The sequence below is a fragment of the Mercenaria mercenaria genome, chromosome 12 (genome assembly GCF_021730395.1).
Source record: "Mercenaria mercenaria strain notata chromosome 12, MADL_Memer_1, whole genome shotgun sequence".
NCBI classification, from domain to species: Eukaryota; Metazoa; Mollusca; class Bivalvia; order Venerida; family Veneridae; genus Mercenaria; species Mercenaria mercenaria.
The window spans coordinates 50,534,054-50,593,597 of NC_069372.1; the positions used below are offsets into that span (position 1 = coordinate 50,534,054).

General features: G+C 34.6%; 2 protein-coding genes and 1 long non-coding RNA gene across 3 annotated transcripts; 2 read left to right on the forward strand and 1 right to left on the reverse strand.

Moving 5' to 3' along the window:
• The first annotated feature begins 1,801 nt into the window (after window positions 1-1,801).
• On the forward strand, window positions 1,802-5,272 carry LOC123535177 (putative ankyrin repeat protein RF_0381). The gene is made up of 2 exons (XM_045317739.2): window positions 1,802-3,342; window positions 3,962-5,272. Exon 2 carries the CDS (start codon window positions 3,983-3,985, stop codon window positions 5,270-5,272), a length of 1,290 nt encoding a protein of 429 aa, XP_045173674.2. The 5' UTR covers window positions 1,802-3,342; window positions 3,962-3,982.
• Window positions 5,273-8,772: 3,500 nt separating this feature from the next.
• Window positions 8,773-27,774, forward strand: LOC123535178 (sin3 histone deacetylase corepressor complex component SDS3-like). Its single transcript, XM_045317740.2, has 9 exons — window positions 8,773-8,947; window positions 14,778-14,844; window positions 15,678-15,825; window positions 16,434-16,493; window positions 17,037-17,166; window positions 17,790-17,894; window positions 21,482-21,650; window positions 24,933-25,017; window positions 26,238-27,774. Exons 1-9 carry the CDS (start codon window positions 8,878-8,880, stop codon window positions 26,331-26,333), a joined length of 930 nt encoding a protein of 309 aa, XP_045173675.2. The 5' UTR covers window positions 8,773-8,877; the 3' UTR covers window positions 26,334-27,774.
• Window positions 27,775-31,304: 3,530 nt separating this feature from the next.
• On the reverse strand, window positions 31,305-33,327 carry LOC123535184 (uncharacterized). Its single transcript, XR_008366331.1, has 2 exons — window positions 33,175-33,327; window positions 31,305-31,723 (listed from the first exon to the last, which is right to left on the reverse strand). It is a non-coding gene; the product is annotated as an uncharacterized LOC123535184 (long non-coding RNA).
• Between the last annotated feature and the right edge of the window lie 26,217 nt (window positions 33,328-59,544).

A 59,544-nucleotide genomic window follows, 5' to 3' on the forward strand; every position in this document is an offset into this window, starting at 1 on the left:
TTTAATCGAGACTGCCTCACTTCCATAGATATTTACATTTATAAAAAGTTTCACAAATATCGCGGATAATTCTAGCAAGCAGCAGACATGAGGCCGACTTTCAACTGCTATCGATTACATTCGATTAAATCGACACTGATGTTCCAAAGCATATTGTATGAAAGACTCGTCTCTGTTCTGTCATACTGCATCAGCTATTTTACTATACTAGTACTTACTATGGTGGCATATTTCTGCCAACCACATATCCACTTATTTATGTAAACAATTTTCTCTAAAAATGTCACATATCCAGTTATTATCTGGCAAGTGGCAAAATTGCGTGTTATCCAGATAATTATATTAACAGGACAAAACTGCCTGTTAGTGCCCACTTCTGCCATCCACATATTCACATAAATAAGTGGTTATTGTGAAAGTTTTCTTGATATCCAGTTAAATTTCGTACCCAAATTGGCGATTAACGGTTAGACTTTTCGTCCCCTATAAGGAATTTTCACGGTATAGAATAGTGAAACGGGGAGAAAACGTATAGGCGGTCGCGTAGCTCAGTCGGGACAGCATTGAAAAGGTATTCCGAGGCGCCGGGTTCGAGTCCCGGTCTGGCTGCACATTTTTCTCATCCTGTGACATTTGGCGTCCAACGTGGGGCCTTGACGGCATTACACTGGTTGGTCTACGACGCCTGTAATTGCTTGATTTATAAAGTACCGGCTGAAATTCGAGGACGAATTTCAAAATGATGGGGAAATATGTCACGGTATAGAACTTGAATATTGAAACGGGGAGAAAATGTGTAGACGGTCGGGTTGCTCAGTCAGTAGATTATTGGAACGGTATTCCGAGATCCCGGGTTCGAGTCTCGGTCTGGCTTCACATTTTTCTCACCCTGTGACAGAATGGATGAGTGTATATCCACCTCACCCCCTACCACCACCCCTAATGGTTTGTGCTTATAGATAGGATTTGGAATGATAAATGTGCCCTATTGTTATGACCCAATTATGTATTTTCATTTATTCCATAATGATAGGGGACGATTATGGGATATTGCCAATCATAACTGACTAACTGACAAAAATCAAGATACCTAGTTAACGTAAGTGAATATGTAGATGGCAGTAATGGGCACCAACAGGCCGTTTTGTCCTTTTAAGATACTTAAGTGGATAACAAGCAGTTTTGTCACTTGCCAGATAATAACTGAATAAGTGACATTTTTACGAAAAAAAATCGTGATAAATAAGTGGATATCTAGTTGGCAGAAATATGCCACTTACAGCACGTAGTTATGATCTAATATTACATAAGGCTTGCTGGTCAATTGTACGTTAAAAGAATATAACATGCCTTTGGTCCTTCGAACCTCAGGCAAATGGTTAGATTATTGACCCACAAGCCATTTAATAAGTATAAACATTCTGAGACTAGACGCTAAATATTTAATTTTCGAGAGTCTGTTCTTGAAAAGAAATACAATACACTTTTTTACAATTTATGGATACTTTGTGTGCAGACTTAATCTGAGTGAAAAGTCTTTTCCATTTATTATGTATTCAAGGTACATACACGTGTATTTCATTTATGCACACTGCACTATGTTACCTTTTGGTTATTCAAAAGTTAAATTAGATTGTACCTGATCTCTATTCAAAGGAAGGTATTCGTGCTATATATATATATATTTAGACCACGATAATCCGTAAATAGCCAATCGCAAAGCAGACTTGTACCCGTCTATATTTCAGATACAACAGTAGCGTTGTATATATATCGGGGGAAACTTGGGCAAAAAAACGCGTGAATTTCGTGTCAATTTACCATCTAACAATACAGGCTAACTCCGGAGTTAAATGACCTTGCAATATTCTCACCAGTTATCACTGGGATAAAAAATAAGAATGACTTTGAGGTAAATTCAGTTGACAACGTCTAAATGTTAATATCGTAAAAATGACCCCATCTTATTAGATATCAATAAAATTGAATTACAATAAACTACATATTTGTAGTGTAGAACCAACTGGGTAAAAATGTAATTTATACATTCACTGAAACATTTCCAACAGTTGTAACTTTTTATGTTCACTTTTTATAAAAAAAGACATGTCAGCACGATCCTTACATTTGCAAACAACTGGATCCAGTTGTTCGAAACTTTAACAGGCGAGTTAACGGTCGATTAACTTTATCAGTAGATTTCGACAGTTTAGAAAACTTAGAAAATCAAATGTACTTGTTAAGGATTTTAAACACTAAATCATCTTTACAGTAAACTTAAAACATCATACTAGTATTTCCCACCCACCAAGACTAGTATCTTGAATAGAAATTTAACAGGCGGTTAGTTTATCAGCTTAATGCAGTAGTCGTGGGTTCGAGCATCGTTGGGGACACGACCATGACTTCTCATATAACCCCAGTACTAGTTTTCATAGGAAACGGACTCGAGAGTGGTTACAATAAGCTTAAACAGTTAAAGCTTTCATCACAATCGAGCTAAAACAAATTAGTATAAACTAAACTAACCTAAACTAAATTACAACCCGTTTAAGTTTCGAACAACTTGGCCCAGTTAGAAAGTAAAACAACTACATCATTCTTACAAGAAGGGCACGATATAGTAAAAGGTATTCGTAGTCCTACGAGCATCTACGCTCTAACTATATCCTGATAGACAAAGTAAACAAATAAAAACAATAACTAACTAACTAACTAACTAAATAAATAAATAAATAACCTGGCTATCTTCTTGAATCAACGAATCAACGTATCTGTCATCGTGTTTCGCCAACATGCAAACTTCTCACAAAAACTAATTGTTCAGCATGCAGTCCAGTTTTGAGTATTTTTGAGAAATCCATATTTAACTGTTTAGCATTAATTTTGTGATTGCAAATGACTCAAAGTGTTAATGAACGTTAAATCTTAGTAAATCCGGTATTTGAGTAAAACTGAATTTATACAAGTAACCTGCATTATTTCATATGCCCTACTGACAATTAAGCGCTAACGGTACAAAGATGATATTACTCTTATAAAAACACGTTCATCCTAATTTCTATAGAAAGCGTGGGAGAGTTTTCAATAATTGCAGTTTTTATGTCACGTGGTCTAAGTCGGATAGACAACTCGTGCCGTTGTCTACGGGATATATACAACTCGCTTTGCTCGTTGTATATATCCCGTAGACAACGACACTCGTTGTCTATCCTATACTTGTAAAATCAATAGATTTACTTTGTATTGCGTATATAATACAGCTATCCGATACTTCAGTAAATACGCACAAAAATATGTACACAAACTTCCTAGTTGAACAACTGGAAGACATGTTAAAAGGTAAGTACATGTACAAGTATTTATTTTTCGATATACAATAGGTACGAATGTGAAGTTTTGCAATATGTTATATTTCCTAATAAACCGAAAATTTTGAAAGAACTGTATCGGTATACAAGAAAATGCAAAGTTAATAGAAGAAACTGACTAAAGCAATATTATATACATGTATGCAAAGAAACTTTTTGTGGGTATTTTATTAATAGAAATTTTTTCACTATTAATTAAATATTGTTTGTTTGTTTGTTTGTTTTGGGTTCAACGCCGTTTTCCAACAGTATTTCAGATATGTATCGGCGAGAGTGTTCCTTGGTTCTGTACCAGTACAAGCCTGTTCTCCGCAAGTAACTGCCAACTTCCCCACATGAATCAGAGGTGGGGGACGAATGATTTCAGACGCAACGTCTTTTATCAAATCGTCTCGGAGAACATACGCCTCGCGAAGAGCTCGAACTCACGACCCCGAGATCCGTAGATTTGCACTCCCCCTATTGAGCTAATTAAAAAAAAAATTTTAAGCGGGCGTGCTAAAAAAAAATATTTTATTACATGTATTTCATTAGTTATTACGTATAAATAATCCAAAATAAGTCTTTCTATGATTTTTGTTGACTTACAGGGATACTTTGATTATCAGAAAATGTTAGCCTCACAGACGGGGATTTATGATGAAACAAGTCCGCATAATCTGCTGTTGCATGCCTCGTCGAAGGGTGATTTACAACATATCACAGAACTCATAGAAAAGGGAGTTAACGTGAATGATTACAATGAGATAGGTCAGACTGCCTTGCTTGCAGCCTCAATAGCAAATAAAACGGAAGCATGCGCACTTCTTCTTGAATATGGAGCTAATGTAGATCATACTGACATAGGTGGTTATACGGCTCTGCACTTAACAACAGATGCAGAGTTAACGAATTTGCTTTTACGCTATATAAAAAAGGAGGAATTAATAAATGCTAGGACAAAATATAACAGGACGCCTTTACATGAAGCCGCTTTTCGCGGTTCTTCGGGAAAGGTATTTGCACTTTTGTCTAACCATGCAGAAGTAAATGCAGAAGACGTAAATAAAGCGACAGCTCTGCATTATGCAGTTGCTCGTTCGGGCGATGTAGATGTGTCTTTTGTTGAAGCTTTAATCGAAGCTGGTGCAGACGTCAACAAACAAAATATATTTCTACAAACACCATTGGCGATCGCATGCAAGCAACACCAATTTATGCGCAACATCATCACTATACTGCTTAAAGCTGGTGCTGATCCAGTGATACAAGCTAATGATGGTAACACAGCTCTCCATGTCTTATTCTTCGGAACAAATTTATTTGAACCCAATCTCTCGGTGGACGTAGTAGAGGAGTTAGTTGGTGCAAACAAGAAGTGCTTAGAAACTATCAATTTATATTGCGAGCTTCCGCTTCATGGAGCACTATCAAAAAGACGAAATGAGAAAATTGCACTGCGACTTCTGACATACGACGCTGTGATGTCAGAGTCAACAGATAATTTAGGAAGGACAATATTGCACTTGGCATGTGAAAAAGATTATCTCAGCATTATTGAAAAATATGTCGAAAACCCGACAGTAATCAATGCAACTGACTGCTTAGGCAGATCTACTTTGCACTATAGTTGCATGCATTCTGAGGATGGGAATTCTGTTAAGCTTATTTTTCAAAGTAAGACCTTTCGAGTTTGTGGTTTAGTGGACTGCTTTGGGTATACAGCCTATCAATATGCTAAAGCAAGACCATCTGAAGTGGGTAAGAAACTATTGAATCACTTTGATGATCATGTTAGGAGAACACATTGCAACAGTTGCATGACAGATACTGCTGTTCTTCGTAAATATTCCGAAGTGTTTAAAGATGGATCAGAACAACTTTCTTCGCTCCTTACAAAAATGGTGGTAGACACTAATTAAATCCTTCCTTCCAGCCTGCGTCCACTTGCAAATGCTGAAGATTACGTGAATCAGTTGTGGAGTGCATGCAAAACGCCTGTCAAAAACCCTGAGAATTTTGAAATACAGAAGAAGAAAGTAGAAAACTTCATGAAGAATTTGATAGTGCTAATGAAAGAATATGATGACAGATTTTCCGGAAAACTTCGTATGAGAGGTAGTGCGTATGAAGGCACGATAGCGGACGACAGGGGTGATTTTGATTACATGTTGGACATTGGTAATTTGAGCTCCATCTGTAGTGTTAGAGAAAAGGAATCTGATCCGCCTGGTTTTATCCGGGTGGGGCGAGACAGGGGGAAAAATCCAGGTATTTTCAAAGATTTCTTTGACTCCGATGGATTGCTCAGAAGCGAGAAAATCTTGTCAAAGTTTTCTTTAGCAGTGATGTATGCCCTTCATCAGCCATCTCTCTGGCGGACATGCGCTTTTGACTTCTTTCCAAATCTTCAAGTTACATGGAAAGATAGGCCTGCATTGAGCATCACCTGTAGGATGTTCCATATGAACACTTTTGTCAGGATTTCAATTGATTTCCTGCCCGCAATTCACAGTGTAGGCTGGTGGCCTTCTGGATTTGACTGTCACGGCTTCCTCGATCAACATAGTTTGGAACTGGGTTGTCAGCTAATAATCAAACCCCCAAATGTTCCTTATTACCAGCATACTCAGTTCGGCAACCCGCATCAGTACCTGAAAATGTCTTTCTCAGAAGCAGAAACCAACATTTTCCAAAGATCACATGCCAAAATTCGACAGGCTTTTGTAGTCGCTAAATTGTTGCTTGATCGTGAAGTGGCAATTCCTTGGAGTTTTGTCTGGCCTGACACCAGTGTAGACCCTTTATTTAGCAATGCAAAGATGAAAATCCAGACAAGAAACTGTCTCTCATCGTTTGTCCTAAAACAAAGCTTGCTTAGTGAGGTTAGAGAGCACCAGTTTCATTCAGAAAATCAAGAAAATGATTCTGTCCTAATTTGGGTCCAAAGAATATACGCAAGACTATACAGGTCTTTGAAAGAAGGTTCCCTGGCATCAGTTTTTCTTCCAGACTTAAACTACTTACACACATTCCAGCCGGATGACAGTCTAGAGAATCTTAGAAATATAGTGGTGCAGGTTATTTACCACAGCTTACTCCAAGAGGATATACCATTGGTCATCGATCACAATGTATCTTGGCACCGCAGTACGACGGACTTTGAAAGGACAATGCATTCTAGATTTAGCTACCTTCATAAAGTACTGCAAAGTCCAGAAGAACGGTGTTGAACAAATACAGCAGATGCTAAACGTCTATGCACCTCGGTGTATTGTTTACCTTAACAAGATACGGTACAAAGACTTCAGTACTCTAACGAAATAGTGTAAGGATAAGAAGCATGTCAAAACTTATGATAACAGACAGATCACAAACCAGAAGAAAGTGAACAAAAAACTACGCATAAAGTACATCGACATTCCAAATATGAAACCGAATTCACAACGATTTAGAATTTCTGTGCTTAATATTTGATTGTGGACTAAACGTGTATAGGTAATAGACATAAGTTATAGCTACATAATATTTTCCTATTAGTTTATACTGATTTTGACTGTTATACACATTGACACATACTTAATTGTTATATACAATATTCAAAGACTCAAAATTGTAGTGAGCTAAGTTATTTCTTTCTTTTTTCTCCTCTTTTTCTTCTTCTGTTATTATTTCTTTATTTCTGTATAATTTTCTTCTCGTACTTCTGCATTTTACATGGTTAATAATCAGAAAAAAAAGATTTAATGTCCCTAGGTTTAATATCGTTTTTGGAATTACATTATCTCTTTATGCAACTACACAACATATATGAAGATAAATGATAAGACAGATTATTAAAGTTTTGCTGTAATAAATTTTCCTCATCTACATGAAGTTTTCCGTGGATATTTTGATTTGCCAGAGCGTGTTGTCTTGTGGCTGACTTCAGCGAAAGTAATAAATATATTGCTTATGGAGTATATCGGTCGTAAGCTGTGTTATATTTTTTTACTTATGGAAGCGTAGAACGTTATCAAGTTACAATAATAGATTCGGTTATACGTTTTCTAGCCCTTTGCGATCATGGAATCCATTCAATGTGTACCTGCATGCCGGTGTTAGGGTGTAGATGTCATTCCCTCTTATAAACACACCCCGGCGCTGCATATGGAACCTTTAACGATGCACTAGTGTGTAATTCCATGAAAGCGGCGTATGGTCCCCAGTTAAAATAATTGGCTTGGCCTAAGCGAGAAAACATTGGGCATAACTAAATAAACTGGAATTAAGAAGAGGGAACTGAGGTTAGGAGCTGAATATCGCAGAAACTGCCAAAAAACAAAATTAAAAAGCAGGCGCCCTATCCATAGGGTGAATATAGAAAACCCAAAGCTATGAAAGCAGAAGTATTGGAACCACCCATGCCGAAATGTTTAAGCTGGAAAACGTAACAGTGCCAGTAACACAACATGTAAGTGGTGCTGAACGATCTGAAAAGATCAAAATATAACAGCTCTGATTGAAAATACAGGGAGACATTTTACGGCCGCCACATGGCATCAAACAACGCAGCTGTGATTATAAAATAGAAAATGTAGGAGTATTGGAACCACTCAAGCCGAAACGATCAAGCTGAAAAACTAATCAGTACCCAACATAAAAGTCGTGCCGAACGCTCTGAACGAACTTGACTTGTCACTTTCAAATTCATTAGATTCTGAGTCTGTCACTGCAGTGGCTGAATGTGCGGATTGTAACGCCCGGCTCTCGTTGCCACCTAATTAGCAATTTCCGTTGAGTCGAATATATCCATCCGCATGATCGAACAGCCAGTGAAAGATTTTCGTAACCGTTTACAACTGTGCCTCTTATATCGGCTAACAGCAGTACTATTTGATGACAATTCTTTTTCTTGCGTCGAGCTTAACTCCTAATTTTCGTTTGATTGTCTATCTGTCTATCTTCGATTACTGTATAGGCTAACTCCGGATATTATTAACAGATGCGCAGTCAGTGCAAGAGAAATATTTTTTTACAAAAGTATTGACAGATGTCAGAGTGTCAAAATGAGAACGTGAGACTGAAAACAGTTAAAAGTGTTAGATATACAGACAAGATTAGTAAAAGCACACTTTGTTACAACTAATTGCTGTATGTTGGCTAGTCCAACCCGTTGCGCAATTATCACTTTCATTTCATTTCAGTTTGATATTAAACTGAAATGAAATGAAAACGATAATTCTGGGGAAGGTAACTAGAATCACGGATTGGGACTATATGTTGGCATACTGTCTGCTTAAAAGATTCAGAGAATTAGTATTTTTAGTACTAGTAATGTTCCTAACAAAATGTATGTGATAAACATATTAAAAGGAAGAGCCGGTTATTTAGTGTGTTATGCCTACAAACGCGGTCTAATATTATTTTTACGATGAACAGTTTTTACGCAAACAGGAAGTGCTCGACTATAAACAACAAAGTGTTTCTTTTTTCGAATAATTAAAACATTTGTAACGTTTGCAAATTATATATCTGACTAACAAATATGTATACTGACGGCGACATTGACGATCTTGATAGCAATGAATATACGGACAAGGAGTGTTCTGATGAAGGTGTGAATACGAACATTTACGATTTTCTTTCTAAATGCAATACAAGTGGGTGGGGTATGGCCTGCTCAAGATAGGTCTAGTTGACCCGTAAACATCATCAAAATGGGGTGTGTTTTGACTAGGGGACGTTTTGACTTGATACCCTACAAATCTGTAGTCAGGTCTTCATCTTCCAGTAAATGGTCAGGAGTCGGGTTCGACTGTAGTGTTGACCACACAGGCACCAGTATCGGACCTGGGACAAAGAATATGGCCTTGTTTTTCATCCTAAATTAGTTCAAAATGAAAAATATGTAATGAAATATGAGCCCCCTACAAAAAATACATATGTCTACTGAAGGCCAGAATCTTGAGAATCGAGCCTGCGAGCAATGGGTTCACTTCCCGGGCCATTGTGAAATAAATTCTTTAGACAATTAAACAAACTACAGTACTCCAGCTAGCTATTTACAGCAGGGCGCATCGCCCGTTCCGAAATTCGTTCCACCCTGTTGCCCCGCCAGGCACCCTGCCCGTTTTACAACCATTCATTTCTTTTTTTTTTAGCCAAACTTCCCTTTTTTGCCTAAGTGATTATAATACACTGCTTTAATCCCCTTTTTATCGGGTGATACATGCCGGGGGGCATTGACATAATTAGCAAATAATTAAACAATTACCTGCTGTAATCGTGCCCGAGGCAGACCATGATATTTTAGACTGCTCCACTAGCATTAAAATCACTGAACCTTAGAGTTAAAACAGTTTGCAAACCAGTCTGAAATCATTATCATTTCGTGCCACCTGTCAAAGTGTATTTTCGTTTTCGGTAATATAGTCGTAAATACCCCTTTATACACAACTGAAACTTAAGTCCAGACAACAGACATTTAAATCTAATTAATAAAAATCGATCACAATCAAATTTAAATAGGAAAATATTTTGATTTTATCGTTTTACAAGTTTTTGAAATCGAAAGTAGGTTGTCGTCTGCTTTGTGAAATTGCCGATTTTTCATGAAGGTTTCTTTGAAATTAGTTTACTAAGATGTAATGACAGGGTACACTTTAATGTCAGATACTGTAAAATGCTGTTAAACTGTCTTTGCATCATAATAATTTTTCAACAATATTGTTTAAACTGGACATTCGACGACTTTTAGAAAAAAGTGTAACCATATCCGGATATAAAATTTTGGATACCCGGAATATGTCTATTACAAGTGCTAAACTTGCTTTTAGACTGTTGCAAGTTAAAAACTTTGCCTGATTTCATTTATTTAAGTGGAAGTTTAAACTTTTTTCTGTATATATGTTGCACGTATAAATTTATAAATATCAAGTAGCCTACATGGAGAAGATGTATACTGAAATTGTAACAAGTAAAATAGGCCTAAACAAATTGATATTGTTATTCAGTATGCAATTACAAAGAAATGTTACAAGTTGAAAATCAATGCCAAGTAAAATACAAACAGCAGAATTTTTAGTTAATAAATAGGTGCATTAGAGATGACAGACATAGCCTATTAAAAGACCATACCTAAAGTGTGCCAAAAACATGCCTAAATTATGCCAAATTCCATGCCTAAAGTATGTTAAAATGCACTGTATGCATGGACCAGTTATATTTTTTTCCCGAAGGAGCACGGTCCCGGACCGACCACCACCCCAGAAGTGCCCTTTTCAGTGCCAGCACCCTGCCCTTTTTTAATCCTAGCTGGAGCACTTTTTAATCCTAGCTGGAGCACTGAACTACCTATCACTTTTTCCTGTATACATTTAGCTACAAAATGAGACCGACCCAAAGTTTCTAGCCCTTCCCGTTCATGAAATAGCTATCAGGAAACGAGTGATTTCCTGCTGAAAGTCCCTGGTAGATAAAAATGCGGCACAAAGAATCGGTACGTAAACATAGACTAAAGAATGGTTGTCCGCCGACTACAGCTCAAATTCAATAAAAAATACTAAATAGTATAAATAAATACATAAACTAGGGCCACTCACAACTGTCAGTTGCATCTCAAACACGCGATATTGGCGTTTCAAATTTTTTCCACGGTCTTTCAATTGAATGCTACGCCATTGAACAGAATTCATTTGGTATTTTTAAACGCAAATTCTGATTGGCCAAAAGCGACACACCTCCGTCAGAATCGCAACGTTTCGTAAAAAATTACTCAGATATAATCGTATCGGTTTCAGTGGCGGAGAATACAATTGAAAGACCGACGGAAAAATAAAAAAGTAAATATCAGGTATAGTAGATGCTGCTGACAGTGGTGAGTGGCCATGATTTATATATTCAGTAATACTTGTTATTAATAGCAAATGAATTTGACCTTTACTAGGCTGACAAACATCTTTTAGTCCATGATTTCGTACCATTTCGTTGTGCCACATTTCTATCTACCTGGAATTTGCAGAAGAAAGTCACTTGTTTTCTGATAAATATTTCATGAACGGGGAGGGCCAGAGACTTGGGGTCGGTCTCATTTTGTAGCTAAATGTACATGTAAAATGGTGATAGGTAGTTTGTTCAAATGTCTAGAGAATTTATTTCACAACGGCCCGGGAAGTGAACCCATTGCTCGCAGGCTCGATTCTCGAGATTCTGGCCTTCAGTAGACATATGTATTTTATGTAGGGGGCTCATATTTCATTACATATTTTTCATCTTGAACTCATTTAGGATGAAAAACAAGGCCATATTCTTTGTCCCAGGTCCGATACTGGTGCCTGTGGTTGACCAGTGAAGGTCTAGGATTTCCTTGTTTTTACAGATATTCTGTAAATAAACAGACAATCCATAGAGCTTAAAATGGAATGTTTCACTTATTGTATATAGCAATAACCACAGGAAAGATAACTCCTGCAAAGCCTTGATTCAGGATTTCCAAAAAATGTGTCCACAAAAAAAATGAAATGCTTGTATTCGCTTTTCAAACCAATCCTTAGATTAGAAATTATACACTGTTTTTCAAAGTGAAAGTACCATGTAATATGTATTTGAATAGGGCTAAATTTTCACTTATATTTTTCTATTGAATGGCTTCGTAATTTCTTTAAAAAAAAAACTACTTACTAGGGAAATCTTCCTTTATAATGGATGAATAAGTCATAAACTCATATTAAAATAAATCGAATACATGTAGCAGAAAAAAATGCAATTAACTGCGGTCACTTTTGCACAAAAAACCTGAAAAAGTTGTTATGTGTCAAAATCTAGGACATGACATGAACACCCCATAAAAATTATCAGTAATATTTATGATAAAAAACACCATTGATTTGTCATTTATACACATATTAGAGTCCAAAAACATAATTTTCATTCCAGTAATCAAAACTACCGTAACAAAAAGTGGTGGTTGTTGCTAATGTATAATTAGATAAAGCGAATACAGACTGACTCAGACCTTGGCTGATTCCCCCAGATTTATATGCAGATTTATTTGGCTTATCCATAATTTTAACATGTCCGAAACATAGTGGAATGATACTAATTTCATTTGGGTAATGATAATATTTTCTCAGACTTCATCATAGACTCACTGTGTAAAATCTCAAACTTTAAACTAAAATCAAAGTATTAACATGATTAAATCCATATAATATTTCAATGAAACTTCAAAGTTCTGTTGCTTGTAGCATCATCTGGGACGTGTGCATTCAAAAATCTTATTTGATTGCTGAGATAGTGTGACATTTACTTCAGAAGTCGCCATATGTTCATTGTAAAAGACTAAAAGTACTTCATTTTACCCTAAGTGGAAACTGGCAGGTGCTCGAAAATGCAACTCTCTGATTGGTTAGTTAGAACCACTGATGTCATGATAAAGTTATGAATTTGGCCCAAATTGTTTTCAGTTTTCTTGACAATAACATCATGTGTAAAAATAACATTTGTGAGTATTAAGTATGATTTTTGATGCAAAAAATGTGTTTATTTACCCAATTAAAGTGCACATTTAAATGAATAATTGTACAAAACAAACTACTTACCTGTTTATACCATGTATACTTGGTATCCTTACTTCTAGTTAAATCCTAATAACCAACATCATTTCCTGAACTTAAAAAAGATTTATGTCCAAATAATGCACAATTTCAATACACAATAAATAACAATATCCACTTTGAATTGGAATCATATGGTTGCAGTTGCATGAACATCCAAAGGTAATGATCAACGAAGGAAGGACCACTTTAATTGTTTGTCATAATGGGTGATGATCAAAGGAAATAAAAAGACTGTATCAAAATAAGCCAAAATATATGCTCTTTCTCAACTTTTAATTAAAACAGACAGTTTAGAACACTTTACTTTTTTCACATTTTCAAAAACTCAAAATCATCCATATTAGCTGAAAATTACAAATTAACTTCATTTGTGCATGCAATCTGTAGATTATATCATTTTAAGCTGGTTTTGAGTTAAATTGTGATTTCAACAGATTTCATATACACGGTCTGTAAATTGAAAGATTGAAAAATCTTTATGGATTGTCCATATATTTACAGAATGTCTGTAAACATGGTAAAAGCAACAAAATCCTAGACCTGGTAGTTAAAATGTCAATCAAAAGTTATCAGTAACTGATCTATTTTCATTTTAAATGTGTTTCTATTATCTGGAAAATGTTGAACCTTCACAGTTTTATTGGAGGTAATTCTCTAATAACATGTCTAAGTTTAATTTCAGCAATAAATATAATTGATATTGAAGCAGAAAACAAATTGTCCTTTGCGCTTTCAATATAATTATTGAATGCATTTTACTTGTTAATCTCAATCCAAAAGCTGTTACTTTAGTTATTTTCACTTTGCAACGTTCCATTCAAAGTTGCTGTCTGTCATGTTGTAAAGTAAGGAACGTAACACTTCTAGTGATTGGCTACTCCCGCTGAAATCTTCAGGTTCATGTCAAAAGGTTGCAAAGGATGGTAAATAGGTATGGCAGGCCTTGACACTATTGTTTGGTGGTGTCCCAGAGAGCTCCCCACCTGTAGAATCTGGTGTCCCTCACCAATACAATCATGGGATCCCTCCAATTTGAAAGGATAAAACTACTTCAATCAACCAAAACTGCTATATCTCAAATCATATTTATTTCTAAATCCTATTCTTGGTTCAATTTATTTTAAATTCAGCAACAGTCTACTTGCTATATTTTGTAACAAGTGATTTAGACTGTTGCTGAATTTAATTTAAAACAAGAATAGAAATAATTTTCGCTGCCAGAGATGAAAGCAACATTTCATATTTTACACAAATTTTACATGTCATGATTTCTTTTTGCATTCAACAAAAGGCAGTCAAATTCTTATTAATTTCCATTCATTTTGGTACTGTCTTACTCTTTTCTCTTAATTCATAGGTCTGACATGTCAGTGAAGTTCTGTCATGGTCCAATAAGTTTGTTTTGCTAGTTTGAATATTTTATTTTTAAAACAAAACTACATTTTTAACCTTTAGTCTGCTGGCGGCAAGTGATTATGCCTTTGCTACCAATGCAGATTTAGATCATGGTCTGCACTGTTCACTATTCAGTCAATAAATTTTCAGTGAACACCTCTTTGAGTAATAAGTGGTATTGCACAAATTGAATGATGTACCGGTCCATTTTATAAATTTAGCAGGCTAAAGGTTAGTTACATACATTTTTGTGTCAGTATTAAGTTACCCCTCTATAAATTAATTCCCCTGTATGTCATTGTATCATTATAATGTTGGTGTTGTTTTTCCTGCAGAAATGATGGTATGTTAGTCAGCCATAAAATCTGGGAAAATGCTGTTTATCCTATGACATTGTAAAGTTTGTTATTTAATTAGTGACATTGTGTTACAGACACAGAAGATGCCAGCGAGACAGATGTGGCCAAACAGGAGACCCAGTATACAGAAATCAAAGAACAGTAAGTTATCACATCTGCTTAATTTGAACTGTTCTTTTTTCTTAACTCCTTCTATGTTCATAAACAGTAACCTGTACAGTAATGAGTATTTACTGTAAGTATAAATATCACATTGTCAGTGAGTGAGATAGTGAAAATTGTCAACCTAGAAAGAATTCTACTGTCTAGCAGAAAGGAGTGTAATATCTGTTTTAACAAAGCACTTATTTCACTGATAAAATATAAACCATGTCAGAAACAAATTTCAGTGGAAACTTATATCAGGTTTCGAAAAAATATTTTATTACAATATATCCAGCAGTTTGAGAAATGTATATAACAATTATTTGGTTCATATTATATTTTTTTCGAAAAACTTGAATAAATAACCTTCCATTTATGAAAATCTACAACACTGGCAGTTAAAACGTTGTAGCACTGTATTTTATTCTAGAAAAAAAAAACAAGGGCAAAAATGCCTTTAAAGTAGACAGTTTTTTTTTTCTTTCAGAATATAATTTGTTGCCTTGATACAAAAAGAAGATATCTGCATTGACATAATGAAGCACTTCTCCACTGTTTGCACTGATCAGACAAATTGAGCTATTAGTACAAAATTACTGATAAGAGGTTTGACAATGAAAATGAGGTATAATAAAACAGCTTGTTAAATTCTCTCAGTAATTTACTACTATTTGGCTTCTAAATTCATGTGAAATTCGAGACAAGTTCATGGTATGGTAAGACCAACATCTGCTAGAAAAATTTTGTCATGATTCAACAGCTGTACTGAATGATACTGTATCTGATCTAGGACAATGTACTAAAATGAATGGTTCTTGTTTTTAATATAGGATGTACCAGGATAAATTGGCGTTCTTAAAGAAACAGTTGAAGCAGTTAGAAGATGGGACTTTACCGGAATTCCTCAAGCGAAACAAGAAGATTGATCAGCAGTATAGAGAGAGGCTGAAACTCATGGAAGTGTTCAAAGAATATGAGGTAAGACTGTTATAATTGAGCCTAGTCACGTGAAAACCAACATAGTGCGTTTGTGACCAGCATGGATCCACACCAGCCTGCGTATCCATGCAGTCGGGTCAGAATCCATGCTGTTCACTTTCAGTGCCTATTGCAATTAGAGAAACCATTGGCGAACATTATGGATCCTGACCAGACTGCGCGGATGCTCGGGCTGGTCTGGATGCATGCTCCATGCTGGTCGCAAATGCACTATGTTGGATTTCTCATGGTGCGGCTCATTTATAAAGAAACAATTGAAACAGCTGGAAGATTGAATGTTGCAATAATTTCTGAAGTGAAACCAGGTAGAGATACTTAAGGTGGCATATCTGATGCTAGAGTTTTAATGATGTTTTTGTTGAATTTTATGAAGCTCAACCCTATTTGATTGTAACCATGATAATTGAAACCTGGTTGTAAGATATTTAGACCCAGTTGCAGATCTGACAAAGTTTTGAAACTCTGGCATTGGATTAGTTGATTCGAAGTTCAGTTTTTGAAATTAGTCAGTTCTGAGACTGACTTCCTAAGTCAGCTTTGTAGGTTTAACGTTGAACAGTGGCCTAAAATTTGTAATTTTTTTCCAGTTAGAAGTAATTGAGAGAGAATACAAAAAGGAAAAGAAGCTCTCAGCAAAGGATTTTGAGGTAAATTTTCTTTTTCTTGCAAGATACTAGTAGAGGAAAGTCATAGAATCAGCTATATTCTTTTTATATGAAGTTGAGCTAATGATTTGAGTTTGTTAGATTTCATCATCTCAAAACAAAAACAATCTATTTTTGAAGTCTTCCTTCAATATGGTAAAAATTATTCATTTCACTTTATTATAGTTCGTGTAACTGAAGTACATGTAGTACTTACCCTGAATTAGGGGCTTGTTGGATCACTTTCCCCTCACCATTGTGGGTTCCAAACCTCAAATTGGGTGTAGAAGTCATGTGTGAGAACCATTCAATTGGCTTAAGCAAAATCGATGGTTCTACACAGGTGACTGCCTACATGTATGTCTGAAACAAGAGCAGCACCTCCACCATCAAAAGGTGGTAAAACCGCTGTATCATCTGAAATTGTGTTAGAGTGACTCTAAAACCAGATCTGCCTTACAGAATGAACACTGTATGCCTGTGCATGCCAAATGCTTTCTAGATCGCCTTAAGTTATGAAAACATGCATTATTTACTTTGTTTCAGGAGAAGAAGATAGATCTGAAAGAAAGTCTGATAGCTGATTTAGAGGACAAGAAAAGAAGTATAGAATCAGAGAGAAGTCAGCTGGAACTTACTGGTGGCCATTGTAACTTCTTGTTGTCAACTTCTCTTGGTAAGACTGGAGGAAAATATACCTATTTTATAAAAAAACCAGAAAGAAAAGGTTGTTAGTGAAAAACACTAGTTTCGAGGAAACTGAAAATTTTGTTTACTTTGTTTTACAGATTTCTCTACAAAACTTTTTCTGGACATTTAGCGGCCACAGAGCTAATACTTTACAATACATGTACTTACATTACTGATTGTCATTCATTGAGCTAAAATTGTTTAAGCCATTGCTCATATGCTATTTAACAACCATTGTAAAGAAAGGTTGACCTTTTTTCAACAAAATGTCATTTCTTACTTTGAAAATAGCGTCACACATGCTTGATTTTAAGTTTAGGTTAAGGCCCTTTGAATACAGTTTCTAAAAATTCATAATTCAAGGTCATAGTAAGTCGTAAGAAACACTTCCAAACATTGATTTTTATGACTTCAACTTGTTCCAAAATAACCATTATTGTGCGTAAGTTGTTTCAGCAGACTACATATTATAAATGTATAACACATGTTGTTTTTTGTTGGAATATTGCAGAATTTCTATGAACAAAAAAGTTGAACAAGAGAAATGTTGCTTATCGTTTGCTTAATATGAATGAATGACATATCTTATTACTCTTGTACATATTTCAGATACAGTGGAAGTTAAACCAATTTCCACACGGAAGTTGCGACGACGCCCAAATGATCCTGTTCCCATACCAGAAAAGAGAAGAAAGCCATCACCTGACATACTCTATATCCTTTTCATTGGACTTATTTTTAGCTCACCTGAGCAAAGCGCATGTGAGTTTTTCTGATCACTCGATGTCCGTCGTGTGTTGTCTGTCTCTGTCGTCTGTCTGTCTGTCGTCTGTCAACATTTAGCTTGTGTATGCGATAGAGGCTGTATTTTTCAACTGATCTTCATGAAATTTGGTCAGAATGACAAGCTTGATGAAATCTAGGCCGAGTTCGAAAATGGGTCAACTGGGTTCAAAAACTAGGTCAAATCAAAGAAAAACCTGGTGTATGAGATAGAGGCTGTATTTTTCAATTGATATTCATGAATTTTGGTCAGAATGATTATCTTGATGAAATCTAGGCTGAGTTCGAAAATGGGTCATCTGGGGTCAAAAACTAGGTCACTAGGTCAAAGCAAAGAAAAACCTTGTGTATGCAATAGAGGCTGTATTTTTAGCTCACCTGTCACAAAGTGACAAGGTGAGCTTTTGTGATCGCGCGGTGTCCGTCGTCCGTCCGTCCGTGCGTGCGTGTGTGCGTCCGTAAACTTTTGCTTGTGACCACTCTAGAGGTCACATTTTTCATGGGATCTTTATGAAAGTTGGTCAGAATGTTCATCTTGATGATATCTAGGTCAAGTTCGAAACTGGGTCACGTGCGGTCAAAAACTAGGTCAGTAGGTCTAAAAATAGAAAAACCTTGTGACCTCTCTAGAGGCCATATATTTCACAAGATCTTCACGAAAATTGGTCAGAATGTTCACCTTGATGATATCTAGGTCAAGTTCGAAACTGGGTCACGTGCGGTCAAAAACTAGGTCAGTAGGTCTAAAAATAGAAAAACCTTGTGACCTCTCTAGAGGCCATATATTTCACAAGATCTTCACGAAAATTGGTCAGAATGTTCACCTTGATGATATCTAGGTCAAGTTCGAAACTGGGTCACGTGCCATCAAAAACTAGGTCAGTAGGTCTAAAAATAGAAAAACCTTGTGACCTCCCTAGAGGCCATATATTTCACAAGATCTTCATGAAAATTGGTCAGAACGTTCACCTTGATGATATCTAGGTCAAGTTCGAAACTGGGTCACGTGTTGTCAAAAACTAGGTCAGTAGGTCAAATAATAGAAAAACCTTGTGACCTCTCTAAAGGCCATATTTTACATGGGATCTGTATGAAAGTTGGTGTGAATGTTCATCTTGATGATATCTAGGTCAAGTTCGAAACTGGGTCACGTGCGGTCAAAAACTAGGTCAGTAGGTCTAAAAATAGAAAAACCTTGTGACATCACTAGAGGCCATATATTTCATGAGATCTTCATGAAAATTGGTCAGAATGTTCATCTTGATGATATCTAGGTCAGGTTCGAAAGTATAGAAAAACCTTGTGACCTCTCTAGAGGCCATATTTTTCATGGGATCTGTATGAAAGTTGGTATGAATGTTCATCTTGATGATACCTAGGTCAAGTTCAAAAGTGGGTCACGTGCCATCAAAAACTAGGTCAGTAGGTCAAATAATAGAAAAACCTTGTGACCTCTCTAAAGACCATATTTTTCATGGGATCTGTATGAAAATTGGTCTGAATGTTCATCTTGATGATATCTAGGTCAAGTTCGAAACAGGGTCATGTGCGGTCAAAAACTAGGTCAGTAGGTCTAAAAATAGAAAAACCTTGTGACCTCTCTAGAGGCCATACTTGTGAATGGATCTCCATGAAAATTGGTCAGAATGTTCACCTTGGTGATATCTAGATCAATTTTGAAACTGGGTCATGTGCCTTCAAAAACTAGGTCAGTAGGTCAAATAATAAAAAAACCTTGTGACCTCTCTAGAGGCCATACTTTTCATGGGATCTGTATGAAAGTTGGTCTGAATGTTCATCTTGATGATACCTAGGTTAAATTAGAAACTGGGTCAACTGCGGTCAAAAACTAGGTCAGTAGGTCTAAAATTATTAAAATCTTTTGACCTCTCTAGAGGCCATATTTTTCAATGGCTCTTCATTAAAATTGATCTGAATGTTCACCTTGATGATATCTAGGTCAGTTTCGAAACTGGGTCACGTGCGGTAAAAAACTAGGCCAGTAGGTATAAAAATAGAAAAACCTTGTGACCTCTCTAGAGGCCATATTTTTCATGAGATCTTCATGAAAATTAGTGAGAATGTTCACCTTGATGATATCTAGGTCAAGTTCAAAAGAGGGTCACGTACCTTCGAAAATTAGGTCAATAGGTCAAATAATAGAAAAACCTTGTGACCTCTCTAGAGACCATATTTTTCAATGGATCTTCATGAATATTGGTCAGAATTTTTATCTTGATAATATCTAGGTCAAGTTCAAAACTGGGTCACATGAGCTCAAAAATTAGGTCACTATGTCAAATAATAGAAAAAACGACGTCATACTCAAAACTGGGTCATGTGGGAAGAGGTGAGCGATTCAGGACCATCATGGTCCTCTTGTTCAATTAATCTTCATGAATTTTGGTCAGAATGATTATCTTGATGAAATCTAGCCTGAGGTCGAAAACGGGTCATCTGGGGTCAAAAACTAGGTCACTAGGTCAAATCAAAGAAAAACCTTGTGTATGCGATAGAGGCTGTATTTTTCAATTAATCTTCATGAATTTTGGTCAGAATGATTGCCTTGATGAAATCTAGGTCAAGTTCGAATATGGGTCATCTGTGGTCAAAAAGTAGGTCACTAGGTCAAATCAAAGGAAAGGCTTGTATATGCGATAGAGGCTGTATTTTTCAATTGGTCTTCCTGAAATTAAGTCAAAATGATAACCTTAATGAAGTCTAGGCCGAGTTTGAAAATGGGTCATCTGGGATCAAAAATTAGGTCACTAGGTCAAATCAAAGAAAAACATTGTGTATGCAATAGAGGCTTTATTTTCCAATTGATCTTCCTGAAATTAAGTCTAAATGATTGCCTTAATGAAATCTAGGTCAGATTTGAATATGGGTCATCTAGGATCAAAAAGTAGGTCACTAGGTCAAATCAAAGAAAAACCTTGTGTATGCAATAGAGGCTGTATTTTTCAATTGATCTTCATGAAATTTGGTCAGAATGATAGCCTTGATAAAATCTAGGTCAAGTTGGAATATGGGTCATCTGGGATCAAAAACTAGGTCACTAGGACAAATCAAAGAAAATACTTATTTATACTCATGATTTTTGCTCCAATTTTAAGGATAATTAGTCAGAATATTTTTTTCCATGAAATCACTAGGTCAAACATGTTTACACTGTTATGGTGTGTTTCTCAGGTGAGTGACCTAGGGCCATCTTGGTCCTCTTGTTACATTAGTGAATTGACTAGTACATCATTGGCAGAGTGGTTAAGATCACTGACTTCAAATCACTTGCCTTCACTGCTTTGTTGTGAAGTTTAGTTCTTGCTAATGGGGTGTAGAATTTTTTGATGTGAAAAAGCCAGGCGGCAATCATTGCATGCTTTTATCTTTTGTCGTGTAACTCTGAACATAATGAATATCACTGCAACGCTGTCTGAAAACACCAGTAAGTAATATTATGTAGATGAAAGGGCTGTTGTTGTTGCTGTTAGGTGTTGTTCTACCTTAACAGTGTCTACCTCAGATCAGTTTTTGTCTAGACGACAATGATGTTATGGAGGACCTACGAATTATCAACAAAGTTGGTGGAAAACCTCTCGGTCGGAAGCCTATACCTACTATAGGACCAATAGACATTGTACAGGATGTTAAAATTGATGATGGCAGGTTATATTATGATAAGAGATGGTAAGAATTATTTTTAACAAACTGAGCTTATTTCATGATAAGTCTGAATCATTCACTTAACCAAGTGTGCCATAATGGTTTTTTAGCTCACCTGTCACAAAGTGACAAGGTGAGCTTTTGTGATCATGCAGTGTCCGTCGTCCGTCCGTTCGTGCGTCCGTAAACTTTTGCTTGTGACCACTCTAGAGGTCACATTTTTCAATGGATCTTTATGAAAGTTGGTCAGAATGTTCATCTTGATGATATCTAGGTCAAGTTCGAAACTGGGTCACGTGCGGTCAAAAACTAGGTCAGTAGGTCTAAAAATAGAAAAACCTTGTGACCACTCTAGAGTTCACATTTTTCATGGGATCTTCATGAAAGTTGGTCAGAATGTTCATCTTGATGATATCTAGGTTAAGTTCGAAACTGGGTCACATGCGGTCAAAAACTTGGTCAGTAGGTCTAAAAATAGAAAAACCTTGTGACCACTCTAGAGGTCACATTTTTCATGGGATCTTTACGAAAGTTGGTCAGAATGTTCATCTTGATGATATCTAGGTCAAGTTCGAAACTGCGTCACGTGCTGTCAAAAACTAGGTCAGTAGGTCTAAAAATAGAAAAACCTTGTGACCTCTCTAGAGGCCATATATTTCAAAAGATCTTCATGAATATTGGTCAGAATGTTCACCTTAATGATATCTAGGTCAAGTTCGAAACTCGGTCACGTGCCTTCAAAAACTAGGTCAGTAGGTCAAATAATAGAAAAACCTTAAGACCTCTCTAAAGGCCATATTTTTCATGGGATCTGTATGAAAGTTGGTCTGAATGTTCATCTTGATGATATCTAGGTCAAGTTCGAAACTCGGTCACGTGCCTTCAAAAACTAGGTCAGTAGGTCAAATAATAGAAAAACCTTGAGACCTCTATAAAGGCCATATTTTTCATGGGATCTGTATGAAATTTGGTCTGAATGTTCATCTTGATGATATCTAGGTCAAGTTCAAAACTGGGTCACATGCTGTCAAAAACTAGGACAGTAGGTCTAAAAATAGAAAAACCTTGTGACCTCTCTAGAGGCCATATATTTCATGACATCTTCATGAAAATTGGTCAGAACGTTCACCTTGATGATATCTAGATCAAGTTCGAAAGTGGGTCACGTGCCTTCAAAAACTAGGTCAGTAGGTCGAATAATAGAAAAACTTGTGACCACTCTAGAGGCCATATTTTTCATGGGATCTGTATGAAAGTTAATCTGAATGTTCATCTTGATGATATCTAGGTCAAGTTCGAAAGTGGGTCATGTGCCATCAAAAACTAGGTCAGTAGTTCAAATAATAGAAAAACCTTGTGACCTCTCTAAAGGCCATATTTTTCATTGGATCTGTATGAAAATTGGTCTGAATGTTCATCTTGATGATATCTAGGTCAAGTTCGAAACAGGCTCATGTGCAGTCAAAAACTAGGTCAGTAGGTCTAAAAATAGAAAAACCTTGTGACCTCTCTAGAGGCCATACTTGTGAATGGATCTCCATAAAAATTGGTCAGAATGTTCACCTTGATGATATCTAGGTCAAGTTTGAAACTGGGTCACGTGCCATAAAAAACTAGGTCAGTAGGTCAAATAATAAAAAAACCTTGTGACCTCTCTAGAGGCCATATATTTCAAAAGATCTTCATGAAAATTGGTCAGAACGTTCACCTTGATGATATCTAGGTCAAGTTCAAAACTGGGTCACGTGCCATCAAAAACTAGGTCAGTAGGTCAAATAATAGAAAAACCTTGTGACCTCTCTAAAGGCCATACTTTTCATGGGATCTGTATGAAAGTTGGTCTGAATGTTCATCTTGATGATATCTAGGTCAAGTTTGAAACTGAGTCAACTGTGATCAAAAACTAGGTCAGTAGGTCTAAAATTATTAAAATCTTTTGACCTCTCTAGAGGCCATATTTTTCAATGGATCTTCATGAAAATTGATATGTTCACCTTGATGATATCTAGGTCAGTTTCGAAACTGGGTCATGTGCGGTCAAAAACTAGGCCAGTAGGTGTAAAAATAGAAAAACCTTGTGACCTCTCTAGAGGCCATATTTTTCATGAGATCTTCATGAAATTTAGTGAGAATGTTCACCTTGATGATATCTAGGTAAAGTTCAAAACAGGATCACGTACCTTCGAAAACTTGGTCAATAGGTCAAATAATAGAAAAACCTAGAGACCATATTTTTCAATGGATCTTCATGAAAATTGGTCAGAATTTTTATCTTGATCATATCTAGGTCAAGTTCAAAACCGGGTCACATGAGCTCAAAAACTAGGTCACTATGTCAAATAATAGAAAAAACGACGTCATACTCAAAACTGGGTCATGTGGGAAGAGGTGAGCGATTCAGGACCATCATGGTCCTCTTGTTTTGTTATGCTGGTTCTGTAAAGAGTGCATTAACCATGACAAATCTACTTGTATGTTGCTTGATTATCTTGTTGGCTTTTTTTTCTAATTGTAAACATTAGTGTTCTTCTGATGTCATATTTGATTGCTGACTTCGAATCAGTTGTCCTTACCACAGTGGGTTCAAACCTCAAGTGGGATGTAGAACTTCCATGTGAGGAAGCCATCCGGCTTGCTTCTGGAAGGTTGATGGTTTTGCCCTCTTGTACCTAAAATATTGCTTGTAGGGGAGGTCATTGACCTATTTTTAGCTCACCTGTCACATAGTGACAAGGTGAGCTTTTGTGATCATGCAGCGTCCGTCTTCCGTCTGTCCGTGCGTCCGTCCGTAAACTTTTGCTTGTGACCACTCTAGAGGTCACATTTTTTGTGGGATCTTTATGAAAGTTGGTCAGAGTGTTCATCTTGATGATATCTAGGTAATGTTCGAAACTGGGTCACATGCGGTCAAAAACTAGGTCAGTAGGTCAAATAATAGAAAAACCTTGTGACCTCTCTAGAGACCATATTTTTCAATGGATCTTCATGAAAATTGGTCAGAATTTTTACCTTGATAATATCTAGGTAAAGTTCAAAACTGGGTCACATGAGCTCAAAAACTAGGTCACTATGTCAAATAATAGAAAAAACAACGTCATACTCAAAACTGGATTATGTGGAAAGAGGTGAGCGATTCAGGACCATCATGGTCCTCTTGTTACTTTGATAATATTGAGCTGTTGTCAGTCATTCATACTGGGCTATCTTCAGCCATTTGTTTTAAAGCGTTATTAAGTTCCAATCATAGCAGTGTATATGTTATCTTTTTGATAGAAAACAAGTTGTAGTTTACTGTTATTTCCACAGGTTCCACAGAAATCAGCCAGTGTTTGTTGAATGCAAGGAAACGGGAAAGTTTAGTGGTGTAATAACAGCTATAGGGACACAAGAGGTATATTAATCAATATGTTTTAACAAGTGGCTCCTTGATGACCCCTGTTGTTTGTGGACATTAAGTTAAAGGTCAAGGTCACTGAAAAATTATATCTCCAGTTACCTCAATTGGGTTGTCAAGGGTAGGGGCATATTGACATGCAAGATGCTGAGTTTTGACTTAAGTGAATTTTTTTCATAATCTGTATAATTATAGAACTGGCATGTGATCAAGATTGAATTTTGTAGTTTAAAAATTTAAAAAAAAGTCCAGATTGTTTTGGAAAATACTGTAAGATCAGAGTAGTTCATGAGGGATTAATTTTTAGCTAATTTCATACACATTTGGATTTTTTGGGGGAACAATTTGCAAGTAATGAGAAGACTAAATCTCAAGTTATAACAATGCTTTTTAAGGATAAGGTCTGCTTAAGCCATACAAGCCTACATGGTTTAGAAATTTTTAAAATTGGTGATAACTGGGGAAAAAACATTGTTTGCTAGCATTTCACTGAATATTGCATTAGTCCCAGATTTTTCAGAAAGAGACACATTTGCCATATTTATGTCATATTGGGATATTTTATTGGTGAGCACAGTCAAGGACAATGAAAATATTTAAACTATAGGTCAAGCATGTGTCAAACAATTTATAGTAATAATTTACCAGTAGTTGTGGTTTAAATTTTCAGATTGGTTTAAAGAAAGGGATAAAAATGTAAAAGATTTGTGAGCAGTGTTTTCATTTTAGTCTGAGATATTTTCGTCAGTAATGAATGAATTGTAAACTGTTGCCCTGAGTTTGATAAAACAATAGTTATTGATGAAATGAAACTTGTATATTCGTCCTTGTTCAACTTTCCCCTTCGGGTTCCTTCACCCCCCCCCCCCCCCCCCCCCCCCCCCCCCCCATTTCTCCCTTTACTATTTCCTTCCCCTCCATCAATATTAAGCATGAATTAATATGTACTTGTTGGATGTTTGAAGCAACCCATCTGAAATATTTTTCCATTACAGCTTCTTTTTGTTGTTGGCAAATTTGTGGCTCTGGGGCTGTGTTTTTGGTGCTCTGTGCTTCCGAGAAATCTACCCTTACCTATTATCTTTTGGAATTTCACCATAGAAACACTTTTAGTTTTTAGGTCAATTTGGGGCAAAAGTGAACCTTCTCCTTTTTCGAAATTTTGGATACTATTATGTGTAAGGATCTGTCTTAACTATCCAATTTTTGTGTTTTAGATCTGGATCAGAAAGACGACTGATAGCAGTAAGATTAAGGTATATCTACATCAGCTACAGAAAGGCAAGTTTGTTCTACGGCGGAAACAGACATGACATCAGGCCGATTTCTTCTGACATATTTCATCTCCATTACACACAACGGATTACACATAGCATAGTGTTCATGGACATATTTATAAACGCATACAGTGCTACCTCTGCAGAGCAAGGCATATATAAGTCATTGTTTTAAGTCTGAAACTTATACTTTAAAATAGCAATATTGAAATTGCGATAACTTTTTTAGCAAATTTACACCAATGGCATTTGACTTAGCTGTTTTTAGCTGCAGAATGCACATTCATGCGAAATTTCAGTACAGTCAGTTATATGTAGCTATGACAGAGCAAAAAGAGGTTTCAGAACTTTAAAGTCCTACAGTAAGTTTTAGACTTAAAATAGTGATGATGGCGTTTGAGATACCAAAATGTTTGTCGTACAAAGGCTGTTGCTCCAGAGAGACTAATTTACATAGAAATGTGTCCACTTGGAAATGAAATATCAGCCTTTGTCAAAAGGTATGGTGAACATCGTGAAATATTCCTGGGATACTAATTTTCATGGTGTTCATAATTGTGTTAGGCCATGAAATTTAATTCCAGTGAACAAATTAAGATTTCATTATACATTTTTATCCTCAGATATTGGAATGTGAATTCATATTCCCACAAAATAGTTATTTTGAATGAAACCATGGAATTTCATGCCCACAAATTAAGGCTGTTTTACAGTATATGCTGTACAGATGTGTTGTAAAGAGATTAATTTAGTGTATTTCATTGTCATTGTTGAAACAGAACATTACATATAGTTCATATTTCATATCCATTGCACACTAATTGATTATACATTTTGTCTTATGCATAAACACGTTATTTTGCATTTTTGCATTTCATTTTTGGACCTCTATTAACAGAGCAGTTAAAGTCATTGACTTCAAATCACTTAACAATGGAATTAGAATTCCTTTGTGCAGGGAAGCACCAGTGTATCTAGCAGGCTTACAGTAAGCATGGTTTCTACAAGTGTGACTGCTGGTGCCTGAATTAATTCCTGTAGTCAAAGGGGCACCTGGGGTCTTCCTCCACGACTGAAAGCACCGGAGTTATAATATTGATTGTATGAAAATTTGGATATTGTGATTTGCATCTGTAAGGACGAGAATGTAATGATAATATTTTGGCTTCTTGGTGCAGCAATACAGATACAGTATTCTCCAAAAATAAATTTACTGCCAGATATTTCAGCTTTAAGTGAGATGTTTGTACATAACAAAGAAACTTAAGTAAGTTTCTAAGAAATCTTTAACAAGAATAGGAATTTGATGAATTGTGTCATAAGAATAATGTGTATTTTAACAGTTACAGGATTTCAGACTTTAGATAGATACAGTGTTAAGGGTATGTTCAGTATAGACAAAAATCTGTTTTCTGTTAAAGATTGTACAAATACATGTATTTAAAATCAAAATAAATGTCTTATGAAAATGTTCAAATGAGACTTGATTTCCTACTTTTTAGCTCATCTGTCACCTAGTGACAAGGTGAGCTTTTGTGATTGCCCTTCGTCTGTCGTCCGTCCACAATTTCTTGTGAACATGATAGAGACCACATTTCACAATCAGTTTTAATCAAACTTGCACACAACTTGCACTGGCATGATATCTGGGTTCCTTTCGGAAACTGGCCAGATCCCCATCATTGGTTTCAAAGTTATGGCCCCTTAAAGGGCCAAAATTTGATATTTTTGGCTTGCGATCACGATAGAGACCACATTTTGCAATCAACTTTAATCAAACTTGCACACAACTTGTATTGGCATAATATCTGGGTTCCTTTCGAAAACTGGCCAGATCCCGTCATGGGTTCTAGAGTTCTGGCCCCTTAAAGGGTCAAAATTTGCTGTTTTGGCTTTTGCAGCCATATAGAGGCTTCATTTATGGTTTGATTTGATACAAACTTGCAAAACTTCTTCAACAACAATAAATCTTGGATTCCTTGATGAATCTGTCAGATCCAATCATAGGTTCCGGAGTAATGGCCCCTGATTGAGCCCTGAAAGAGCCAAAATTTGTTAATTTTTACCTTGTGAACACGATAGAAGTGACATTTTATATTTGATTTTAACCACACTTACACACAACTTAAGTCACAATAAGATCTTGGTTCCTTTCGAAAACCAGTTAGATTCCTTTATGGGTTCTAGAGTTACTGCCCCTGAAAGGGGCAGAATTTTCTATTTTGGTCCTTTCAGCCATATAGAGGTTTCATTTATGCTTTGATTTGATACAAACTTGCACAGAATGATTATCTTGATGATCTCTAGGCCTGGATCGAAACTAACTGGGTCTTGTTGGGTCAAATCAAAAGAAAAGCTTGTTAACAACCTAGACGCCACATTTATGATCCTATCTTTATGAAACTTGGTCAGAATGTTTATCTTGATGATTTCTAGGCCAAGTTCGAATCTGGGTCATATGAGGTCAAAACCTAGATCACCTGGTCAAATCAAAGGAAAAGCTTGTTAACACTTGTTCATTTGAAGGGCATGAAACTTAGCCAGAATGTTTTTCTGTATGAAACATCGCATGAATTATCTGGATCATATGGGATCAAAAACTAGGTCACCAGATCAAATCAAAGAATAAGCTTGTTTACACCCTAGGGGGCACATTTTTATTCTGTCTTCATTAAACTTGATCACAATGTTTGTTATCATGAAGTCTTGGGTGGTTTCAAATCTGGGTCACGTGGGATCAAAAGCTAGGTCAAATCAAAGGAAAAGCTTGTATACACTTTAGAGGCCACTTTTTTTTTGCTCCAATCTTCCCGAAATTTTGTCAGAATGTCATTAAATTTTGGACAGGTTTGTAGGGATAAAAGAACTAGGTCAAATTAAAGAAAATGCTTATTTACACTCGAGAGGCCACGTTTTTTTGGTCCAATCTTAATGAAAATTGGTCAAAAATATTTGTCTCCTTGAAATCATTAGGTAAAACATGTTTACACTGTTATGGTGTGTTACTCAGGTGAGCGACCTAGGACCATCTTGGCCCTCTTGTTTTATTTAAAAATCCGCTAGGCCCTGTAGGAATGGTTAGAGGCACAGAAATTCAGGTTAAGAGCAGCAGACTTCTGATCCCAGTTTAGTGGCATTTGATTACAGTCAAGGAAGATGTTACAGTGTGTAGTTAAAGCAAGTTATTAGAATATTCTCTGCAATTGCAGGATAGTACACTATGTCCAATTCCAAAAAGTTTTTCCTGTCTTGTTGTTTTAATGCGTAAAGCACCCAAACCGGATATTGACTGAAGTCACATTTGTAGAGTACAGCCTCCATTGTGTTCGAAACTCACGGCCTTCAGCTTTAGAAGTTTGTGCATTAACCAACGAGCTGAAGAGTACTCTATGTCAACTGCTACGTTTATATTTACATCTAGTACTCTAGTTTCCGCCCCTGCCATTATGTAACAGAAAATGAGATGGAAGTGTAATCTGCACGACAAATTAAACTTATATGAATTCCAGTATTATAAAAATTTATGACGCGTTACATTAATTGCCTGTTCATAATTTGTGCTATTAGCGGGTTTATAATTCAACACGTTTTTCTTTTCTGGACTAGTCTTGATGCTGTCGGCTATGTATGATAAATGCCCCCCGAAAACGATTTTTAGAATAAAATCTAGTGAAAATGAAGCCAACTGCAAAACGAAATCGACGTGCAACAGCCGACAATATGTGCATATCTGCTGGGCATGAAGTTCCATTTGAAAAAAAAATATATATATATATTCGGGCATAAAAGTCCTGACAATATTAGCATGTCTGCATCATCCTGATGATGTATACCAATTTTCATTTGAACAGGATGAAAACTTAGAAATTGAGTACACAAGAAAGTGTGACGGGCGGACGGGCGTACAGTTCAAACAATATGTCTCCCGGGCCTTCGACACCGGGTGTGTAAAAAAATGAAATATGTTTCTAATACCGTACAATAAGACACTTATTGAATAACTTGCCGTTTGACTATTTGCCATATTCCAGACCTAGGGTAACAGGGCCAGCTATTGACCTGCAAGCCATTCAATAATAGTATATTATATACTAAACAAAACAGCTAATCAAACATTTGATAGTTTGCCAAAATCGTAAAAAATTCTAAAAGTTAGACCAATGTGTTATCTATAATAACATATCATATTTTCAAAAACAGAAAGTTTTGCAAAGATACAATTTTACTAAGTTCATTTTATACCATAACTAATGGTAAAAGAGTCACAAAAAATAAACAAAAATGTTGAGATTTCAGAAAAAAATGGGTAAATATCATTTATAAGAATAGGGAGGTGTAGAGTTTGATTATATTACAAGAAAATGTTCTTTTCCTATTATGGCAAGGCAGTGATGTTATTGTTGTCATTTTCTCCCCACGTACGTTTGTAAATTCTAAAAATATTGTATTTATGTGACTTTTCAAAAATTGATTAACCTTTAGCCTGCTGATGGAAAGTGATACTGCCTTTGCAACTAGTGCAGACAAAGATCAGCATGCACATCCGTGCAGTCTGATTATTGTCTGCACTGTTCACTATTCAGTCAGTAAATTTTCAGTGAACACCCCTTTGAATAAGTACTAAGTAGTACTACGGGTTAAAAGACAAACTGAGTAAATTTAGATGATGCGATAATTTGATTTTGTTAAAATTTTCATATGTTATCAACAACATACTGCTCTAAGAGTATACCGGATTTCAAAAATGCACTTTCAGACTTTTTAAAGATGTTGACAAAATAACAAATGGCAGGACAGCTGTAGAAAAACAATGATGTTGCATATGCTTAAAAAAGAAAGATACCAATTAAACTCTACCTCACGCATCCAGATCTATGAAATGTCTTAAAAACAGTATAACCCGTTCCTTTTAATTAAAGCAAAGCTTTTGTAATGGAGACCTATTAATTTGCTTTTGATAGTTGTTTAAGTCGGGACCTCATCAGATAATAAAAAAAGAACAAAATATTTCCTTTCTCTCTGATTTTATTAAAGTATATTACATATAACCATATATTGTTCCGGATCTTGTATATTTTGGCTCTTTGTAATTTGGATAGAGCATTGAACTTGACTTTCTCGCCTTTTTACCTGAAAATAACACACGTGTGCAAAACTGCAAGAGCAGACAATTCAGCAGCCAAAAAAGGAATGATAACGCGCCAAATAAGACCAAAAATTCAAGGGGAGTAATTTGAGTCAGGTAGGTTCTACAGAGTCGGCATAGTACCATCTTTGACTGCACCATTCCGATTGCGAGCAGAAGACCGTAAAAGAGGGCAGCACCAATCAGTTTCCGGGTCACTTTCTGCAGACGTCTCATGAGGCTCTTCCGGGAAGCCATTTTGTTTGTGTGTCGGTGGAATCGCGTTGAACTTCTTCTGGTTCTGAAATAATTTAAGATTTAATCAATAGATATGCGTGATATACATAACACTGTATAGTTACAATGGAGTTGCTACTTCATCCAATTTCACATTGTTACACTCAACATTTTGACGTGACATGCCATAACATACTCACATTTTTATTTTTTATTTATTTATTTTTTATTATTATTATTATTTTTTTTTTTTTTTGAAAGATTCTGTTCAAGGGACTCACAAAACACGGCGTATTTCAGAAACAAGATAACAAAGCCAGTAAAAAAAAATATCAAAATTATGAGTATGTTGTAAATCAAAGCCAAATTCCAACAGACGAACGGACGGACGAACAGACAGATATGTGCCATTTCTAAATTCTGTTTCCACTTCGCGTCAAGGCGGTTGGAGGATTAGGGTACAAAGTAGAAATGTCCGATGTTGTTGCAAAAAAGAGAGCGGAATTTTTCACCAAATAAATTGAAAGAGTAACTTGAATGACTTTAGGTGCATATTGAATCTTACATACCGGAATTTATTTTTAAAATGTTTTAATCTATGAAGACATATTATCCTGCTCCATTTTTGTTATGTAAGAAATCGAAACTCGCGTAAAAGTGAAAGATGCTAGCAAATGCGAAAATCATTGAAATCATGTCCTAAAATGCCACCCATTACCTTATACAGCTAGTAAGATTCTACGTTAATGTCGCACGGAGACAAGTTTAGGTCATATTGCGACATTCCCGCTTTGATGGAAGAGGAAATAACAGGTACCACAATGTGCATTATTTCATCAACGCCACGAGTAAGGTTCGAACCCATATCGGTGGGGGAGGGGGAGGGTCAAGATAAGATAACAACTTTATTTTTTGAAGGTTACATACTCTGCGTACAAATATAAATATCATACAACTTATTTCCAGTATGGCCTTCATACATTCATATATTTATATACACAATCATACAGTTAAATTATAATCAAACATTTACACAAAAATACACATATCAGAATAACATAAATGTTTCTTCGACAAACACGTCTCAAATTATAGAAGTCTTAAAAGCATAATATCCAAAAAATTAAGTTTAACAGTAGTAACCATGTTTTAAGTCTCAATCCCCGCATAGGGGTATTTGATGCTCACTAGATTTTACATTAAAAATACATATGTAACAATACCTGCATGTATATAATACAGAAAGGTTGCCGTATTTTGTAGCCGCATAAGGTTATCCTTCTTGTTTCATCATACGTGATTCTAAGTCAGAGCGCTCTTAATCATCATCAACATCATCATCATCATCATCATCATAATTACTATTGTTCATGAAGTTATGCATTGTTTAATTAAAACCCTGAACATTAATGTTAGTTTTCAGTGCAGCATTCTTTCACAGCAGACAGACTCGACATGATAATAATGATAATTTGTTTATATTTTCTAATTAAAAGTCTCTTTTTTTTCACTTACCTATGATTTCCCATTGACTTGTATTAGGCCTCTAAAAGTTCAGTGTTGCGTTGCTATTGTTCAGCTCCTTTCGCTTTTGTTACGTGATTTTCTTGTTTACCGTGTCCGCAGTTAGAAGATGAATGAAGACAAAAACGAAGTTACTAGGAGACGACGTCAGTTCGGCCGCTTATGCAATGACGTCACAGATATTTGGAGAATTTGGATTTTTTATATACATAAAAAAACGCGCCATCATAATAATGTTAATATAATGATGAAAATAATGATGATGATGATGATGATGATGGTGATGATAATTGGTTAATAATAAGGTTTGAGACCACCAATGTTTTCCTATAGACTTCCATTATAACATTATTGCGTGTACGGCCTTCCATAAATCGAAACATGTATATCTAATTACATGTTTTTCAAGAACTATCTAAGTTATATCAAAATATCGAATGAAAAACATATGAATAGTGATACTTATTTTTGACTGAGATGACCCCCTGTTTACATTGTTGGCACAGCGGGAGAAATTCGTTCGATAAATCTTTTCTTTTTTTAATACACATAAAATGAAGCAAATTTTGTCAAAATATATAAAAAATATTATAAATGGAGTAAAAACAATAATTTTAAACTGAAAAATCACTTCTTGGGTTTGTTTACTTGACTGACCAGTCAGAACGGACAAACCTCATGCCTAGTAAGTTCCATGTACTTTTTTGAATTGGTGGCCTCTTACCATAACAATAACTTCAAATAATTAACTACGTAATATTGTTTTCTGTTTCAAGATGGGCTTCTTTCTAAGGGGCGTAACTTAGATATACTGGTTTTTATTATACCACACAAACGAAGTTGGTGTGGGGTGGAGGAGAGGGTATAAAGGAGTGAGCTTGTCGGTCGGTCGGTCCGTCCGTTGGTTTTCATGGTTTCCGGACAATAACTCATGAAAGGCTTGACAGATTTAAACGATTTTTGGTACACAGGCGTAACACCATATAATACATGTCAAGTTCGACTTTGGCTACAAACCACCAATTTATGACGTAGTTATGGCCCTTTTCCTTTTTAAAGTTTGCCAAACTCATGGTTTCCAGAAAATAACTCATGAAAGGCTTGACAGATTTAAATAGTTTTTGATACACAGGTGTAACATCATAAAATACAGGCAAAATTCGACTATGGCTACAAACCACTAAATATTTGACGTAGGAATGGCCCCTTTCCAACCAAACATTTGCCAAACCCATGGTTTCCGGACCGAATTACTCATAAAAGGCTTGACAGATTTAAATAAATGTTGGTACACAGGTGTAACATCATAAAATACAGGTCAAGTTCGACTTTGCCTACAAACCACCATTTTTGACGTAGTTATGGCCCCTTTCCAACTTAAAATTTGTGGCCATTTCTTTCTTTTGCCATACTTCTGTGACAAGGCCGTATTGTGGCGGTATTATTCGTCACTCACAGTTCTATAGTTACATTTATCGGAATTGAAGAGCGCTATAATTCAACGTAAAGACAAAATCCTGGAAACGTTGAGAATTACTTACCTTTTATTGACAAAGAATTGAAAATTGAAATGTGTATTTTTCGTGAAAGTAAGTTCTAGAATAGGGGCCCCCGTATTGTGTTTTTGTATAGTTTTCAAAATTAAATTGGTGAGCCCCTCAATAGGCAAAAAAAATTACCCCGAGGTCTACGGCCCAATGTAGGGGCCCGTGGGGGGCCAAATTTTGGTTTTGGCGGGGACGGGGGGTTTTTTATTTTGGGTTTTAGGGATTTTCGACTTTTGCCTATGACTTTTAAACTTAAGACTTTTGGCTTAGGTAAGCTTTAATACACGGTTTAAAAGCTAAAGGAAACTACGTTGATTTCGGTATTTAATCCATATTTTAAACTTTTTTTTCCCAAACCATACGCTGGGTTTTTTAAAAATGATTTCCCTTTATTCTTGCTAAAAATATCAATTCGGGGCATTTTTTAAGGGGTTTTGTGCCGGAGGAGAGGATGGGGGAAAGGGAATTTGTGTAAATGTAATTTGACTTAAAATGAAAATGTTGAAAAAAAACCCTAAACATGTATAAAGTGTGTAATTTTTTTTGGGTTTTCCACGATCTTTTCCCCCCCGCGAAACCCTTACATTCCAGGGTTTGGATTTAGATATTCGCCTTTAAAACCCTTTTCCCCTCCGCCCTGGTTAAATATACCCAAATATTTTTATCTTTTCCCCCAGTGGTGCGATAAAAAAAAACGCTTTTTGTAATTTTTAGCGTGTTTTTAAAAAAAATGTTTTTTACCCCCAGTGCTCTCAATTTTGAAAAAGTTTTTAAAAACAATCCCAGGAACTGGGCAACAATAGTTGGGTAAATTTTAAAAATCCCCCCTTTACCAATGCCGCTGAATAAATCACGGGTTTTAAAAATTTCTGGTCTGTTACCTTCGTCAAAAAAACCCGGTCCGCCCAACTGTTTTTGTTTCGAAAAAGAAATCAATAAATAATATAAAAATCAGTCAAATTCTAGGGGAACACTTCCTTGCGAATTGACCCCAGCTTTGAACTGCGCAAAAGGTTGCGGTTTTAAAATGATCCCGTTTCGACTACATGTGAAAATTATCCCGGATTAAGGGTTCCCCCCGTGTAACACGGGTTTTTTTAAAAAAAAAAGGGATGTTTGGTTTAAACGCCGTACGAAAATAAATTTTTGGTATCCGGTTTATGACATGCGTACACAAAGCGAGGGCCCCAGCGAAAGGCAAGTTTTCCCCCATTGTTCTGCTAGTTTCAAATTTTGTAACTGAGAGCATTGATGGTAAAAAAAATTTTTTTTTAAAAGTCCCCCGCTAAAAGTTACAAATTGCTTTTTATGTCGTCCTTCCCCCCCAAAAAGGGTAAAATGTAACAATATTGGCAAAAATTTAAACCGGGAGCGGGGTGAATGGGTTTAAGGGGGGGCCCCGAACTCCAAGGTCATTTGATCGGGAAAATTACTTTGGACAAAACCCTGTATTACGGGGCCTCATCTACTGATAAAAAATTAATGAAAAAAAATTTGGAGGTTTTTGTGTCTGTTTCATAATACGCTCGGTATTACAGTACGGGCCCCCAGGTACCCCCATCAAACTCTATAACGACAAACCAAAGTTATTGAAGGTACTTTCAAAAGGTTTTTAGTTCGGGGGGTTGCGTCAAAAGGGAGGGACGTCAGGGAAAATTGCAGCGCTGGACCCAGTTGGTGTTGAGCTGCAAAGCACATCGTCTCCACCGGGGCGTAAACCCGTGCCAAAGGCCCCTTTTTTATTGGCATATAGGGGTTTTGATTTAATTTAAACCTTTATGGTTTTGTTTTTCATGGTGCGGTGGTGGGTTTAGAAGAAAAAAATAGGGTTTAGAGTTTTTGGACTTAAAAAAATTTGCCCTACATTTTTTGAAAAATTTTCTTTTAGATCCCTTAAATTGAGCAAAAAAAAGTCCCAAATACCAAGTTTGATGGGGGCCCAAAAAACTCCATTGCTTTACTTTTGCAGCTACGTCCGATATGGTGCTGATCCTTTTGCGTTGTTTTTTGAAAAAGAAAATTTCTCCGGGCCCCTGTGAGTGGTGGGGACATTATGCCCCAAAATGGAGTCCAGGTGGTTAAACCTTTTTCCCAAAAAAAATCTGGAAAGACTTAAGCGATAAAGGGAATTCAATGAACGGGACGCAATCCAAGTGAGAATTTAAAAATTTTTTTTATGGATCTCTTTAAAACCGATTTTCCCCCGGAAATTCCCACATTTAATGGAAGGGTTCATGGAAAAGGGGGAAAAAAACCCCTTTTCAGGTTTTTGGGGGAAAAAACCTGTACACTGTTCTTTATACCAGTTTGTTTGAAATTGGGCCATCGGCATGAAAATGACTTTTGAGTGATTTAAAAGTTTGCAAATTTTGTTTTCCTACCCAAATGGCACTGTGGGGAAATTAAAAGAATTAGACATCTTTTGAAGCCGCCCTTTTGATCCCATTGGAGGGATAAATTCAGAAACTACCAAATAACATATACTGAGTTGAAAATTTTAAATTTTCGAAAATTTGTTAAACCATAATAGACCAAAAAGTCTTTTTTACTAAGGGAATTTTATGTGGTTTTTTGGGTTTAATAAAACTCTGAAAAGGGTAAACAGATAAGTTTAAAAAATTGGAAACTGGAAATCAAAAAATTGTTTATCTTTAAAAAGTATTTTAAAAAAATTTATACAAAAGATAAATAGTTGGAAAGGTCTTTGAAAGTTCTATCATTTGACGCTTATATAGTTATTTTAAACCCGTGGTTTTTTAAAAATTTTGAGCAAAAAATTTTTGAAAAATATCAGTTGACGGGTTTTCCCTTTTATGCTTGAAAGCCCATTTTGGGTTCCATATTTAAAAAAATTTTTTTAAACAAAAAAATTGATAAAGATGCTTTAGGGAATCTTTTACAATTTTATTTTTTTAAATGTTCCTTAAAATATAAAACATTTTTGTTCCCGGTAAAAGTACTTTTCAAGATTTCTGTATCAATACCTTTTACTTTTTGGGTTACTTGCAGATCCCAAGAATTGTAACAAGTTTCCCTAAAGAAATTTAATTGCTACAAATGCAAAAAAAATTTTTTTTGGGGGTAAAATAAAATTTTAAAAGGGCCCCGTTAAAAAATTAATTTGGTTTGGGACAACTTTTTCGTTAAATAATTTAGGAAATATTTCAAAAAAGGGCCATGTAAAAGGGTTTTTAAAGCCCTTACAGAAAATGTAACTTATTTACCCCTTATTGCAATTATTTTTAAAAAGTTAAACATTTTTGTAAGTTTTCATCGGGGAAAAAAACCCCAAATTTTGGGAATGCTCCCTTTAAGGACCAGTGGAAATTTTGGGTTTTGAAATCAAACAAAGCAGAAAAAGTATAACAAATTTAACACCCAAACCCATGAGTAGATCACAGGGGAAAAATACAACGTTCAATATACAAAATATTATGACTTTATGAGTCTGAAGTCAAACTGTACTTTCCATATATGGGTTTTTTTATTAAGTTTGGTTTCCAAAAATGTTTTACAGGAATCCCCGATGATAGTCGTTTTTTAATTCTTGGGGGTTTAATTTTAAGTGTTAATCCCGATTTTGGTCCAAGGGAATAAAAAACTTACGAAAAACTTAACGAGTTTTGCCAATGCAAAATTTAAAAAGACCGATGGCTCTCGGATTTGGGGCCGTTGCAGGGCTAAAGTTTTATTGCGAGGTAAATTATGTGAATCATAGCCTACAGCCCCGGGGGTGAAACCAAAATTTCCCAGTTACCCCCGGTAAATTTCCAAAATTTCCGGGTAGAAGAAACCCGGGCCCTAGGGGGGGCATGTTCAGGGCGAGCTTTTTTAAATAAAAGTAACCCCAGTGAAAGGCCCGTGTTTTGATCCCTTTCGTCCCTCGTCCGTTTGAGCATCCGTACGGGCCCTTTTGGGGCATCCAAAATTTTTCCCTTTTTACCCCTCTAGTGAAACCCTTTTTAAACCGATCTTCTTTCCCCAAAAAATTTTTTGGTGTATCTAGGTCAAGTTCGAAACCCCGGGGCAAGTTGGGTCAAAACCAGTTTAAAGTTTTAAATTTAAAGATAAAACCTTGTTACCACGCTAAATGGGAATATCTTCCTCAAGCTTTGGCCAAAAGTTTAAACTTTTTTTAAACTATTCGGTACTTTGAAATTGGGTTTGATTTTTAAAATTAAAAAACAAGGGGAAAAAAGGTGAAATTTTGGACAAAAAAAAAGTTTCTTTGCAAAAATGTCACATTTTTTTGGGTTTGGGTGTTCTTAAACTTGGGGCCAATGGGAAACTTAAGGGTTTCTTTGTCAAAATGAAAAAAAAAAATTTTTTAGGTCAAAAACTAGGGAGGAGGGGCAAAACATATAAAACCCCCTTTTAACCCCCTTTCGAGGTGTAAATTTTGGGTTTTTCTTCATCAAACTTTTGGTTTAATATTTTTATTTGGTGATGGTCAAGTTCGAACCCCCGGTTTCCGTGATCAAAAAATGATCCCCTAAAGGGGGTTTTTAGTTTTGTGAAAAAAAGCTTATTACCAAACCCCCCCGGGGTTTTTAATTTTTTGGGTTTGTGTCTTCATCAAACTTGGTCAGAAATTAAAAAACTCAATTTAAAATTTTTGACCAAAAATTAGATTGGTCCCCTGACATCTAAAAGGGAGGTCACTTTAAAAAAAATTATTGCTTTTTACTTGTGAACACTCTAGAATTAATAATTTGAAACTATTACTAGGTGCGGGCGGGACTCGGACAATGTATTTTTCCCCCGTTTTTATTTATATATATATATTTTTATATATATATAAATTATATATATATTTTATATATATATTTATATGCGTTTTTTAAAAAAATTGGGGAATTTTTTTGCCAATTCGGAGATTTTTCCGTTTCTGGTCATGGGGAGACATGTTTCCCTTTTTTGGAACAAACCCTTTGTTAACCCTTTTTGCCCTTTTCGCTTAAAGACTTTTAATTTTCGACGTTTGGGCCCTTTTTGAAATTTTGTCTTATGACTTTTCATTATAACATTTTAACCCCATGAATTTTGACTTAGATTGTGCCTAAGACTTTTACTTTTTAAGTTTTCTTATGACTTTTGACTTTGCCTAATTGGGCTTTTCAAATTTTTAACCCTTTTTCCTTTTGATTGTCATTTGACTTTTCACTTTTTTTAAATTTTTTTACCAGAAAAGGGAAAAGGGAAAAAAAAATCTGCATTTCATTTTTAGGTTTTATCAAGAAACATCCAAAAAATTGCTTTCTAAAACCGCCCCAAAAGCCCCCCCCTTTAAAAAGCTGCAAATGGGGTTTTTTTTGGGTTTTAAATAAGAAAACGGCCCCTTAAAACCTAAAGGAAATCAGGTACCTGGGTTTTTGGCTGGAAAAAAAAAACGCAGGGAAAAATTTTTGCAAAAATATAAACTGTAAACAGTGTATCTGTACATTTTTCGGTGGTGTTAAATTAACTGCTTATAAAGATACAATTTAGGGGTAAAAAATATTTTTTTTTGTATGGTAACCCGGGTTTTTTTAAATCCCTTAAAAAAAAATTTTAAAAAAGTGGTGAAGATTCTTCCCAGAAGAAAACCCCTTTCCGGTGAAGAAAAATTAAAAATGGGAAATGATAATTTTTTAGGGGAAAATTTGTGATCCCCCCCCAAATTTTTTTGACTTTGATTGTTTAAATAAACCCCTAAAAGAAACATTCATAAAAGCCAAAGGGCCCAAAGGGTTTGGTCATTTGTTAACCCCAAATTACTGGTATCTTTTTTTTTAAAAATTTTAAAATAATTCATAAAAATTTTTAGGATTTTATTCACAAATGTCGATCTTTTAACAAATGATTTTTTTTGAAATTCCCGAAAATACTCTAAGATTCCCCCTTTTCCCCTTTGGGTTTGGGACTTTTGTAAAATTTTTTAAGAAAATAAAAAAAGTTGCTTTTTTTTTAACCGACCAATGACAGAAAATAAAACGCAAAAAAAAAGAGCTTCATTTTTGGTTTAAATTTAAAAAAAAAATTTTATAAGAAACAACATTTTTCGTTTTTAACAGTAACCATGGGGAGTTTAAAACTGCAATTAAGTTTAATTTGGTTTGCTAAAAAATATAACTTTTACCAAGAAAATCAAATATATTTCGTTTTTTTAAAAAACAACAATCGGGCGGCAAATAAAAACTTTTACTTTAGTTCGTTTTAACTAAAAAATGTAAATTTCAAAAACATCACGAAAATTAGAAAAATCGAAAATAAGGTTTCGTTTCTAAAATAGTTGTGGACATATGCCAAAAAAGTGTCAACCCCTAAAGCCTTTAAAAAAGGTGTGTTTAAAAGGGGCCTTCCCATGCCCAAAAAAGTCAAACATTATATGTCATTAAAAAGGGAAAAAAAAAAGGGCCAAAATTTTTTACAGGTTTGGGGCATTTCTAAAAATGAAAAATTGCTTGTTTCTCGGGAAAGATATTTGTCGGAAGGAAAGTCGGGACGTCGGTTTAAAAATTCTTTGCTTTGAAAAAACAGTTTTTGCAAAAAAACCCCCTGTGGGCCCAAGTTTCCTAAAGGAAAAATCCCCACAGTATTTTTGGGGGGTTTTGGTTTTGGGGGAGAAGGGTTTTTTTAATTTTACCAATTTCGAGGACACTTCCTTCCCTTCTACAGGTAGATTCTTTTCTTTCAAAAACCCTTTTTAAATCGTTGGCGGGTTCTTAAATTTTTATCGGGCTCATAGATGTATTTTTCCCAAAAAACTTTCGTTTTTTTGCGTCATTTGATTCCTTAAAATCACTTGTCGGAAAAAAAGATCCCCACCGTGCAGATAAAAATACCCCTTAAACTTTTGAGGGGTGACAAAAACATTTGGTCTTTTTTTTTTACTGGAGTGACAGGTTTGTGTGAAACATTTCCCCGCAATTTTATAAATTTTTGCAAATAAAAAAATTGGTTAAAACCCTTTTTGCTACCCCCCTATCCCTAAAATGCTTCGAGCCCTAAATGTTATTTTTTTTCTTTTAAAAGGAGGTATTTTAAAAAAAACCCCCCAGAAAATTTTTGCACAAAAGTTAAAAATGCTTTTCTCTTTGGTTTCCCTTTCTCTTTTTCCCCTCTCTAGGGAGGTAAAAAAAGCGCCCCTTTAAATTCGGGGACAAGGTTAAATTTCCCCCCAAAAAATTTTTGCCCCCAGTGTTGGTCTTTTTAACGGACAAAAGTCCCCACAATTACGGGTTTCAAGTCCTATTAGCCGGGAAAAAGTATTTTTTATCAACTTTTTAAAAGTTGTCCCCCAAAAGTGAAGTTTAGAGTTATTTTTTTTTCCTATTGAAAAATAGGTTTGCTTTTCGGAGAAAAAACGGAATGAGTCACAGGGGGCAATCTCCTCAATTGAAGGCCCCCCCAAGTAAAAAGTCCCCACAAATTTTCGGTGGGGAAGGAGAATTTCGAAACCCCCCTAACCCGAACCCCTTTTTGTCCCCCCCAAAAAAGAGTCTAAAAAACTAAAATAAATTTAAAAATGGTTTTTCCAGGAAAAAAGGGGTCATATCCTGTGAAGGTGAAGGCAAAAAGTTCTTTTTTTTGGGGTTTTTAAAGCCCCAAATTTTAATTTTGGTCTAAGGCAAATTTCCAGTTATTTTCATGGTGAAAAAAGACCTCAGTTGTCCTTAAGGGGGAAAATTTTTTCCGGCGGGCCCTGGGAAAATCACTAGTCTTCCCTACGCCGTGATGGATGCACGTGGGGAAAATTTTTCACCCCTTGAGGCGGACTCAAATCAGTGGGGCCCAAAATGATTTGAAGGGCAGGCCTTTAAACCCCCTTTTTATGGAGGGACCGAAAGGGAAAAAATTACCTTTTTTTTGAAAAGGTAGTGTCCAAACCCCACCACCTTGGAACGGCCCCTTGGGCCCGAACCCCCGACGTACCCTTCCTGAGTCGGATGGGCTTAAACCCGCGGGCCCGGTGTAAGGGTTTTTTAAACGGGAAAAGCGAAAAAGTTGATAGATATCGTTTCGCCTGTGGCTGCATGATGATTTAAAATTTTGGGGTTTCTGTGCAGAGGGGAATTAAGGTTTGGTTACTTCAAAAATTGCCCCCCAAGATGTGGGTTCGAGCCCCAATCGGGGGGGTTTAATTTTCTGTGAGGAATCCAAACCAGTGGCCTTTGGGAAAAGGGCAAAGGTTCTACCCCGGTTTCCCCTGGTGTGAAAAAATCCCCCGGGGGGGGCCCTGGGGGTTTTTCCTCCTTTAAAACCCCGGAAGGTCGCCCCTATTTCCTATAAATGTGTCGGGGTGTCGTTGAACCCCCCCAAAAAAAATAAATGGAAAAAATTTTTTACAATCTTTCAAAAGAAAAAAACAGGTGATTTTTTTTAAATATAAACTTTTTCCCCTTAAATAAAATCATTGTGATTTACTCTCGGCCCAAAAGCTGAAACAAAATATATACATATTGTGTCAAAGGGGAAACCTCAAAAACGTTTTACGCTGTTTAAAAAAGTTTACGTGAAAAGGGGAAAGAAAAATGTTTGGGGAAAAAGCGAAATAAACCCTTTGGGCTTTTTAAGTTAAAAATTTTTAGATCAAAATTTTCAATATTCAAAAGATACAGCCCGGGGCGCGGAAGGTGGGGGGGGGGGTGTACCCTTCCCTGAAAAACGGCGTTTGGTCCCCCGATAAAATAAAGGGTTTGCCCCAAAAAGAGAAAAAAAAAGGGCAGAAAAAAAAAAAATGGGAAAAATTTTTTCCGGGGGGGTCTGAGGTTAAAGGGGCCTGCGTATCCAGGAAATGTTTAAAAGACAAAATTTTAAAAAACAACACCCTATCCCAAGGGGGTTGATTTTACAATACCCAAAGGGTTGAAAGCGGAGGTATTGGAACCACCCGGGCCCGAATGATTCATGTTGAGAAAACTAAAAAATCCCAATAACGCGAAATAAATGTCGTGCTAAACGATTGAGAAGATCGAAATATAATATCCAGTCAAAATATTTAGAATCAAACACCCAAGTTGATAAGATTTAAATTATTTTGAATTAATTGTATCTCCGTGTTTAGTAACCGTAGGCTGATAGAAATTAGAACGTTGTGAAAATGTTGAGCCAGAATTTTTTGGAACATGGTTCTTGGTAAATCGTAGATGTACAAAAATGTTAAGTACTTCTTTTGCCCTCTGAAGTCAGACCTTGATTCAAGAAGCACACCATCTTTTTAAAGATGATTTCGTTGTGCCCGTAAATAGGAGCGGTTGTGGCGTTTGGCTTTCAAATTACCATCAGTGCCATCGTATGTTAAAATATTGGCCATACAGTTAATTTTGACATGACAAATTCACACCTGGCCCTGTTTGTTAACCCCGGAACTAATGTGGGCAACTCTCCAGGTGACTGTTTTTTTTTAATTTTAATTGAACGATAATGCGGGATATGAAATGCACCAATTCCAAAAGCTTCTTTGGTTATTTAGCGTGCCGGGTGTAAACCACCATACATTGGACTCTCGTACCAATGTAAACCCAAAATCAGTTGGAGAAAACGGGGCTCAAACGCACGGCCCTGATTTCATAGTTACACTGTTACGTGTTATCACTTTAAAAACAGCATTTTGCTCTTACACACACTGACAAAATTATGATAGACAATACTGGGTTTACCTGAAAAATTATATAACTTACTAAAAAGCTACTGGGTCTGACCACTGAAATATTATTAACTTATAAAACACCAATATGGGTCTGACCACTGAATATTATATAATTACTAAACACAATATGGGTTGACCACTGAAATATTATAACTAATAAAACAACAATACTGGGTTGACCATGAAATTATATAACTTACTAAACAACAATACTAGTTGACCCCTGAAATATTTTATAACTAATAAAACACCATACTGGGTCAGACCACTGAAATATTATATAATTACTAAACAAAAAACTGGATTGACCCCTGAAATATAATATAAATTTCTAAAGAACAATACTGGGTCTGACCACTGAAATATTATATAAATACAACAAAATACTGGGTCTGACCACTGAAATATTATGAAATATTATATAACTTATAAAACAACAATACTGGGTCTGACCACTGAAATATTATATAACTTATAAAACAACAATACTGGGTCTGACCACTGAAATATTATATAACTTACTAAACAACAATACTGGGTCTGACCACTGAAATTTTATAAATAATAAAACAACAATACTGGGTCTGACCACTGAATATTAATTAAATACTAAACAACAATACTGGGTTGACCACTGAAAATTATATAAATTATAAAAACACCAATCCTGGGTCTGACCACTGAATATTATATTTCTTACTAAACAACAATACTGGGTCTGACCCCTGAAATATTATATAACTTATAACACAATACGGTTGACCCTGAAAATTACTAAAACAACAAAATAAATATTATATAACTATAAAATACCTAAACTAGGTATGCCCAAACTGAAATATTTTATCACTTAAAAAACACCAATACTGGGTCTGACCACTAAAATATTATATAATTTGGGTTTTTAAACAATATTTATTTTCAAGCAGGTATACAGCAAACATATATTTACACAAATCAAGGATTGAGTAGGAAGCTAAGCTTATTTAGAAACTCTTTCCTTATAAATAGCAGGGATAGCTGGTAACTTAGAAAATAAAGTATTTATAAACTATGGAAAACGTGCAAATGAAACATGCATATCAAAATACATTACCAAGCTAGTAACTATTTATCTCATATTGTTTGTTTTAAAATGGTAATATAGTAACTGCATATATTTAACGTGCTTAGAACAGTAAGTTATTTTACTTTGGGTTTATGACTAAGAGATATTGAAGAAGTAAAAGGGTAGAAATGAGAGCGTGGCGGAGATAGAGGTAGAGAAATATAGAGATATGGTCACGTACACGAGCTGGAAGTGGGGTTGGTTCTAAAATTATCAGCATGGAAAAAGTGAGCAAGATGAAACATAATATCCAATAATTTAAATTTAATTTTGTATTTATAATATATATAAAGAGGGAATGCTATATCAAAAGCTTGGTTGTTCTGATGTAATTATGGACATGTGCGAAGATTTCACTATTTGAATCATCCGAGAGGTTTGGGTCTCCAAATAAAAGTGTGGGACAGAGAAGGTGTGGTAAGGTTTAGAATGTGATTTAAGAGAAAAAACGTGGTGTTGGCGTAGAAATGACAATCAAAGAAGTAATGGTGAGTACTTTCGGTTTGGCCACATTCCCCAAGAGGACTGGTGATTATTTTTTTTGAAAATAGATGTTCCTTTAAGGTGCTGCAATGAGTTCTGAGAGGAGTGTGTAGAATTTGGTGCTTACGATTCCCAAAATGTAGTAATGAGGGGGAAACCAGGGGTTTGTTCGCACTGAGTTTGCTTTTGAAAGAGTTGAGTGTAGTACAGTTTCGGTGTTCAATAGGAAGCTGATTCCAGGCATTTAAAACCCGATGGCAGGAATGAATTTGCGTAGAGTTGTGTATGACAGTGGATATCCCTTGTGTTGTTGGCGTTCTTAGGTTGTATGTAGTGTATCGCCCACATTATCAGGTACGAGAGAATTAAGATATGGAGGAGATAGGTTGTTTGTCATTTTTAAAAGAGTGGGGAGTTTGTTTTGTTCTCTTCTTTGTTTGAGAGTTTAAAGCAGGTTTCCCTATAGAGTTTATCGATAGAAATATTTGGGTTGCCCCACAGATAATTTACACGCCTCATGTTGTATTTTTTCTAACTCATATTGATCATGGAGAAAAAGATTGTCCCAAACGACGTCAGAGTACTCTAGGAGAGGGCGAGAAAGTGTATAGATAGTTTCTAAGGGATTTTCTGTCAAGAGTAAATTTGAGTGTGCGCATAATATTGATACGTTGCCATGCTTTTGTTTTGATTGTCTCAATGTGCTCATGCAAGTTTCCATCGTGAGAAATGTGACCCCTAGATGCTTGTGAGTGTTTACTTCTGCTATAACTGTGCCATTCATTGATAGAGGAGGGTAAATTTGGTTTTTTTGTGTTTTCGTGAAATGAGCAAAGAGGTTGTTTTGTTTGGATTGAAGTCAACTAGCCATTTTTGGGCCCAGTTTGTGATAGTTTTGAGATCGGCGTTGAGTGTAATTGTTGTTTGTATAGGATCATCAACAGTTATGTAGAGGCTTGTGTCATAAAGCAAAGAGACGAATAGTAGAACCGATGTCCGTAACGATGTCGTTGATATAGAAAAATAAAAAGAAGAGGACCAAGGATGGAACCTTGTGGAACACCAGAGATATAAGTACAGTTTCAGAATAGGAACCACAAAGAACGGACCCTTCCTTCTACAGATGATAGTCCTTGAACCAAAGAAGAAGGACCTGAATTCCTTTTGATCAGTTATGAAGAGACCACGATGCCAAACCGGTCGAATGCTTTGAAATGTCACAAAATCCCAGCCCTGACCTCTTTCACGTCTAGGGTTGACAGAAAGAATTGTTAGATGATAAACAAGTTGATGGAAGTTGAGTCGTTGGGAACAAAGCCTGACTGAGTAAAGAGATAATATTGTTCGACCTGAAGAAGTTGTATGTGTGTTTATGAATGATTTTTTCAAGGTTTTAGATAGTGCTTAGTAATGATATAGGTCTGTAATTAGAGACTATATGAGGATCGTTTTTTCTTATGAATAGCGCAGACATTTGCAAATTTCCAAAGAGTTGGTCCCTTTTCTATGTGAAGAGATCTGTTGAAAAGAGAGCATAAAGGACTTGCTATTCGTGGGAGAGTTCTTTGAGTATTCTACTGTTTATGTTGTTGGACCTGATGCTTTCCCTTTGTATTAAGTGTTTTAAAGTGTAATCTCTACTTCGTCTTCTTGTGATTTGAATGTTAGTGAGGACATTTTCATCGGGGTTTTTACTTTTAGTGGTGGAAGTGTTTTATTCTGATGCGTTGAGTTGGTTTGGGTTTGAAAGAAATTGTTCAGAAGGTTGGTTTTGTCTGTGTTGTCTGGGACAAATGTTTCCATTACATGTAAGTTCGATGCTTGATTTATTAGTGGGGCAATGAATGTTTAAGGATTCTCCAATAGTCTGTTGTTTTAAGATCTGGCTGTTTTGTTTATCTGAAATCTTTAGAGATAAGTGGTGTTTGGCTTGTCTGAGCATGTCAGTTGTTTTGTTTCTAAGCTGTTTGTATGCTTGCCAGTGTCGAGGGTTTTTTGATTTTTAGCTTTGTATATGCGCGTTTTCTTTTTCTGATATATTTGCGTATGTCGTTTTGTATCCATGGTGGTTGATTGTCGTATTGTTACAATTTGTTTGGAATATATTTGTTAGACATAGACAGTATTTGGTTTGTAGTATTTTTTGTGTATGTGTCGATATCATGATCAAAGAGGGCCTGCCAATCAAATATTAAAGCTTCTTGACGTAGACCTTCGTAGTCCCTTGATCATATTTCCAGACTCTCCGTTTAAACGTCGCTGGTTTTTGGGTTTGTAACATCCAGACAGCAGAAGATAGGACAGTGGAATCTTTTTGTTTTGGTCAAGAAAGGGTTCGCCAACCCCAGAATTTTTGATCGGACAGGTAGGAGATAGTATAAAAAGGTCAATTAAAGAATTAGAGTGTTCTGTGTAGTGTGTAGATTCTGTGATTACTTGCTTCATGTTGTATTGGTATCATTATGTCTTGTATTTTGGGGAAAATGTTGAGGGTTTTTGGATGTCTAGATTGAAGTCACCTGTGATGATAATGTCAGATACAGAAGTATATAAGCAAGCCCAATAGAATTTTCTATTTGAGTAAGAACTATAGGAGACGGTTAGGTGGTCGGTTTGAAGGTACCAAAAAAGAATTTTTCTGTGTTTAATGTGAATCTCTAGCCAAATGCACTCAATGCCGTTCTACTTCTAAGTCAGGTGCGCCTAATTGCGGGAAATGAACTTCTGACGTACACGATTACACCTCCATGGTTATCGCCATTACGATCCTTCCGGAATGGTGGTGCAAAGTTTTCAAATGTGGAGAAGAAGAACAATTTGATCACTTAGCCAAGTTTTAGAAAAAGAAAGAACGTCGAAATGTTGTGTTCAGCCTGGAGAATATCCCTTTTATGAAAGAAGCTTTGAACGTTATAATGGACAAATGACAGTGAGTTTTGGAAATCCTCGAAAATGTAAGAATCGAAAGAGAGTTGTCAGTGGAAGATGTCGTGGTTGAACGGGTCCTGGGTTTTGGGTGAAGTCACCAGCTCTCAGAAAAAGCATTGACAACCAAAAAAATAAGTCAAAGGTTGTGAAACATGCTAGACCTTTAAATGGGCATTTGAGATGAGGCAAAAAGACCAACCCTCACCCTGTATGATTGTAAGTCTGTACCCATCAGGTGATGCCAGGAGAAAATTCGTGTTTGGTGAGTTGTTCCAGTTGCATATGTGACCCTAAGAAGACAGAGGGGGAGTAACAGTAGAAGAGCAGGAAGGATAAGAGTTTAAGGCTGGTAGAGTCCGACATATTGTTTCGAATTGCGACCTCCACGCTTGGGATGGCATTTTCTATACGTTTTCTTTGGACATCGCAGTAAAAATAGTGTGGAATATTAAACAGATTTGTATTTGATTGAAAGTGTTTGCAATAAAGAACTGTTTACTATGTTTACATGTGCAGCTGGACAACGGGTCTATGCAATATAGCTAGATGACAATCTCCTTAATTATGTATTCGATATTTGTATTGCAATTAGGATACGAATTTAATGAAAGATAAATAAGTCTATATTGAGAAGTATAGTATTTGTCTAAATCAGTTTTGAAAAATTACCCATCAATCGAATCAATGAAATTAAATCAATGGATTAATTGGTATCTTTACAACCATGACAGATCAAGCGATTCATTGGTTGAGTGATTGTGTTATTATTTAGTACATCGCGCGTTTTACTCACTTATTTAATTACACAGGCGTGTTGAATGATTGTGTTATTATTTAGTACATCGCGCGGTTTTACTCCTAACAATTACACAGGCGTGACATTTATGAAAGGAACGTTTGAAGCGTACGATGTGTTTTATTTTGTTTTAAAAAGCATGGATAGCAAAACAAATATGAGTTTTTTTTGTAACAGTCAGTTTTTGAAATATTCCAGGGCGAATAAGCATATAAAAAAAAAGAAAAGAGGAAAATGTTCAAATGGGGAAATAAGGTCATTTTTTACTGATTTATTTTGATTGTGAAGAGAACGGTTTTGAACGGTCATTATTGAAAAATATTTCCCCGGAAAAGTGTAAACATATAAAAGAAAGAAATAAATTGGAGAGATGTTATAACTTATAAAACCCCAAAACAATAAAACGCGTCTGACCACTTAACTATTATAAAGTGATAAAAAAAACAATACTGGGGGCTGACCACTTTAAATTTTATATAACACTAAACAAAAACTGAAAAATTTTATAATTATAAAAAAAATACTGGTCTAACCCTGAAATATTATAAAACTACAAACAAAAATTACTTGTTACCACTGAAATATTATAAACTTACAAACCAAAAATATGGTTTTGATCTTGAAATATAATAAAAACTTAAAACAAAAACAAAAAAATTATAAAACTTACAAAAAAACAATACTGGGTCGAACAATGAAATATTTTAAAAACTTAAAACACCAAAACTGGGGACCCCTGAAGTAAAATAACTTAAAAAACAAAAATAAGGCTGTGACCACGAAATATTATATAAAACACCAATACTAGTCTGCCCATGAAATATTATATAACTTTCAAAACAACAAAAATGGGTCTGACCCCTGAAATATTAATAACTAAAAAACAACAATACCTGGTCCCGACCACGAAATTTATATAACACAAAAACAAATACTGGGGCGACCACGAAAAAATTATAGAAATTAAAAAAAGAAAAAACAGGTCTGACCCCCTGAAATATTTTATAACTTACAAAATCAATACTTTGGGCTGATCACTGAAATTGATCAAAATTAAAAACTTAAAACCAAAAGGTTGACACGAAAATAAAACACACAAACACAAATTTCGGGGCGCCCCCGAAAATTAAAACAATAAAGAACAAACGGCGACCACTGAAAAAAATAACAAAATACAATACGGTCGATCACTGGGAAATTAATCAAAATTTTAAAAATTAATTTAAAAACAACCCAAACTGGGGCTGAAACCCCCTTGAAAGTAATAAAAAACACAATACCTTTTTCGACCCGAAATAAAAAAGAAATATAATAGCTTAAAAAACCCAATACCCGGGGCTGACCACGAAAAAATAAAAACACTAAAAACGGGGGGTCCCCGAAAAATTTAAAAAAACTTAATAAAAAAACAAAAAAGGGCTGACCACTGAAATATTTAAACTTACTAAAAAAAAACTTGGGCTGACACGAAATATAATCAAATTAAAATAAATTAAAACAACAATTTCTGGGGCGACCTTTAAGAATTTATAAAACACTAAACGGTCGACCATGAAAAAAATGAAATTAAAATAGCTTTAAACACCCAAAACGGGCTGACCACTGAAATATTTTAAAAACACAAAACTGGGTCGACCACTAAAATTATAGAACTTAAAAAAAAACAATACAGGGCTGACCAATGAAAAATTTAAAAAACTTTCTTAAAAAAACAATACTTGGCTGATCACTGAAAATAATCAAAATTATATAACTTTAAACAACAATACGGGGCTGACCATTTAAGATTAAAAAAAAACACTAATATTGGGGCGACCCTGAATATAATAAATATTATAAGCTAAAACACAAAACTGGTCGACCACGAAATATTTTTAAAAACACTAATACTGGGTCTGACCCTGAAATTTATAAAACTTCTAAACAACAAAACGGTCTGACCCCTGAAAAATTTTATAAAACTTTCTAAACAACAATACTGGGTCGACACGAAAAATTACATAACTTACTAAACAACATACGGGGGCCGACGTCTGAAACATTATATTTCTCCAAAAAAAACAATATTGGGTCTGACCACGAAATATTAAAAATTATAAAAAACCAATTCTTTGGGCTGCCCCTAAATACTATAAACTTATAAAAACAATAAACGGTCGACCACTGAAAAATTAATAATTTCTAAAAACAATACGGCAGAACACTGAAATATTTAAAAAATTTTACGGGAACAACAATACTGGTCTGACAATGAAATATAGATCATTTTAAAAAAACCGAATATTTTATAATAAAAACAAAATACTGGGTCTGACCACTGAAAAATTAAGAAGTTCTAAACAACAATACGGGCTGACCACTGAATATTAAATTTTAAAATACTAAACAGAATTCTGGGTTGACCCTTGAAATATTAAAACGATTAAAAAACAAAACTGGGGCGACAAAAAAAAAAATTATAATTAAAAACAACAAAACTGGGTCTGACCACGAAATATTCTGAAATATTTAAAATTTATAAAAAAACCAATACTTTTTCTGACCACGAAATAATATAACTTTTGTCCAAAACAAGCTGACCACTGAATATTATATGACTTAAAAAACACCAATACTGGGCTGACCTTTTAAAAAATTTAAATAACTTTAAAACAACCAATACTAGGTTGGACCATTGAAATATTATGGAATATTAAAAAATTTATAAAAAAAAAAACTGGATTGGGGGCCCTGAAATATTAAAAACTTACTAAACAACAAACGGTCGACCACCCGAAAAATTTATAACTTATAAAAAAACAAAAACTGGTCGAAACCCCTGAAAAATTTTATAACTTACTAAAAAACAAAACTGGGGCTAAAACTTAAAAATTTTATAACTTATAAAAAAACAACTGGGTCAACCACTTAAAAATTTCATAACTATGAACAAAAACTGAAATTAAATAACTTATAAAACAACAAAACTGGGGGGACTAAAAAATATTATAAATTTACAAAAACAACACGGCTAGCACTGAAATATTAATAATTAAAAACAAAAATACTGGGGCTGCCAATGAAAATTTTATAACTTATAAAAAACAACGAAATATTATAGAACTTATAAAACAACAATAACTGGGTCTGAACAATGAAATTATAATATAACTTATAAAACACCAATACTGGCTCTGACCACTGAAGTATAATATAACTTAATAAACATCAATAATGGCTGTGACCACTGAAATATTATATAAAACACAAATACTAGGTCTGGCCACTGAAATATTATATAACTTACTAAACAACAATACTAGGTCTGACCACTGAAATATTATATAACTTATTAAAACAACAATACCTGGTCTGACCACTAGAAATATAATATAACTTATTAAACAATACAGATACTGGTCTGACTCCTGAAATATCATAACTAACTTACCTAAACACAAATACTGGGTCTGTCCACTGAAATATTATATAACTTAATAAAGAACAATACTGGGTCTGACCACTAAAATATTATATGACTTACTAAAATACAATACTTGGTCTGACCACTGAAATATTATCAAATATTATATAACTTATAAACAACAATACTGGGTCTGACCATTGAAATATTATATAAAACACTAATACTTGGTCTGACCACTGAAATATAATGAAATATTATATAACTTATAAACACTAATACTGGGCAGAACCACCTGACAATATTATATAAAAACACTAATACAGGGTCTGCCCACTGCAATATCATATAAACTTACTAAACAACAATACTGGGTCTGACCACTGAAATATTACATAACTTACTAAACAACAATACTGGGCCTGACATCTGAAACATTATATTACTTACTAAACAACAATACAGGGTCTGACCACTGAAATATTATATAACTTATAAAACACCAATACTGGGTCTGACCAATGAAATAATTATATAACTTTTACTAACCAACAAATACTGGGTCCTGACCATTGAAAAATATAATAACTTTACTAAACAACAATGCTGGCTATGACGCACTGAAAACTTATATAACTCCTAAACACCAATACTGGTCTTAACCAGTTGAAAATATATATAACATACTAAACAACAATACGGGGTCGACCATATAAATAAATTATAAAAAATAAATTAAAACTTACTAAACCACAATACTGGGGTCTGATTCCTTGAAATCTTATATAACAAATAAAACATCCAAAACTGGTCTGACCATCGAAATATAAATAACTTACTAAACATCAATACTTATCTGATTTACTGAAACATTATATAACTTTCTAAACAACATCCAGGGTCTGACCGCTGAAATTTTATGTAACTTTATAACAACCAAAATACTGGTCATGACCACTGAAATAATAAGAAAAAGAAATATAACTGATAAACAAACAATACTGGTCTACCACTGAAATGTTATATAATCTTAACTAACCAACAATACTATGATCTGACCACTCGAATATTATATAACTGTAGTACACAATAAAACTTCGTATTGACAACTGAAATAATATATAACTTACAAAAACAACTATACTGTCCTGACCACGTGAAAATTATATAACTTAACTAAACAACATTAAATTTTCTGACCACTGAAGTAACTATAACTTACTAAACACCATACAGGGTCTGATTAGACTCAAACATTATATAACATACAAAACAACAATACTTGGTCTGACCCACTGAAATATTATAAAACTTATAAAAACACCAATACTGGGTCAGACACTTTAAATATTATATAACTTACTACGCAACAACTGAAATATTAATATAACTTATAAAACAAAAATACTGGTCAGACTACTGAAAGATTATTTAACTTACTAAACAGCAATCCAAGTCTGATCACTGAAATATTATATAACTAACTAAACAACATACCGGGTTTGAACCACTGAAATAATTATATAACTTACTAATAACATTACTTTGGTCTGGCATCTGAACACTTTATAATTACTAAACAACATACTGTGTCTAAACACTGAAATATAATAAAACTTATAAAACACCCATACTGGGTCTGACCACTGAAATATATAAACTATTACTAAACAACAATACAGTTTCTGACCACGGAAATTTACATAACTTTACTAAACAACAATATTGGTTCTGAACCCACTGAAATATTATATAACTTCTCTCTAAAATCACCCAAATACTAGGGTCTTATCAGCTTATAACAACAATACTGGGTCTGACCACTGAACTATTATAAAACTTACGTAACAACAATACTGGTTACTGATCACTTGAAGATATCAAATAACTTATAAAACTAACAATAATTGGGTCTGACCAATGAAAAATTATGGAAATATTAATAGTAATCTTATAAATAACAATACTGATGGGACCACGAAATATTAGATAACATACTAAAAAACAATACACAGGCGTGACACTGAACATTATATTACTTACTAAACAACAATACTGGGTCTGACAACTGAAATATAATATAACTTATAAAACACCAACACTGGGAATGACCACTGCAATATTTTATAACTAACTCAACAACAATACTGGGTCTGACCACTGAAATATTATATAAGTTACTAAACAACCAATGAAATATCATATAACATAGAAAAACAACAATACTGGGTCTGACCACTGAAATATTATATAACTTATAATACAGATCTATACTATGACCCTACCACTGAAATAATTATATAACTTACTAAACAACCATACTGGGTGCTGAACACAGAAATATATATAATTTACTGAAACACAATAATGGTCTGATCAGACTGAAATATACAGATCACATTCTAAATAACAACTGAAAGATTATATACTTAATAACAAGAGAATACTGGGTCTGACCACTGAAATATTATAGAACTTACTAAACAACAATACTGGGTCTGACCACTGGAATATTATATAACATACTAAACACCAATACTGGGTGTGACCATTGAAATATTATATAACTGACTAAACAACAATACCGGGTCTGACCAATGAAATATTATATAAGTTATAAAACAACAAGACTGGGTCTGACCACTGAAATATTCTGAAATATTATAAATCTTATAAAAAACCAATACTTGTTCTGACCACTGAAATATTATTTAACTTAGTAAACAACAATACTGCGTCTGACCACTGAAATATTATATGACTTCTAAAACACCAATACTGGGTCTGACCATTGAAATATTAAATCACTATAAAACACCAATACTAGGTTGGACCACTGAATATTAAGAAATATAAATATAATTTAATAAACATAAATACTGGGTCTCGCACTGAAATATTATATAACTATACTAAAAAATAAAAAACAATACTGGGCTTACAACTGAAATATTTTTATAACTTGTAAAAAACAACAATACTGGTCTGACCACTGAAATATTATATAACTTACTAGTACAACAATACTGGGTCTGACCACTTTAAACATAATATAACTTACTAAAGCCACAACTGAAATATTATTTAACATTAAACAAAATACTGGTCTGACTACGAAATAATAATAATTTACTTAAAGACAATACTTGGGTCTGACCGCACTGAAATATTGGTAATAACTTATAAACACAATATTGGTCTGACCAATGTAATATTATAATAACTTACAAAACAACAACTGAAATAAATATAGAACTTATAAAACAACAATACTGTCTTATCAATGAAAATAGTTAAATTAACATTTAAAACACCTATACTGGGTCTGACCACTGAAATATAATATAACTTACTAAACAACAATAATGGATGTGACCAATGAAATATTATATAAAACACGAATTCGTGGTCTGGCCACTGAAATATTAAATAACTTACTAAACAACCATATTGGGTCTGACCACTGAAATATTATAAACCTTATAAAACACCCAAAGTAGGTAAGAACAAAACTTGTGTCTGACAATTGAAAAATTAAAATAACTTACTAAACACCAAAACGTGATCTGACCACTTATATATTTTCAAATGTTATATAGCTTAAAAACAAAATTACTGGGTTTGACCACTGAAATATTATATAACTTACTAAACAACAATACTGGGTCTGTCCTCTGAAACATTATATAACTTACTAAACAACAATATTGGGTCTGACCACTGAAATATTATATAACTTATAAAACACCAATACTGGGTCTGACCACTGAAATATTATATAACATATAAAATACCAATACAATACTACTGGGTCTGACCACTTTAATATTAAATAACTTATAAAAAAACAATACTGGGTCTGACCACTTCAATATCATATAACTCACTAAACAACAACTGAAATATTACATAACTTATAAAACAATAATACTGGGTCTGACCACTGACATATTATATAACTTACTAAACAAAATTACTGGGTCTGACCACTGAAATATTATATAACTTACTAAACAACAATAGTGGGTCTGACCACTGAAATATAATATAACTTACTAAACAACATCTGAAATATTATATAACTTATAAAACACTAATACTGGCTCTGACCACTGAAATATAATATGACTTATTTAAAATCAATAATGGCTGTGACCACAGAAATATTATATAAAACACAAATACTAGGTCTTGCCCCTGAAATATTATGTAACTTACAAACTCCAATTACTGGGTCGTGACACTGAAAAATAATATAAACTTATAAAACCACCAAAAATACTGGGTCTGAAAACCCACTGAATATTATATAGTCATATTAAAACAACCGTAACAGGTTTTGACCACTGAAATAATTAATATAACTAACTTACTAAACACAAATACTGGGTCTGTCCACTGAAATATTATATAACTTAATAAAGAACAATACTGGGTCTGACCACTGAAATATTTTATAACTTACTAAAAAAAATTACTGGGTCTGACCACTGAAATATTATCAAATATTATATAACTTATAAACAACAATACTGGATCTGACCCTTGAAATATTATATAAAACACTAAAACTTGGTCTGACCACTGAAATATAATGAAATATTATATAACTTATAAACAACAATACTGGGTCTGACCACTGAAATATTATATAAAACCCTAATACTGGGTCAGTACCCTGAATATTATATCAACTAACTAAACAACATAAAACTGGGTCTGACCCACTTCAATATGAATAACTTACTAAACAACAAATACTGGGGTCGTGAACATTAAGAAACATTATATTACTTTACTAAACTAACAAAACTGGGACTGAAGAACTAAATATTAACAAAACTGACTAAACAACAATAAACTGGGTCTGACCATTGAAAAATATATCACTGACTAAACAACAATACTGGGTCTGACCATCTGAAATATTATATAACTGTAAAACCCATAAGGGTCTGACCACTGAAAAGATTATATAACTTAAACTAAGAAGAAAACTGCATCTGAAAACTGAATATATTTAATAAGTATGAATCACCAACACTGGTCTGACCCAGACATATTATACAACTTAATAAATGACCCTGAAAATATTATTTAAGATATAAAACCAATCAATTCGGGTGTCTGACGACTGAAATAGTATATAACTTACTAAACAACAATACGGGTATGACCACTGAAATATTATATAACTTATAAAACAATACTGGGTTTCACCACTGAAATATTATTTAGTTAAACAAAATAATACTTGGTTGACCACTGAAATATTATATAAACTTACTAAACAGCATTTACTGGGTTTGGCCACTGAAATATTATTATAACTTACTAAACAACAAATGTATTATTATATAACTTTTAAAACAACCAATATGGGTCTGATCACTGAAGAAAAATTAATATATAACTTACTAAAACAACGTACTGGGTTTGACCCACTGAAATTTTTAGACATATACTAAACAAAATACTGGGTTGGCACTGATATATTATATAGCTTATAAAACATCAATACTGGGTCTGACACTGAATATTTTATTACTTACTATAACACCTATACTGGGTCTTACACACTGAAAATATAATATATAACTGATTAAAACAACATACTGAGGTTGACCGCTGAATTATTATATAAAGTACTAAAACAATACTGGGGCTGACCACTGATAATATTATATAATACTTACTAAACAACCAATACTGGGTCTGACTATGAAATATATATAACTGATAAAAAAAGAAACCATACTTGGTCTTACACTAGATAATTATATAACTTACTAAACACCAATACTGGGTTTGACCACTGAACAGTATATATTATAAAACAAAATACTGGGGCACTGAACACTGAAATATTATAAAACTGATAAAACACAACATACTGAGTCTGACCACTGAAATATTTTATAACTTATAAAACACGGATACTGGTTCTGGCCACTGAAATATTATATAAATTATAAAACACTATACTGGGTCTGACCTGAAAAATCAATATAAAATTACTAAAAAACTGTACTGGTTTCTACCACTGAAAATATACATATACTTACTAAACAACAAATACTGGGGTGTGATCACTGAAATATATTTTAACTAACTTAACAACAAATGATATATTATATACTTATAAAAACACCTATATGGGTTGACCACTGAAATATTATATATGTTATAAACAACACACTGGGTCTGACCACTGAAAATATGATAATAACTTACTAAGCACCAATACTGGGTCTGACAACGAAATTTTATATATATTACTAACAACAATACTGGGTCTGACCAATGAAATATTATCCAACTTATAAAAGAACAATACTGGGGTGCGGACACTGTATTATTAAGAAATATTATTTAACTTATAAAAACACCAATAATGGGTACTGACCATTGAAATATTATTAAATGATAAATACACCAATACTGGGTTTCACCACTGAAATATTA

Excerpts from the sequence above, each read along its gene's own strand:
- LOC123535177 (XM_045317739.2), top strand. The coding sequence starts at position 3,983 with ATGTTAGCCTCACAGACGGGGATTTATGATGAAACAAGTCCGCATAAT.
- LOC123535178 (XM_045317740.2), top strand. The coding sequence starts at position 8,878 with ATGTATACTGACGGCGACATTGACGATCTTGATAGCAATGAATATACG. Across the intron at positions 17,895-21,481 it reads GCCATCACCTGACATACTCT|CTCAGATCAGTTTTTGTCTA; the intron begins ATATCCTTTTCA and ends AACAGTGTCTAC. Across the intron at positions 25,018-26,237 it reads CAGCTATAGGGACACAAGAG|ATCTGGATCAGAAAGACGAC; the intron begins GTATATTAATCA and ends TTTGTGTTTTAG.